This window comes from Mixophyes fleayi, chromosome 4, assembly GCF_038048845.1.
Source record: "Mixophyes fleayi isolate aMixFle1 chromosome 4, aMixFle1.hap1, whole genome shotgun sequence".
Lineage (NCBI taxonomy): Eukaryota > Metazoa > Chordata > Amphibia > Anura > Limnodynastidae > Mixophyes > Mixophyes fleayi.
In genome coordinates, this window is record NC_134405.1 from 38612171 (window position 1) to 38683561 (window position 71391).

General features: G+C 44.7%; 4 protein-coding genes across 7 annotated transcripts; 2 read left to right on the top strand and 2 right to left on the bottom strand.

The window, feature by feature from the left end:
* The first annotated feature begins 8481 nt into the window (after window positions 1–8481).
* Window positions 8482–17485, top strand: CLPP (caseinolytic mitochondrial matrix peptidase proteolytic subunit). 2 transcript variants are annotated; one of them, XM_075206602.1, is made up of 8 exons: window positions 8482–8582; window positions 9361–9462; window positions 11739–11810; window positions 11893–11989; window positions 13394–13581; window positions 15361–15466; window positions 17003–17201; window positions 17315–17485. In XM_075206602.1, exons 1-7 carry the CDS (start codon window positions 8559–8561, stop codon window positions 17155–17157), a joined length of 744 nt encoding a protein of 247 aa, XP_075062703.1. In that variant the 5' UTR covers window positions 8482–8558; the 3' UTR covers window positions 17158–17201; window positions 17315–17485. The 2 variants fall into 2 exon arrangements, with proteins under 2 accessions (XP_075062703.1, XP_075062702.1); XM_075206601.1 differs by having other exon boundaries at window positions 17003–17485.
* An 8305-nt stretch (window positions 17486–25790) lies between these two features.
* On the bottom strand, window positions 25791–36393 carry LOC142151218 (uncharacterized). 3 transcript variants are annotated; one of them, XM_075206605.1, is made up of 11 exons: window positions 35591–35981; window positions 34519–34697; window positions 34305–34440; window positions 31924–32066; window positions 31366–31539; window positions 30659–30770; window positions 30014–30173; window positions 29192–29292; window positions 28469–28625; window positions 26693–27343; window positions 25791–26650 (listed from the first exon to the last, which is right to left on the bottom strand). In XM_075206605.1, exons 2-11 carry the CDS (start codon window positions 34666–34668, stop codon window positions 26227–26229), a joined length of 2208 nt encoding a protein of 735 aa, XP_075062706.1. In that variant the 5' UTR covers window positions 34669–34697; window positions 35591–35981; the 3' UTR covers window positions 25791–26226. The 3 variants fall into 3 exon arrangements, with proteins under 3 accessions (XP_075062706.1, XP_075062705.1, XP_075062704.1); XM_075206604.1 differs by lacking the exon at window positions 35591–35981 and adding an exon at window positions 36042–36393 and having other exon boundaries at window positions 25791–27343; XM_075206603.1 differs by having other exon boundaries at window positions 25791–27343; window positions 35591–35980.
* A 1217-nt stretch (window positions 36394–37610) lies between these two features.
* On the top strand, window positions 37611–44483 carry ALKBH7 (alkB homolog 7). The gene is made up of 4 exons (XM_075206606.1): window positions 37611–37943; window positions 39770–39943; window positions 41500–41624; window positions 43465–44483. Exons 1-4 carry the CDS (start codon window positions 37653–37655, stop codon window positions 43586–43588), a joined length of 714 nt encoding a protein of 237 aa, XP_075062707.1. The 5' UTR covers window positions 37611–37652; the 3' UTR covers window positions 43589–44483.
* On the bottom strand, window positions 44453–47622 carry PSPN (persephin). Its single transcript, XM_075206608.1, has 2 exons — window positions 47465–47622; window positions 44453–45703 (listed from the first exon to the last, which is right to left on the bottom strand). Exons 1-2 carry the CDS (start codon window positions 47586–47588, stop codon window positions 45309–45311), a joined length of 519 nt encoding a protein of 172 aa, XP_075062709.1. The 5' UTR covers window positions 47589–47622; the 3' UTR covers window positions 44453–45308.
* Window positions 47623–71391: the final 23769 nt, after the last annotated feature.

The window sequence follows — 71391 nt, forward strand, 5'->3', positions numbered from 1 at the left end:
AAGGTACAAGCCAAAAGGTCAAGGGCACAGGCAAAAAGACAAATCCAGAGCACAGGCAGGGGTCATACACGGCAAACAGAGGTCCAAAGGTTTAACACCAACAGCACAGCAGCAGGCAGCAACACGGAGGTATGGAAGCTATAACCGGCAGGGAGGCTAAGCCCTCCCTGCCTTAAATACAGAAATGGACCAATGAGAGCCTAGCTCTCTAATTACACACAGGCTGCCCTATGATTAAATAAATTAGCCCGCAGGATTGCCACAGGATTGCGCACGCGTCCGGCGGCCCCATAGTGCCGGCGCTGATCAGAAAAGCGTCCGGCCGTTGCCGTTGCCGGTCGGCTGGCCCTTGGAAGTGACGTCCCGGTCGTCATAGCGACAGCCGGGACGCAGGTAGGAGAGTAGCGGCAGCTGGGCACCGCCGCGGCTCGCAACAATGAGAGGTCATGTAATAGAACAGTGATACCTGTATGACAATTATTGAATGAGAGGTTATGTATTAGAACAGTGATACTTATATGACAGTTATAGAATGAGAGGTCATGTAATAGAACAGTGATACTTATATGACAGTTATAGAATGAGAGGTCATGTAATAGAACTGTGATATTTATATGACAGTTATAGAATGAGAGGTCATGTAATAGAACAGTGATACTTATATGACAGTTATAGAATGAGAGGTCATGTAATAGAACAGTGATACTTATATGACAATTATAGAATGAGAGGTCATGTAATAGAACAGTGATACTTATATGACAGTTATAGAATGAGAGGTCATGTAATAGAACTGTGATACCTGTATGATAGTTATAGAATGAGAGGTCATGTAATAGAACAGTGATACCTGTATGACAATTATTGAATGAGAGGTTATGTAATAGAACAGTGATACCTGTATGACAATTATAGAATAAGAGGTCATGTAATAGAACAGTGATACCTGTATGATAGTTATAGAATGAGAGGTCATGTAATAGAACAGTGATACCTGTATGACAATTATAGAATGAGAGGTCATGTAATAGAACAGTGATACCTGTATGATAGTTATAGAATGAGAGGTCATGTAATAGAACAGTGATACCTGTATGATAGTTATAGAATGAGAGGTCATGTAATAGAACAGTGATAATTACACAGATCACCCACAACATTAAAACCATTTACAAGTGAATAACATTATAACATTGATTATATATCGTAGCAATGGCACCTGTCAAGGTGCGGGATATACTAGGCAGCAAGTGAGCAGTCGGTTCTTGAAGTTGATGTGTTGACCCATGCTGACCGCTGTCCACCACCAAAAGCACCTACAATTGACACGTGAGCGCCAGAACTGGACCATGGAGCAATGGAAGAAGGTGGTCTGGTCTGATCAATCACATTTTCTTTTACATCATGTGGACGGCCGGGTGCGTGTGCGTTGTTTACCTGGGGAAGAGATGGCACCAGTGTACACTATGGAAAGAAGGCAAGTCGGCGGAGGCAGCGTAATGCTCTGGGAAACCTTGTGTCCTGGCACTTATGTGGATGTCACTTTGACACTTACAACCTACCAAAATAGTGTTGCAGACCAAGTACACCCCTTCATGGCAATGGTATTGCCTGATGGCAGTGGCCTCTTTCAGCAGGATAATGCACCCTGCTACACTGCAACAATTGCTCAGGAATGGTTTGAGGAACAGGACAAAGAGTTTAAGGTGCTGACTTGGCCTCCAAATTCCTCTTATCTCTATCCTATCGAGTATCTATGGTATGTGCTGGAAAAACAAGTCAGACCCACGGGGGCCTCACCTCGTAACTTACAGGACTCAAAGGATCTGCTGCTAACGTCTTGGTGCCAGATACCACGGGACACCTTCAGAGGTCTTGTGGAGTCCATTCTCGATGGGTCAGAGCTCTTTTGGCGGTACAAAGGTGACCTTCACAATATTAGGCAGGTGGTTTTAATGTTGTGGCTGACCAGAGCATGTGACTTGTAATAGGATGAGGGGTCATGTAATAATAGATCAGTGATAGGAGGAGCATAGTTATTGGATAAAAGGTCATGGAATCACACATCAGGATAATGTAATAGATACAGGAAAGTTATAGGATTAGGGGCCATGCATTAGTAATATATATTGTGCAGGTTTAAATCAGTTATAGATATAAAATGAGTGGTCATGTAATAACAGAACATAGATAAATATTGAAATGTTAATAACCAGTTATTAGAACATCTAGATCTCCTCTGATTGGCTCACCCAGGCGTCTGGGGGTTAAGCAGGAGGATGGGCCCTCTTTGATCACCTTCAGTGACATCACGTCACCCTGTGAGCTGGTTTCTGTATGTCACCGTTTTCTTGCTCTCAGCTAGTCATATGTGCTCAGTAATCCATTGCCTAATCCCTGGCCAAACACACAACTCTCCACCCCGAGAGCCCTAAGCCTCCACCACAGAAACCTAACTGAGGGGAAGTGGAGTTAAAACACGATTGATCTCCAAATCTGGGGATGTGTCCACCTGCCCAGTGCCAAGATCATTCTTGTTTAAGAAGGAAAGAAAATAAGAAGAGGGTGTGAGTGCGGGTGGGTGAGGTCACAGAGGAAACAAGCCTGCATGTTTGCAGAGGACATACTGATAGGCAGTGAGGCGTAGATACACAGTGTAGTTATATATAGAGCAGGTGGAGGGTGTTGTGTGTATACTCATTACTCACACACACGGCAGCCTCCACCCTGTCTCACTGCTCAGGAGATGATATTGGTTGGCAAAGCAAAGAATAACACAAGTCCCCCTCCTGCTCCAGCCCTTTGTATAGACCGAACAAGATACTCCCTGTTTTTACTTTCAGTCGCTCGCTCAGGTGTTCCCTTGCAGGGAATAACAGTAACCTATTCAACGAGGCGGAACGTAAGGTCTAGAGAGGCTTCCAGCAACAAAGGCAAATGCCACTCTGGCAAATACCACTCTGCTGGGAATTATAGGGAATAATCTAAATAATTACAAAGAAATTATGTATATAAACCAAAGATTTAACTTGGTTTGGCAGAAAGATGGTTGGAAATAAATATTTCCCCTCTTGTTGTCCCCTGGAGGAGGGACTTACGGGTCATGCGGTCAGCATGGTAATCAGCCCATCTAATATGCTAATGAGTAAGCCAGTCAGTATTCAGCCTACTCACTGCTGGCAACCTGCTGTACATCACTGCGCTCAGCACATTATGCCAGAGATATGCAACTGAGCACTGTAATTGCTGGATACTCTCACAGGTAGTCAATCTCTTCATAATTACATTTGTTTTCCTAATAACAAGTCCTCTTTAACATGCAAACGATGCATCTATAGACAGAAGACTATAAGAGTTATTTGCTAACATTGGTGGAAAGGCACATCTGCTCTAAAATCACAACAGCCAATCAGCAGTTAGCTTTTGCCTGTCTAGACAATGAAAACAATTGTTTGATCGGTTGCTGTGGTTTCAGTGCAGATTTGCACCTTTAAGCAACATTAGTGAATTCATGAATTTATGGTTACATATTGTATTCCAATTCGGGGAGATATTTATAAAAGGTTTAGGCTCTTATAAAGAACATTGTAACAGTAAAAGTCAAAGGTGACACTTGCACAGTTATAGAGAACATGTTCTTGGCTACCGCTAACCTTTATTGAATTATAACGGATGACCTGGGGACATAGGATAAAAAGTACCCCAAATACAGCCTTCTGTCCTGTGGGAAACAAGCATCTGGTGGATGGGGTAGGTCTAACGCCTCATTTCACTACATCTAACTTCCGTCTATTTATTTCACCTATATTTGCTCTATATCTAATGCCCCATTGATGAACGATTCAAACCACACCCATAATCCATCCACACCCACCTTCAAGTGAAGCCCCGCCCATTTCAGGGTACAAGTCCATTGGAGTTATGGGCATAGACAATTTTGGCCTAATATTTTGGGATTGGGACTATCTTCCTATTTCTACTTTGCATTAATCTCCTCCCTTTAAGGTGGCTGGTATTTAAATGAGATCCAATAGGTGCAGAAGGTTCCTTGTTCAGCAGAGAGGACAGGAGACTGACCACTATATCTCCCTAGTACAGGACTAGAATAGTCATACAGTGAGTAGGCTCCTCCACTGCAATGTTGTAACATTAAATATCCTCTCATCCAACAATTCCTAATTATTAGGTAGCATGGTGGCTTAGTGGTTAGCACTTCTGCCTCCCATCAGTGTGGTCATGAGTTCGATTCCCGACCATGGCCTTATCTGTGTGTAGTTTGTATGTTCCCCCCGTGTTTGCGTGGGTTTCCTCTGGGTGCTCCGGTTTCCTCCCACACTCCAAAAACATACTCTTAGGTGAATTGGCTGCTATCAAATTGACCCTAATCTCTATCTCTGTCTGTCTTTGTGTGTGTATGTTAAGGAATTTAGACTGTAAGCTCCAATGGGGCAGGGACTGATGTGAGTCAGTTCTCTGTACAGTTCTGCAGAATTAGTAGCGCTATATAATTAGCTGATGATGAATTATAAAGTGCTACAGAACTTGCTAGCACTATATAAATAAATTATGATAATAATCGACCAATCAGATATTAGCTTTCAACAGTCGTGCACTATAATAAGTCTTCACCTTTAACAGGCAAACTAGTGATCAAACAATACTGGGTAATACAGACAGAGAGGTAAGAAGGCCCTGCGCTCAAGCATACAATCTATGGGTATCTGTTACGGCACATTCCTGGCCCCATAGATAAGACTATAAGAAGATGCTGTTTGCATGATGTATTTTTCATGAGGGAATTCCTAAGCACAGTGTACAGACATACAAACCTGATGGTGACATTGTAACCTGGTTTGTAATCCACTGTTGTGGAACTACAGGGCAGGCAGGGAATTCTGGGACTTGTAGTTTCACAACAGCTGAAGAAACACATGTTTTACACACAGAAGGACTTGTTAAATGCAGCAAAACAACTGTATGGTCCAGGAACAGAGGTAACTCAAACAGTATTTATACAACATAACTACCTTTATCTTATCTCCTCAACCAACCACACCCTTTCTCTATCAGTGTGTATTGTGTGGTGTGCGAGTCTGTTCTCTTTATACCTCACTTTGTTCTTGTGTTTTTGTCGGTGCATATTTTAAGCATTTGTTTTTCATATGAGTCACTAACTCTTCTCCATCCATCACACACATAACACAACGCAAACTATAGCGCTGACATTCATTGCACACCTGGAGACAAATACCTTGACGGTCACGTCAGCTAGCAAAGAATGTCCCAAACCAACACAGCAAATTAACAATATGACACTGACCTGAATCAATGGTGACTCTCTGTGAATAATGCACACGGAGGTATCTCGGGAGACGTCAGGTAACTGCCCCAAAACAATTACCATGCCCAATAACCATGCTGCTGAAATGGACAGGATCATTGTAGGGCATTTTCGTTTCAATTGGAGTGCCCCTAGAAATGCTCTGCAACATGAAGACTCAAAACGCGCCCCAATAAAAATAGTGTTAGGTTTTCATCTGCTGTGCAATCTGCTTCTTACTTAGACTTGGTATGCAGAGAGGGTGTGTCTCCCTCTGAGTGTTGATTGGAAGTCTGCACCTTTTAAGCTCTCACCTGTCCTGCGCTTATTGCCAGTGATAGTGTTACACGCTAGCCTCCTGGTTTCTGAATCTGTGTGCTTCTAACCTTTCATCAGTAGTTCCTAGCTCTGCATTCGTTTGTTTCCCAGTTACTGATACCGGGCTTTGCATCTTACAGTCTACTGGGTTCCCGGCTCTGCTTTTAATTGTCTCCTGGTATCTGGCTTTGCATCTGCACTCTATTCATAGAGCTCTATATAGTATACACAGGCACAGACTGTGCTAGTTATCACTTGCTCGCTCTACAGGGCTTTGCAGTGATTGCTGGACTCTGTTATATTCCTGCATTGTCTTTTGACTGTGATTTGCTCCTGCCTTACCTCAGAACCTGAGTTATCACCTCTCTACTTTTTGATTACTGCCAAATCCAGTGTGCTTGAGCTCTGTCCATCATTACACGCTGTGTACTGTAATAAACTCCATATTGTTTTACAACAGAACCTTGAAATTGTGACTTCCTAACATATTGGTGACCCGAAGACTGCCAGCTCTGAGGTGGTGCAAAATTCAAGTTCTATTACAAAGTGGAAATGGCCATGAGTTCTTCTACACCGCAAGGAACGCTTCTAGACATGCATCGTATCCACCTGTCATTCATTTCAATAATCTTGCTCTGAAAAAGGAAATATATTTTTTTGCACTGCTCTGCGAGCCCATTCTCTGATAATCACTCTAATCAACTCCGCTCGGCCAGCGCAAACTTGTGTATTATCTGCAAACGCTACCATCTTGACGGCCCATGTTCTTTGATGCAATTTGAGGCTGTTGGTTGCACCAAAGCTGATTTTATATTGAGTTGCTTTCCTTATGTAAAATGCTGCTCAGTTAAATGTCACGTATGGTTTAATCATGACGGTGAGGGGACATTATGGCAGTCTTCTTTAGATGTGCCAATTTTGTTTTTTGAAGCGTTTGTATTACAATGATTGAAGTACACATAGAAAGGTGCAAAATGCATCAAATTAAATGTATAGGACTGTGTCAGGAGCAGGGTTTGGCATCCCCTATCACCAGTAACCATTACATTGAATTTATTGCATTATCAGTTTGTTAAGTGAAACACTGATTTTAAATGATTAACTAGGCACAGACTCCATATCATGTCTTCTAAAGAAGCTACTTTCATTTGGGGTCACCAGGGTACCCAAACGATCGCCGGCATAAGATGTTGCGATACCAAGTTGTGCTGTAGCATGAATTCACCTCCAAAAACTGGAAAGGGTTAAATTAGGGGGTGACTCGAGACTTACAGGAGCCAAACCCCTGCAGGGGGTCTTCTGCTTACAGGGGCTACGACGAAGGATCAGTGATAGCCCCTATGATAAGCAGGTACCAATCTGGTGTGTCAGGACTATCTAAGTACCCACCTTGCTGAAGTCACATCACTGTGGGATCCAGACCAGCAGTAAAAGTGGACGTTTCTTCACCAACAGAGGTCTTATGCTTGTACAATGCTCACTAGGGGTTACTGTCCTTGTAAAACTGGTCATGGATTGTGCTTGTGAATGGATATTGCAAGCCTCCGTGGACTTTGCAAATTTGTGAGCCTGCCAAAAGCAGGGAGACTTCAGACTTGGTCCCTACTTTACTGGTGGAGGAGTGAATATCGTGACTCACAGCTGGGACAGCGCTCTGGGAGAACAGTGACTATAAGATCCTTTCAGATAGGGTTGTACATTAGGTTTTGGTGAGCGGAAACCCCCCTGGTACGTGTTCCTAAAAGAGTTGTGACCTAGTGTTGTTCTTATACTATAAAGTAAAGATTTACCTTACCAACTATTTGCCTTGGTGATTTTGTACCTCAGTAGTACTGAATGCGCCAGGCTGGCACGTAAGGCTAGTTGGTGCTGCAAAAAAGTTAAATATGAAACCCGAACAACATCAGTGTAGAGCCGATGTAAAAAGCAAGTACTTTTACGAAGTGAAAATAGCCATGCACCCTTCCGCAAAGCAAGGAATGCCTCTAACAGTGTGTCTGCTCCACCCAAGTGTGTAACGCCCCATAGATTTACGTGCTCCAGCAAATGTATTCAGACAAGCGCCAGAGTGTGCCGCCCGTCTCTGCTGAAATTCACAGCGAAGGTGACCTCAGATGATTAAGCGTCTTAAACTATTATGATCAGTGTTCGAATCACAATATATATTATTAGTTACAACACAGTCAGTAATAATTAGTCGGCTACCTGGGGGCACAAAACTACCATAAACATGTATAATTGTACACTAGGAAGCAGAAATATTGTCCCTTTAACCATTATTAGACCTACCAAGGGAGAAACCATTACACAATAGTTGTGTAACATTCATAGGGGGACATTAATGAAACTAGTGCACAGGAAATTATGTCTGTTTTCATTTTATTAAAAAACCACTAGAATAATGACCAGTTTAAATAAATGTCTAATACAGTGTACTATGTAGAGTACAATCATGTAGAGTAACTGCATATGTCATATATTAGTAAATGTGCAACCCACATGTATCTTTACCCTGCCCTCCACAACTTGCTGAGACAGCAACCCTAATAATCAGACTGCAGTGTATGTAACAACAATAAAACCACTGTCCCTGTTACCATAACATCTTATTTCTCAACAATCACATGATGTCAAGGACTCTCTTAGTATAACAAGTGTCATGGCGGCGCTCTATGTGGCTTCCTTACGTCACTTCCGCACAGACCTTCTCGTTCCAACCTCGATCCCTTGTGGTGTCTCCGGCACAGGAGCCATTTTGTCTGCGGCCACTTTCATTGATTTTAAATCAAGTTGGTCTCCAACATAATGGTCGACCATGTAATGATGTGCTGCACAATTGGAGACCTTTATTGTCCTCAAGTTTCCAGTTGTCATGTCGGCTTTTGGAATTCTATGAAGCAGATTGTGACACCAGGCCGGTATGGAGCTGCTCATTAGAGGGACGGTAAGTGATCTGGTTACCTGGGGTCAATGAGACCCCACGCATTAGGTTGGGTCAGAGTGCAGTAGTGAGATGATGTGTCTATGTGACATATTTATATTATCAAGGTGCATATAAATGACTGACACACATAGAATACATTGGTGCATGCAGGATATTAATATAATATGCCTTATAAGTGCCAAAGACCCTTTATACACAGGGATGCAATACAGAGCTCTCTAGCTGTTGTGGAACTACAAGTTCCAGCATGTACTGTCAGCCTCATGCTGGGATTTGTAGTGCCACAGGGTGCCTAAGCCCGCTTTAATAGTTGGTTGAAACTTTATTATATGTATGTACCTGTGGCTGGTGGCGAGTATGCAGGGACTTTTAGTTCTGCAATAGCTGCATATCCGCAGGTTAGCTCAGCCTGCTTTAATAGCTGATTACTATTATTAATGCGTGTTGATAAAGAGGGAAGCTCACTTCAATGGATAATGTCAATATTAGCGATGTATTGTCCATGCTTAGTGGATTATAGTGAAGCTCAGGTTGCTGTTGCAGGCGCTCAGCGTGTACCTGGAAATTCATATTACAGATCAAGTATTCCATCTAAAATCATATATATTAACATTCCAGTTTTTTGTTAATAAACAAAATTGCACACTCTGGATTCGGTAAGTTTTCCATTGACTCCTTAATACTATGAAGCTATCCTCGGCGTAGGACCTTTTGTTTGCACCATTACATGTAGACTAGTTGTCAAAAATGTCATTCATTGTGTCTGTTTGTTGTGCAGAGACCAGTACTGAAGAGAATATGTTCACTGCCACAAGTCAGAAATGTACATCGGAGTCCTCTGCGACTGTACCCTCTTGTCCCTATTGTGGTGGAGCAGACGGTAAGTGGAGACACAGGATTGGTTCTCCACCTGTTTCCATATGTTGTATTACAAATACCCTTTTTCTGGATATTCACTCCTTCCATTGAGCCTACTTCATAGTCTCTGTTTTATGTTTATTGGTTGGCCTCCAAATTGTTTAAAAATTTATAAAAATAAGACTGAAAGGGACTACAGACGTTTCTGTGCAGCAAAAAAAAATTGGGGACAAAATGGGGTCTGTATAATGTAGCTAACAACGTGGCTGGCATCTGGGCTGTGTAAGACAACTGTCAATGATGCTGGTCCAGAATTCACCGTGAGAAGGAGGGGTGGGCACCATGATTTCTGCTTAGTGCTCCATTTTGTCTAAAATCGGGGCCAGCACAGCCCCCTCCAGGTTTACTCCATATCTTTCTAATCATCCATTTAGTGTTTTCTTTTCTGGCACATTTGTTCCTTTGTGTTGGGGTGTAGAAGGCTCCACGCTGGACCCATTGATGTCCTCACTGTAAACTACCTCTCTTGGCAGCCTAAACTCCCACACATCGCCTTTATGATGCCGTTACCCAAATCCACTTTTCTTCCCCAGCCTTAAGACCCAATCTGTTCTTTCTAGAGTCCTTGATGTCTTTCTGTCTTTTCTTCATGGAGGACTCAAAATTATTTGAAGCTGAATATAGTCAATAGCAGCACGGTGGCTCAGTGGTTAGCACTTCTGCCTTACAGCACTGGGGTCATGAGTTCAATTCCCGACCATGGCCTTATCTGTGAGGAGTTTGTATGTTCTCCCCGTGTCTGCGTGGGTTTCCTCCGGGTGCTCCAGTTTCCTCCCACACTCCAAAAACATACTGGTAGGTTATTTGGCTGCTATCAAATTGACGTGTGTGTGTGAATTTAGACTGTAAGCCCCAATGGGGCAGGGACTGATGTGAATGAGTTCTCTGTACAGCGCTGCGGAATTAGTGGCGCTATATAAATAAATGATGATGGACTTCCAATTCATTCCTGAAATTTCCCTGCCCTGTTAACAAATGTCGCTGTGACACCACCTCCCAAGTCTTGAGTGTTGGATTCATCTTTGACTCTGTCCTTCGTTTAGTGGCTGTTTATCATTACCAGAATACATGCCATCTTCACACAGTTCCACCAAATACAGAATCCATGTAAAGAATTTCCCGCATTGATTACTGCAACAGCTCCTGTGAGGAAAAGGGTCGGGCTAATGGACTTTTAAAATGGTGCCTCTAAGCTCAGTGTTATTGGGTGCTATTAGAACCCACATTATCCAGCGGTTCAGTGTGGCTTAATACTGTACATGTGTTTTAAAGTTGTATCACTAATGTTGCTATATATTGTGACTATACAGTATGCCAATGTTGTGATATATTTGTAATGCTATTATTAACACAGCTATGGACCTGACAATATGTATTTAATACTTGGCTTCTATAAGTCACATGGTAAAAATGTACCGTTTGCAATCTGCAAGTAGATATAATCTAGTCGCGTTGACTTTCTTTCAGTAAGGCACCATTGTATTATGACTGTAACTTGTAATTTGTGTTGATACCTATTGTAAATATATCACTGTGTGAGGTCAGGTCAGCAGATTCTGCAATAGATTAATGGGTAATTGGCTATTGTCCACAGTTAACTCCAGGCCAAGCAAGTCTTTGCATGAAGAACATCTGATGCGAGTGGGGGAGACTCTTGTCAGTACAGTTCGAGGGACCCATGTGTCAGGGGTACTAAGCAGGAAGTCCCGTTAGTACGGACTGCCTTTGGTGCCAGTGCTTTGTGTGAGCTGACATCCCAAGTCAGGAGACACGGCCTCTTATCTCTGTTAAATCGCAGAAGGGCGGCTCCACATATCAAGAGATGCTACCAAGGACTTTGCTATCACATACCAAGAGACACTGAGCTGCCACCTGCCAGATGCTGTTGCTCACCTGGCTGTCTTGTATTGTATATTTGGAAACTTGCTGCGCCGTGTTTAAAGTACACCTTCAGTACTAATAAATTGGTGTTGAAGCTGCACCTGGTATCGGTCTGAGTGATCTAAAGGACCCTGTATCCTCGCAGCCCCATAGTCTGACCTTCCAACACATCGGTTAACCTCCTGTCCTCCATGTTGCAGCTAGACAATTCCTCGCCACTTTTCTCTCCGTACCGGCCTCCCCTCTGATTTTCTCCATAATCTCTGCAATCAAATAAAAAAGTATTTTTTTTAAAGAACATTTTATAAAAAAAAAATACGATCCGTATTTTAATTTTAAGCGCTTCCATTTTCCCAGGGTCGCGGGGAGAGAGCCTATGACATCTACTCCAGATTGTTGCGGGAACGTATCATCTGTGTCATGGGTCCGGTGAGCTGACTATTTTGCTTCCCTCCGTCAGTGTGGTCTTTTCCTGTGGCTCCTGCATCCTCATGTGTATTTCTCTCTGCAGATTGATGATTCCCTCTCCAGCCTGGTGGTCGCTCAGCTCCTGTTCCTGCAATCGGAGAGCAACAAGAAGCCGATTCACATGTACATCAATAGTCCAGGTACAGTCGCTGCAGCAGCCTCCGTTCCCCGCGCTAACAATTAATGTATTTACTGATGTACATGTGCAATAACACTATAAGTAGGCAGGAGACAATGGCCTTATGTAGAGTTAGTAGCAAATCTAAAGGGGGAAACAAATGGCATGTGACATTTTTTTTGCTTGTTATTCCATGTAGTGCACAAATGCTTCTCAGCTTTTTTTATAGACTGAAATGTAGAGTTAATGTTGGTCAATGCTAAAAATCGTCTTATAGCCTATATTGCTGCTTAATAATATTGATTCACATCAGCATTTTTGGGATGGACTTTCACAACAATATGGCAGTGTGTAGTGCATGACTACTAAATGGCTATGAATAATCCTAACTATTTGGGCTTCCAGAGAAAAGCTAAATAAGGGGCAATTCATCCTCTACTAAAACATGTAAAACATTTTACTTTGGTGTAGTTTCACCCTAACAAATGTTAAGCTTGATATATTTGTTTTCTAAACACCTGAATTTCTTAAAGGTGGTTTTCCACTATGGAACATCCCGTTTGTCCATCTTTGGTACACCCCAAAAAGTCTAAATACTGGCTCCCAGTGCAGCACTGCAGTTGGGGAGAGGAGGGGGAGGGGTCCTGTTGCCTTAAGGCTCCTCTGTTCCCTGAGAAGAGCCTCTTTCTCTCCATGTATAAAGGTATATTGGTTGGTGTGGGCAGCAGTCCCACCTACAAAGCTTCCCTGACCACAAGCTGTGAGATCCATCATCTGTCACTACTTGGGCGCATGGAGAGTAGAGCGTTTCCAGTCCTGGAGACTGGGATGGGAGTGTCCCAGTTCTGCTGGGAGGGGAGGTGTGCCATCACCGCAGTAACTGATTGGACAGGAGCTGCAGCCAGTCGGGTACCGCTTTTAGAACACACCTTCCGCTCCAGCGACTTGTATCTCTAAGACAGATGAGGTTCCAACAATCCTGAAAACACTTTGCTCTTCTTGTTCTCAAACAGTGGAATTCCGGTGGCTCATCTAAGAGACCACCACTGAAGTGCTCTGCTGGGGCGGTGGTAATCAAAGAGCAAGGGGATTGTCCCAGGGTGGGGGGACAACATTTTTGCAAACCCATGTGCCCAGCCCCCCTTCACTTGTACCAGTATTACTCATCCTTCTCCACCAGACGTTCTAGATTTTAGAACATCTGGTGAAGATGGATGAGCACTGCTGGTACGAGTGAAGAATCTAGAATGTGGAACACTGAGCTCAGGATACACAGGATGTGCGACCCGGGTGTCCTCCTTCTTGCGCCTTTTATACCAGCACAGATAAATCTTAGAAACAAGCTCCTTCTTGGAGAATCGGCAGGTGACCTGTTTGTATATTCAGCATACAGCGCTTTTACTTCTGCCCTTGTCTCCCTGTGCAGGGGGCTCGGTGACAGCCGGCCTGGCCATATACGACACCATGCAGTATATCCTGAATCCTATCTGTACGTGGTGCGTTGGACAGGCCGCCAGTATGGGATCTCTACTCCTAGCCGCCGGTTCCAGTGGAATGAGACACTCGCTGCCAAACTCCCGAATCATGATCCACCAGCCCTCAGGAGGGGTCAGGGTGAGACACGAGCCTGGGGGAACAAATGTGTACATACATTATTATTATTACCCTTTATTTGTTAGGCGCCACAAGATTTCTGCAGCGCCGTACACAGTACAAACAGTAGACTATACAGGGTGAAACAGTACAGAACAATACACAAAAAATACCAATACTTCAGAAACTCTAGGCAGGCTAATGCAATAAACACGGAGCAGACGAACAGGTGAGGAGACAGGAGGGAAGAGGGCCCTGCTCAAATGAGCTTACATCCTAAGGGAGGGTAGACAGACCAGGCACAAGGGGAGCCAGTTGAGGCAAGGGGGAGAGAAGGGAGAGCGAGCGGAGGAGATGAGGGGGTTAAGTAGATGGTTGGTAGGCTTTGAGGAAGCGGTGAGTTTTCAGTGCACGTTTGAAGGAGCACAGAGTAGGAGAGAGGCGGATGGAGCGAGAGAGGTCATTCCAGTGAAGGGGGGCTGCACGGGAAAAGTCCTGGATTCTGGAATGGGAAGTGGTGATGAGAGTGGAGGAGAGGCGGCGGTCATTGGCTTAGCGCAGGGAGCGGGCAGGAGTGTGAATGGAGAGGAGGTTAGAAATATAAGGGGCAGTAGAGTTGGAGAGAGCCTTGTAAGTGGTGGTGAGGAGTTTGAAAAGGATTCTGTAGGGGAAGCGGAGCCAGTGTAAGGCAAGGCAGAGAGGGGAGGCAGAGGAGGAGCGGCGTGAGAGGAAGATGAGTCTTGCGGCCGCATTGAGTATAGAGCGGAGGGGGGCGAGATGGAAGTGGGGGAGGCCAGTGAGGAGGAGGTTACAATAATCAAGGCGGGAGATGATGAGTGCGTGGATGATAGTTTTGGTGGCATCCTGAGAGAGAAAAGGACGGATGTGGCCGATGTTGCGTAGTTGGAAGCGACAGGCTTGGGCAAGGGAATGAATGTGGGGGCAAAAGAAAGAGAGGAGTCAAGGGTGACACCCAGGCAGCGGAGTTGGGTGACAGAGGAGATGGTGGTGTTGTTGACAACAATAGAGAGGTCATGGTGGGATGGGAGTCTGGGCAGAGGAAAGACAATGAGTTCAGTTTTAGAGATATGGATTTTGAGAAAGTGCTCGGACATCCAGGAGGAGATGGCGGAGAGGCAGTCTGATACCCGAGCGAGGAGGGTGGAGGAAAGATCAGGAGAGGAGATATAGAGTTGAATGTCGTCAGCATAAAGGTGATACTGAAGACCGAAGGAGGAGATGAGAGCACCAAGGGAGGAAGTGTAGAGCGAGAAGAGTAGAGGGCCAAGAACAGAGCCCTGCGGGACTCCTACGGGGAGAGGGGAGGGGGAGGAGGAAGAACCAGACAGGGATACAGAGAAGGTTGGATACATGATGATTTTGGAACAAAATAACATTAGTATTTGCATGTATTGAGTAAAAGGATGTCGTCCTGCCTGTGAGTTGTCGTGTCAAATATAGTTCAGTAAAGCCGAACTGAATTAGTGGATGTGAAGTTGACTGTAACATTTTAACTTCTTTCTGTCGGATTTTAGAGTGTATGGGATACTGAGCTGACAGACTGCACTCCTTAGGGTGCTCTATGAATATAATCTTTTAGCCAGAGATGAATTTGGCAGATGCCGTGGTACCACAGAAGGGATTGACCTCTGATTGTCACCTTCTCTTGTAATTTGTGTGAGAGGAAAAATGTAACAATTGGAGCATCGGCTCTGTAGCCTAGGTAGGGCCTACGTGCAACGTATACTGCGGACAGGGCTGCTTTCATGCCGCTGAATATTGTATTTGTGTCATTTTCAGGGTCAGGCCACGGACATCGCTATACAGGCCGAGGAAATTCTAAAGCTCAAGAGACAAATCAACGAAATTTACGCGAAACACACGACTCAGCCGCTGTCGCTAATCGGTGAGTCCACGCTCATTCTGTGAGAGCCTTCGATCCCTCACTCCTCCAGTACGTCCCTATCCACCATAGTGCAGATGTACCACCGCACAGTCGGCGGCGAGGGTGGAAAGTTACTGGCTTAATTGTAACTGAACTGAATATACAGGATGAGAGATGTGAATTACAACGGGATTACCTGCCTAAGGTTTAATGATAGAGTTCGCTAAAGCCAGTTACTTAGTGACAATTTAGCCTGCAATTAGACTTAGTTACACGTCAGTACAGGACTGAAGTTTATCCCCCCCCCCCCCTGTCCATTACAGCTTTATGTGTTACCTGGCACGGCTGCTCGCTAACATTATTTGCAAATCTATTATTCGTTATACAAAATAATGGCTCCCAGCCTCCTCTCCCTTAATGGCCACAGTGCTATGGGATGTGTAACATTGTTCCTGGGTATCTACCAGTATATCAATAACAATTGTGTTAACTGTACTTGTATAATTTATTCAGATATTCTCAGTGGACAATGCACCCATCTCTATTAGAAATCTTGGGCCTGATTCATTAAGGATCTTAACTTAAGAAACTTCTTTTTTCAGTCTCCTGGACAAAACCATGTTACAATGCAAGGGGTGCAAATTAGTATTCTGTTTTGCACATAAGTTAAATACTGACTGTTTTTTCATGTAGCACACAAATATCAACTTTAAATTTCAGTGTACAAATAAGCTATCAAGTATTTGTGTGTTACATGAAAAAACAGTCAGTATTTAACTTATGTGCAAAACAGAACACACATTTCCACCCCTTGCATTGTAACATGGTTTTGTCCAGGAGACTGAAATAAGAAGTTTCTCAAGTTAAGATCCTTAATGAATCAGGCCCCTTATATTTTCCATTCTGGATCTAAACCTTGGTAGCCAATGGGAATTCAGAGACAAACACATCTGTAATCCCCCCCCCCTCCCCCTAAACACATCACTGGGATTTAGGATTAAATTTTAAAAATCCATATATCATCCCGTACCCCAAAATGCCTTTAGTGGGTTACGATGAATGTGGGTTACTCTGTGTCCAGATCCAATTAACACTCCAGCCAGTCACTGCAGTTATTACGCATATTGTTTCATAGAGAGCAGTGCATCATTTTGGATAATGTCAACATTATCCAGTGCTTATCAGCGGCAATGAATGGTTCTAAAAACATTGTGTTGAATATTCTCAAGAAGAATGAGAATTGGCAATGGCAGTTTATTCATTTTAATTTTGATTTATTTTTATAATATCGCATAAAACTGTTACGATATTAGGAGATAAAATTATAACCCCCACACAGCCCCCAGCCTCAGTTCCTCGTCCTTTCGGCAGATCTGCTAGGGTGATTTATCGCTCTGGATGTATTTTACTTGGTAGCAGTCAAGATTATCCTGCTGTTATCATCATTATCCATAACGCACAAGCCGGTGCAGACAGAAGCGGCTTGTTTTCTAGCGTGTAACACGCTAATGTCTGTAAATACACCTGTTCCCCCGGCTAATAGTCTTTCTCCCCTAGAGTCTGTGATGGAGAGAGATCGATACATGAGTCCGACAGAAGCTCAGGAATTTGGAATCCTGGACAAGGTCCTGGTGCACCCCCCTAAAGATGGGGAAGATGAACTGGAACTGGTTAAAAAAACGGAGGAGCAGCCACCCCCATCGGAGCCTTAGAGAGAAGAGAGGGGAAAAGCAGAAAATAACCTATACTACTCATGGTAGCCCATCCAATCGTCAGACAGATAATATTTTTAAGCAGAGCTGTCAGATTTTCCTCCTTTTTTTGACATTAGTTACCTAATTCTGACGCTGCTGTTGCTCTCGTCCGCAGAAAATGACATTACGCGGCTCGCTGCTGGCAGAGAAGATGTTGGCCAGGATTTCCTCAATCGTCATTAGTGCATCAGAGCCATGTCCTCCCCACCCTCCTCTCCCTCCAGCTTCATGTTCCTGTCTTGCGGGTGGGGTACCAATCAGCTGAAAATAAATATATTTTCACATAGATCTGTTTGTTGAGACCTATATGGTAAATGTAATGTATTGTTAAGGATAAGGCTGGGAAAAGATTGTGTTAGCAAATATGCCCTCCCGCGTACAGCAAATAGGGGGTACCCGCTCGTTACCTGGCTATGCCAAGAGCTAGCTGACTGGAGGGGCCCAGATCCCCACTGGTGAGATGCGCTACACTTGGCGGTTATATTTAGCTTATAAAAGCTTCTTTGAAGTATCGGTTTTTTTTTTGTTAGTTTGGTTCTATTTTTAGGGTACTAAAACAGCATTCAGTCATTTGTCTGGGAGCACAAATCCAGTGGCTGGAAACATTGAATTTTAGGAAATTAAATTAATCAGGGCATCTCAAACAAAAAGAAAAAATGGTCATCGTTCCAGACCTGCACTCAGGACATGCCTAGAGAAAGACCCGGGCAGAAGATTAAAACCTTGATGCTGCAGTGAATTCTTTATTTCTATTTGAAGGAGATATCTGAATACAGTTATTTCCTTCTGTATTGCGTGTGGGCAGTTAATGCTTAAGTGCTATTGCTCCCTCTTTCTGTCCTTTGCGGATTGGTGGAATATGGAGGTGTCGCTGGCTCCTGCTGATCTCGCATACGACAGAGGTTGTGATTGCTATGCAGGAGCTTAAAGGGAGAACTGGAAGGGGTGTTGTTCACCGTTTCCCATATCATTTTGGAATGTCCATACTTAACAATCCTACTCTGGTCTTCTCTATGCTGTCTGGTATCCTCCTTGCCGTCTAGACTCCTGCTCATGAGTAATAAGAATAAACAAGTGACTTGGGCTTGTTCTAGCCTCTAATTTTAATAATATGAGATATGATGACACGGTGCTCATTGCTTAACAAGGTCTTTTATGGTGTGATAGCTGTGGGTTGAAGGGTCTGTCTCCTTTCTTAAATTCACTATAGCTAGTTTTCTTCTCCCCTGCTCACAACACCACACCAAACTTCTGGAGTCCGAAACGAGAACATTATCGAACTTTCTAATACTTACCCCACATTGTTTATAATTTGAAGTTACCGATTTATTTTATTTTTTTATTATTATTTTTTTTTTTCCTCTGCTGTCTTTCTTGTGGTAATAAAGCGATTATATTACATTTGTTTAGAACATATACTCTGTGCTGGAGCATCCACAGATCTGTATTGAGAGAGTCTGAAATAACATGTCTGGGAGATGTCGGTGCTGAAGACTGAAATTGGGTCAATGATTCAAACTTTATAGGATGGAAGGTGTTTGCATAGTCAGGAGCTGTAGACATCCAAACAGGGGTAGGATCCAATACACATCTTTGCAAACAACATGTACGCCCAGAAGGGGTGAAGTTCTCCAAAGAGGGAGGGACCCCCTCCCCCATTCCCCCTATTTGCTGAATGGGTGGAGAGAGGGTCTATTTGTAAAAAGGGGGTGGTTCTCTCAAGACAGCATCCCCTTTACTAATTCAAAGTTGACATCTTAAAACCATAGAGCTAGCATACTATGGAGAAATTGGCATGCATAAATAATTTCACTAAGGCAGCAGAAAACTGAATAACAACTAGTTGACGATTGTCTTATCAAGAGTGCCTTGTGCATATTAAAGAGGTCGTTAATCTCTCATCTGCATCACAACATTTATAACAATAGGGTACTAGACAGTGGGATGTACTTGGACATAGAGGTTGTCCTATGCTCGGATGACCTCTTAGGCCAGGTTTGGCCCACTGCTGTCCAGTTCCTAGTTCGAGCATGATAAAAGTTGGGATGTTGTTGGGTGGGTTTCCTACATCTGTACACCGGGTGCACAGAAGCAGTGTTCCTCCTATGGATCTCTGATTAGTTTGTTGTCCAGCTGGATTCTTAGCGTATTCACAAAGCTGTTGTCCCCACCACGTACATAGAAATATCTCCTTTGTGTGCAAAGGCAGACACATGGAGCCTGATTCACTAAGGAAAGTTAAGCAAAAAATTGAGTAAGTTTTCTTACTCAAGTTTTCTATACAAAACCATATTGCAATGCAAGGGGTGCAAATTAGTTTATTATTTTGCACATAAGGATAATACTGTTTTTTCATGTAGCACACAAATACTTAATAGCTTATTTGTACACTGAAACTTAAAGTTGATCTAGGACATGCACTACCCCAAATATAAAAATGTCACCACATTTTAAATTTACCCCCCCCCCCCCCCCCCTCCAATGCAACATGGTTTTAGCTTACTTACTTTTCTTTAACTTTCCTTAATGAATTAGGCCCAGGGACATGATAAGCAGGCATATCTGTGGAGGCCTCCTACCTAGGAGAGATCAGCCATCATGGGAAACTTGTGGCAAGTAGATTGATAACCGTAGGCCCAGGGACATGATAAGCAGGCATATCTGTGGAGGCCTCTTACCTAGGAGAGATCAGCCATCATGGGAAACTTGTGGCAAGTAGATTGATAACCGTAGGCCCAGGGACATGATAAGCAGGCATATCTGTGGAGGCCTCCTACCTAGGAGAGATCAGCCATCATGGGAAACTTGTGGCAAGTAGATTGATAACCGTAGGCCCAGGGACATGATAAGCAGGCATATCTGTGGAGGCCTCTTACCTAGGAGAGATCAGCCATCATGGGAAACTTGTGGCAAGTAGATTGATAACCGTAGGCCCAGGGACATGATAAGCAGGCATATCTGTGGAGGCCTCCTACCTAGGAGAGATCAGCCATCATGGGAAACTTGTGGCAAGTAGATTGATAACCGTAGGCCCAGGGACATGATAAGCAGGCATATCTGTGGAGGCCTCCTACCTAGGAGAGATCAGCCATCATGGGAAACTTGTGGCAAGTAGATTGATAACCGTTCATCTGCAGGAACCTCCATTACTCCTGGTATATAAACATTGATCCCCTCATGCTCTATGCTAAGCACCCTGTCATACTTTCTGAACATATTGAGGTCTTCAGAGATCCCAATCACTGTATTTTGTCTCAGATGTACAATGATAATTTCACCGGGACACTCATAGTGACATATATTATCCATAAATCAATGTTAACAACCCATAAGCACATACTATTTTCTTACGCAGAGTGTACTTAAAATTGCATCACAATTGAGGACTTGAATAATTCCGAAGTTCATAAGGTTCTCATGGTGTGCAGGTAATATATGTGGCAGGTATAAAGCGGCTACACGTGAATTATTACATGCGTGCAACAGTCTAGTGAGTAAAGTGCAGCATTGTAAACACAAAGAATTTGTTGTAAGTGCACTCCATTAGTCAGATACGCCCCATCAGATTAAAGGGCAATCGGCACGTGAAGAGAGGTGTATATTGCAGTCGTAGTGTATTTACTAGCGACCTATTTTGTTCCACTTGCAGTGTGGTGTATTGTATTTATTGGATAACCTGCCTGTAACCCTCAGTTTAAGGGGTAGATTAACTAAAGGTTCTAAAAAAGAAAAGTGCAGGTGTTGCCCATAGCAACCAATCAGATTCTAGCTGTCACTTATCTAGTAGCTAGAATCTGATTGGTTGCTATGGGCAACAACTACACTCTTCTTTTTTAGAACATTTAGTAAATTTATCCAAAAAAAGGATTTCTTTTGCACAGCTTACATATGTAAAACCTGATTTAAAAAATAAAAAAAAGAGTTCCATTAATATCAGGGTATCCGGTACACAGTGTTGTTTGCATTGAAACCATGTCCAAAGTGCATTTGGAAACTTGTGTAAATACAATCTAACACTGCCTGTGTTTCGATGCATTACAGAAGAGATAACACACCTAATAGGTTGATATGGACCCTTATGAAAACCTTTTCTGAGGTGAATGGCCTGTGAAATATGTTTTTCATGTTCATTGATAGTAATGGAACTACAAGCTGCGTGAGGAAGATTGTGTGTTTATGGAGATTTTATTTGCATGTAAATAAAACATTATTTTTTTTTTTACCAGTACTTTAAATTTGAATGCATTGCTTCATCTGTGGCAGCTGCAAATTATTTAGTGATGACTGAAAAAAATTAATTATGCATTTTTTTTTTTGCCCTAGCATTTATATTAGGAGACCACACCCATCATGTAATAAAAAATATTCCCTTTCCAGAATTTAATAAATACTGGCACATGTCTGTTACACTATAATTATGTGTTTAGGAGATAATTTACTCTGTACTGTAAATAAGACTAAGGGGTAAATGGATCAAGCTGCGGGTTTGAAAAAGTGGAGATGTTGCCTATAGCAACCAATCAGATTCTAGTTATCATTTATTTAGTACATTCTACAAAATGACAGCTAGAATCTGATTGGTTGCTATAGGCGACATCTCCACTTTTTCAAACCCGCAGCTTGATCCATTTACCCCTTAGTCACCAAGGTGTCCTGCGATCATATTAAGGCCGCTGGCTGAAACCTGAGGTTACTTGTAATACAGTAAAGGAAATGCGTTATCCCTTATAACATGTTTTCTTAATAAACATTGATTTGATGACATCAGAACTTACTGATTATATACCTATATTAGCATCACTTGTGTTCTATAGATTAAATAAAGCACACACACCCATGCAGTGTCCCAGCCATATGATATTTCTGCATTTATTGTATTTGTGAGGGCTGTTGTCCTATAACCATGACAGCAGGGCTATATAACATACAGGAGGGGTCATTTGTCGTTGGCAGCCAATCAGCTCTCAGTTTTGATTTCTCTACTGCAAGGTTTTTTTAAGGAAAAAGTGATAAGACAGACACTTACTTGTAGAGGTAGAAATGCTCTCAGACCACGGCCCCACAACACTACAACTTTGTTGTAATTGTGGTGTAAGATTGAATCCTGAAAGTTATTTTACTCGAAAATCTCCATAAGCCTGGTTATATTTCCTTCTGATGATTTACCGCAGATATGGGCAAGGTGTGGTCCTGTAGCGGCTGGGGAACTACAAGTCCCAGCACTATAATCATGTTAGCAGAATGACATCGTCCAATGCATTCTGAACCAGGTCATTCTCGAGTCTTATAAAGTAAGAGCAATCATGGGCCCGACGTCTTAGTATTTCCGCCCCAATTTCACATGACCACATTTCCTAAAAGCAGAATTTGTTCTTTACAATGGCTTTCTGCCTTCTAACGACTTATGTATACAAACCTCCAGGCGACTTTTAACAAATAAATTGCTTTATATGGCTGGTTTCCACCTGTGTCTTTCAGCCATTTGTTTATAGCATAGGCAGACTTGCTTAGAGCTGTTACCAGGGCATATGACATTACACTGCTGCCCTCTCCCCAATTGGATACAGTTGTCTCCAGAGAGCAGCAGTGAGTCGTATTCCATGGCAAGGAAAATAAACAAGTCTGATGATATAAAACAAGGCTGAAGAGCACATGAAAGAACAAGCAAAAAAACAGCCATATGTTTAGTAAAAGCCAATAGATTAGACTCATCTGTAGGAAGAAAACCTCCAGGAACTCTCTGAAATACTATGGACAGAAGGGGTGTTCGTTAGAGCTGCAGAAACTGAGAAATGCTAGACTGACATAGCAGGGATTCCATTAAGACATCATCATTTGTCCCACTGTCGCTCCTCACGATGGTATTTTTCACGAGCCCTTGAATGAATGAACTTCTGTCATATGCAAATAATGCAGGAATGTGAGTCGAACTCTGCACCTACCCATCTCTAGTCTCTGTGCCTGTAACACCTCATCAGTCATCCTCTGCCTGCTCCTGGTATGTAATAACTAATCCAATGCTGCATTAACGAGGGGAGGGTGGAGGAAAGTCTACTGTCACTCAGGCTCCAGCCTAGGGCGGCAGATATCCCGGGTCAACTTACTGCTTGATCTACACATTGTTTGTATGAAACAGTTGCTATGGACACAAATATCGGTCCTATTAGGGCTGGATCATTTCCATGGCTTTGTTTTATACCTATCAGATATTAAGGGGTCTGGACCATGGAGAGTTACAGCAGTAGGGACACAATGTGTAAATCTAGGCTCTTTTACATATAGTCATTTGCAGTAATCGCCCCTGATATGAATAACAGGAAGTGCTCAATGACCTGTTAGCGAGAGTGTAAATGGATATAGTTCACAATTTGCCTTACTTTTAAGACACAAGTCGATATGTCAGGCAGACCAATACTGCATTTACTGTAAACACAAAAGGCAATGGTGGGATTACTTGGCTCTGTAAGGCTAAGTACTCACTATAGGAAAAAATTCCCGTTCAGCACGCAGATTCATGTGTACTCACTGTACACGATTACTTTCAGATCTGTGCTCTTCATCTGTCATAACCATCGGCTGCAAGTGACAGCTGTCCGGGGTTATGGTATCAGTGCTGACAGCTTACGCAGAGCAGCAGTTGTGTGTCCCCTGCTTTGTCATTAAATATTCCTTACCAGGCATATCAACTATAGAACACATTACACATCTGCTGCATTGTAATGTGATGTTTACAGTGAAGATGACACTCGTATGCAAACACACAACAGTCTATAGCTGAAGAAGAAAATAAACGTTTACTGCAAGCCTGCACTCAACACACCATGTCGTGACCTTTGCTTCAAAACCACGTTACCCTGAAGGTTGTACTGACCCTTCTCCCTCAGAAACCACAGAACCCGGATCCCGTCACTTTCACCCGTGTGGAACCCACGCTTGCTGCTGGACCCCCAGATACCACCAATGACAGGTGATGTCAAAACTTCACTTAATAGCTAGATTGTCTTTCCAATTCTGCAGAGTACATACACACTGCAGAATTAGAACGACATTGTTCCATCGTTTAACAAGATGTTCACGTCAGCGATTTTATGTGCTTTGGAACGACAATTGTTACAAGGTACAAACTCCTGTGGGATTGGGTCAATCATGGCTCTATAAATTGGCTGAACACAGTAGTGTGTACCTAGGCTGTACAAAACCACCCACCCCTGATTGCTTATCTTGGATCACATTGACAGGATCCCAACATGCGTGCCAGGTTTACAACCAAGTGACTGGGTCACTGTCCATTTTGGAAACTTATCTGATTGGCCAAGAAGCAGCCAATGTGGGGCTCAGCCCTGGATATCTTCTGCTGTAACTGTGGCCTGTTGATGCTGATGGGAGCTGCCCATGCACTCAGGCTGATTAGCTATTTTCTTTCTAACCACATTTAGTAAATAAGACTGATGGTGTACATTACGGTGGGCAATGCTGTAGTTACACCTTGCAATACATGTGCTCAGCTTTAGGCATCTTACTTTCCCCAAGTGGTTGATCATGGCAAAACTATGGTGGTCTTGCTAGGTGGGCAGTATATATAACCCTTCGATTTAGCTGGAGGGGTGGATAACACCATTCCATCATTGTATAGATTGTGGTTACTTTCTCCTTTATCAGGATGCCTAGAACTACCCCCTACTCATATAGCAGATCTATCACTTGGGGGGTAAAGACTGGAGTTATATACAAGCAGTGCTGGCAACAGCCTAGGTTCCTGCAGATGCTCGTTCAGCCATCTCTGTAGCAATCAAGGGATCTATCCATCTACACTGGGTTAAACCATTGTGCTGCAGGGAGAGATCAGTAGTTCAATGGTAGGGTCCATCTTTTACCTGGGAACCTTTAAGTTATCTGTGTCTCTATAAATGCACAGGGATGAGAGGCACTGGATGGAGAGCGACACTACCTTACCCACACCAGTAGGGGATCCACTGAGCAGGTTGGGACTGGAGTGTAGACTGTGCGGTTGGAATTGGAGGATGGGGCCCTAAAACTGCTATTCAATTTAGAGCCCTATTGTGACTGTCGCTGACACCTTCAGCAATGCAGGGAATAATGCCAAACTAAATAATGAGTTCCAGAAACCACTGCCATACAAGTATGGATGCTCCACTACCCGTTTTTAGTATCTTAGGGTTCAATTAATATGTGGGTACTCCTTTGTATTACTGGGGAAACAAAACACTGTATAGAACAGTGTTGGCTAACTCCAGGTGTTGTGAAACTACCAGTCCCAGCATACCCTTGCAGCAATAAGCTGATATATATTGGCAAAGCATGCTGGGACTTGTAGTTTCACAACACCTGGAGTGTCACATGTTAGCCAACACTGCTATAGAATCACTCCCACAATTGCAATGCCCACAGTATGATGTGCTTTTAAACTAGTGTCTAGGACAGGGAGGTACATTAATGAGCCCCCATATCACTAGGTAAGAACCAGATAAGATTAGGATTTGGGCTAGTGTAATGGTTGATTTAAACATTAGCTAAACATAGCGACCAAAAATAAAGTTCTCTTTCCCTTAACAAAACAAACACAAAGGGTAAAAAGTGATTGAGTGACTTTATTTACACACAATTGAAATCCATTTAGTTTGTGCTCTCAAAATCAATACAGTCAGTGCAAGTGATCAGTGTTCTATCAAATTATTCGGTGCAAGACCTTATTACAGTCCTGCAGGCCAACGATATGCAGTTCACAGTTCCCTAGTATTAAGGCTGCCAACGAGAGCCTTATGGGGGCCTAGAGTTATATAGCTGGTGGACCACGTGTTGTCTGTCCTGCAACGCAAATCAATTGGTGCATTTCTGCTCACAAGTGTCTATTACCCAGACCCCTACAGTAAGAGGGGGTGACAGGCCTTTATAAATAAAGGGGCTTAAGTCTATAAAAAGATATTAAAATAAAGTGATCCATATATTTTTACTACCATAACCCCCCCAAAGTATACAGAGCCGACATCTCTCTGAGAGACCCGTCCCTCAGTGGGAGCAGGCCAGGAATTGGGTTAGAAGGTCTTCACAAAGGTTGGCAGCAGTAACATATTCTGCAATCAAAGGCCCACCATTGTGGGCTGAGGGACAAGAACGGCGGAAGTGAAGAGGAGAACGTCCTGGACCGGATGTGTACAAGGAGTCTCTGCGGTGATACGATGACCTTCTGCGAGCAGAACGGCTCCCACAGCTTTCCCTGGCCTGGCTCTTGTAGCCATGCTTGTGGTGGAGAGATTCTAAAGACCTCCTCCTCTTGGTGTTGTCATTAGGAGGGACCTCATTCTTCTGGGCTGCACAGTAGTCTTCAAAATTAAGGAATGCCCTTGGTTGGTCAAAAGTGCGGTTTCCAGGATGAACATCTTCCATATACCTACTTCCATGGTGGTCTCTAGAATGGGGCCTCTCTCTTGACCTACTTCTGCAACGTTCTCTAGAATGGGGTCTCTCTCTTGACCTACTTCTGCAACGTTCTCTAGAATGGGGTCTCTCTCTTGACCTACTTCTGCCTCCATGTCTTGGGCAAGGTCTTTCGCTCAATCTGCTTCTAAATGCGTCTTCAGGATGCAGAGTCTCCCGAGACCTACAGCAACATTGAAGAGTCTCCTTCGGCCTGCTTCTAAGGACACTGTTGGGATTGAGCCCTTTGGCCAATTTCTTGTCAGCCTTCTTTTCACATGGACAAACACCTTGATCGGTCCTATCATGACCAGTAGATCCAGCACTTTGACTGCAATGGCAAGAGTCTACTCTAACATCTGGTACGTGTTCTCCAATGTCAAGGTGAGAGGTGTCTTTAAGAGGAGTTACCCTATACAAGGAGTCATTGTCAAAACACTCAGAGCTGTCTCTGGGTAAAGACAACCTCTCACTGGTAGGAGTGTCTCCGTCTCCCAATGTCCGTCTGCTTTCTTCAGAATGCAGGGAATCCGTCTCGTATTCCGCTGCAGCTAATTCATGCGGGCAGCCGGAGACATGATCACCACTTCTAGCATTCTCATTGCAGCAAGGGGGCTCTGCTGCCCGGGTGAGGCTGGCTCTGCGGTGAGACTGATTTAGGATAGACCTACGTAGTTCATCCCCTTGTCTTTTCTGCCCAGAGGATACACTGCAATACAGGACAAATACAAACGAAAAGCATATAGTTAGACAAGTTATCGACCCACTGCTCTATTTGTAAATGTCCTTAAGAGTAAGCAATGAGACAGCTTTAACTTATTGTGGAGGCGAGAATTAAGTACAACTAAGGCCAATAATACATCTGAGGTTGGAGAGGAGGGTAAATTGCACTATTACCCAGAGTGTCAGAACATTATATAATATGCAACATTCCAGATCACAAATCCTAGACTGGTGTCAAGAAACTGCTCCGATAGCAGAGTATGGTGCAGAAAATTTATTTATTACATGTTTAAAAGTTAATAGTCTCAGAACCTAACGTTTGGCATTACAGAAGACTTTGTTCCTAGTACATATAAAAAAAAAACCAGACACTTTGATTGAAAGTTGCTTTTAAAGCAGCATAATAAAACATGACAGGAGGTATCCTTAGTTATGAGAATACCCCCATTGTGACCACAGGTACTCCCCCCCCCCATCCCCCGCAAATTTTGCAGACTGCACCAACATTCACTAGAATGCAGCCTATGGAATCATTGGAAACATCTCTACGTCAGGGCGTTCATAACTCTTCAGTGCTCTCAGATGCAACTTCAGTGAATGCAGATACCTCAAACAAACTGACAAGTTGTATTCTTATTATATGCACAGCCTAAATGTACCAAACACTAGTTAACACTGCATAAGGTTTATCGCCACCACCTGGACACAAGTGATAGTGCTGCAAGTTTTCTATTCACTCCAGCTTTCCAAGCAGTATTTACCTAGTGGAGGATTCCAATAATCTGCCCCCAATGTCACTTAAAAAGAGGTTGATATTTTACAATCTGATGAGCAGAAATGGTAAATTCATGCAGCCATGATTCAGCTCATTATTTAGATTATATTTTTATTTACACAACACATACACCCTAAAATCTATATAGCAGTTTGTCTTATATGTTCATATATCAGATATAAGGGGCTCCAAGGAGCTAGTCAGCAGCTCTCTCACTAGTCGCCAGGGATATGGAGTCTGCTTATGGCACACGTTGTTCTACCAAGCTTCTCTTCTTTGTACTGTCCACTTATTGTTTCCTGGTTTTAGATTACCCTTTAACAAACCCCGTTGTACCTTTCAGCAGGGGTTAGCCGGAGCACCCTGAACAGCTCTGCAGTACTGGGGGTCCGCGGGTCATTGTGGCCACGGGAAAAGTTTGCGGGCAGTAGATATGGGGTCATGCTCAGCTTGAGGGGTGCAACAAATTGCGGAAGGGGCTGGAGCTCTGGAGCTAAAAGAGAAGAGGGGAAAAGCGTGAAGTCTTTCCAGGTTCTAGGGAGAACACAAGAGACTGCAGTGTAAGCAGAGAGGACAGCTGTACTGGTCAGAGTGGTACAGGAGAACACAGAACACCAGGGGAGAACACAAGACTGCAGTGTAAGCAAAGAGGTCAGCAGTACTGGTCAGAGTTGTACAGGAGAACACATAGAACACCAGGGGAGAACACAAGACTGCAGTGTAAGCAGAGAGGACACTGTACTGGTCAGAGTGGTACAGGAGAACTTAAACACCAGGGGAGAACACAACTGGATAACACTAAAACAGTGTCCAGGGACAGTTTACTGCTGGCCAGATCAACCTTCATGTATTACAATAGCTCATTTTACTGAGCATTGTTTTCTTCTATGCAGTCCAAATACCAAAATAAAAAATATTGATGGGCAATGCTCAGAGAATAAAAACAAATAGGACAGAACAATCTTAAAACCAGGGTAGGGACAGATTGAAACCGTAGACATGGTGGTGGTGTAGTAAGACAGGGACAGTCTCCTATGGAGAACATGGAGCAGGACTTACACTCACTCCTCGGGGACAGACTATCGCTCCACATCCGGCTACTATCCTCCGACTCAGTGTCCTGCTGGCTGCTGCTCTCACACGTGTGAGACCTCTCGGACCTGGGGAGGAGAGAGGTACGAGAGCAGACTAAATAATCACAACATACAGAGTTATAAGAAGTCTGTCTACTGTATATTTATACATTAGTCTGTCTTTTTAACAGGCTATTAGTGGCCAACAAATAAACACAAGTTTCAGGAACTTGGACAGCACTTTTGTCCAATCTGGAACCCTACTGAGATATCCAGCACAGAACCAGCTAGAGCCTAAACTGGAAGAGGACATGGCTTGAACATGGCTAGATAGGATACTTGGTATGTATGTAACCTTTGTTAAGTTCAGTTTTACCAAAGTTACACAACTTGTGATTGGCACCAGCTGAACATGTTTAAAACCCAGACTGTCCACTCTGTAGCGAGGCTTCTTTTAGAGAATCCTTAGGGGTATTTGAATCATACCTCTACAATGAGCGCCGTAATTAGCTGTAGAGTCAAACATAGCTTAGGTGTAACTATGAACAGTTAGGAATGTTGGCCCAAACAAGAAGTCTCCAGTGTCCATCACTTTTGTTTTTCCCCTAATCTAGTCAATGTTCCCAGATGCCCATGTCCATCAGTACAGCACCCACCACACTTATACACTAATATGGTATCAGTGTTGTGTTGGATGGCTGCTGGGACTCTTAGGAGGCGCGTTGTCTGTAAGCCAGTTACTTGCGCTGGTCGCAGTATGGCACTGAAGCTCTAACCAGCCATGATGTATAACAAACGTGTTCGTTACCTGCTGGGAGGAGCCAGTCTCAGGACCCTGTACAGCTCAGCGGTGCTCGGGGTCATAGGATCGGCAGAGGTCAATCCTCTCGGCAGTCTGGCGGCACAGGACCGATTGGGGGTGAACTGCTGCTTGTGGTGACTGGAAGTCCTGTTGGGTGTGTCTGAAGCTAAGAATTCAGAGTGAATTATATTATAGCCAGTGCTACAATTCAGTGCCTTATTTAGTACAACAGTCCTGTAAACAAACAAGGAATCCCTCACATTGTTTTTGTTTAATTCGCACCCGTCACTGACACAGTGGAGGCAGCCATGTTGTCTGAGGCAATGTTCATGGAAAAGGTCTATAAATTCACTAGGAACCAATGATTTCTAGGAGAATTTCTCATACTTGGTTCCTTCTGACTTATTACCATTGTCATGGAAATTAGTGCAAAGAAAGAATAAAAAATAAAATAAAATGATACTTGCCATTTTAAAGCGTCCTTTTTATGCCACCCAATTAAAGCAGATGTCAAACCTGGCCAGGGTGACCTAATGAATAATTCAAACGCACCATTGTGCAGAGCACTAAACTGGTGATAAGCAAGGGTAATGTTATAATAAGGGGTATTGTATTAGAGCCAGGTACACCCTAGAAGTTTGAGGTACTCACTGAATGCAGACCAAGGTGGAGTCTTCTTCCAGAGGGGTGTCCCAAGACCAGGGGTCATATTCAAAAACTGCTGCTTCATAAAAAGGGCCTGATCAGCTTCAAATTGGAGACGCTGTGTGACAGAGGAAAGTACTGTAGTATTTGTAAGTAATTGTAGTACAGTAAGACTTTCCTCTAGTCTCCAAACCTTCAAGCGTTCTCTGAAAACCCACCTCTTCAGACAAGCTTATAATATTCCTCAACCACCATCTTAATCTCCCCTATTACCACCCTCTACACACCCAACACAAGACAACAACCCTCTGACCAACATTGGTACACACACAGCCCACTCAGTACTTTTACCTTTGCATTCTAGCTGGTCCATTGTGCAATATGATGTAGCACATGCCCTTGTGTTTCAAACTCCCATTGTCCCATAGATTGTAAGTTAGCGAGCAGGGTTCTCTTACTTCTCTGTCTGTATGTATTACCGAGTATTGTTTTATTAATGTTTGTTCCCAATTGTAAAGCGCTACGGAATTTGCTGGCGTTATATAAATAAATGATGATGAATGATGATTTGTATAGGAGTCACATGGGCCATTGTTGCTGGATTTTCCTGCACTCTTGGTCATCGCAACATTTAAAAACACCAAAACACTTGTCCAAAATGTAGCTGTAGAAATACGGACAACGTGAAGAGACGTAAGGAAGGGGGAGATTACCTCTCGGCCCAGGCGGATCGCTGCCTCTGTAAACTTATCCCTCTCATCCTGAAAGGCCATCTTCTGCTCTTCGAAGACTGCCAGGTCCTGCTCCAATCTCAGCTGTTCCTCTAAGAAGTACGCGTCCCACAAAGGGGAGGGCTGGCCCTCACCGGGCGGTGGTAGCATCTGATCCTGAACGTGGCAACCAGAGAGACAAGCACTAAATATTATCACACACATTGAAGCTGCCAGGTAGAGGGGATAGAGCAGGACCAACTACCGGTAACTACTGTTAGTGGTTCACGTATTAATATTGGGGCTGTCACACAAAACGTGTCATAGAAGCATAATCCCAATTCCAAAAAAACATACTGGTAGGTTAATTGGCTGCTAACAAATTGACCCTAGTCTGTGTGAGTGTGTGCGGAATTAGTGGTGCTATATAAATAAATGGCAATAATATTATAACTATTATTAATTCCACCAACTTCTTCCACGTACAGTTCTGGGAAAATCAGGACCCCCCCCCCCCTCCCAAATACCTGCCAGGGCCCTCTCCTCACCCACCCCCAATACCTGCAATAGCTGTTGCTGTTGACTTATCAGCTCCCGGCTTTGGTCCAGTTCATCTCTCAGCTCTTGCACGTCCTTCTTGAGCCGTGTTAATTCCTTCTCATGGTCAGTTACGCTAATCACATGACTCACTTCAGATTGAGCCGCTGCGGAGAGGACACTTCTGATGTGAGATGTTCACAGCGATCACAAATACAAAACCTACATATCTGTTTAAGGGTGTGTGCAATTACATTTAATGTGACATTAAACTATTATAACTAGAGATGGGCGGGTCCGGTTCCCCGAGAACCGAACCCACCCGAACTTTGCCTATCCGAGTACCGAGCTGAGTAGCTCGGTACACTCCCGCCCGCTCCAAATCTAAATCGAGGCCGAACGTCATCGGGGCTCGGTTCTCGTGATACTTCAAGATTATAAATACACGCCTCCACAGCAATCCATCGCCATTTGACAGAGGGAGAGAGCAGGGTGTAGTCACAGGCTGATTAGAGCAGGGACAGAGAATCCAATATTCTTCTTGCAATTGCTCTAACAAAAATCGCCAGAGAAGAGAGGAGGATAGAGGTTTATTTTTTTTTTAATATTTGGCACTCCCCAGTGCTTTTGGGGTGTCCCCCGTAATTGTGCATAAATATTTCTGGGCCAGAAATACTGGCTGTCAAAAGTCATTTGTCAGCAGTATCTTACCAAATAATTTTTACCACTACAAGTGCTTTGCACTCAGAATGGATTCAAAGCAGTCCACATATGATCATAATGAGCAACCAGGTTCTGTCACCAGTCCTGATGTTAGTGTTCCCAGTACGTCATCTAGGCAACGCGATGTCAAACTACAGAGTGTTTCGAAATCAGTCCAAAAAAAAAAAAAAAATTAAATTTTTTTTTACTGTGTTGAAGCGAAAAAGAAGTGTTACTGAGCAAAAGTTAGTGCCGATAAAAAAAAAATTTCCAACATGCCATTCTACACACGCAGTGGCAAAGAGAGAATGAGGCCTTCACCTTTGGCTATTAGTGGCAGATCCCAAAAAGTTACCGAGCCTACAATTGGTGCCCAACTAGTGTTACGCGTCAAAGCCGAGCTGCAAGATAACAGTAAGGCATTAGAGGATAATGTTTGCTCTGATTCACAAATGACACCAATCCCTGTGGAGAGTCCATCCAACAGTGGGATGTCTAATCGTGAGCATTCTGTTAGTGTACCCATAAAGAAGGGCCCTTTCAGCAGTTCTGCTGATGTGTACCTGAACAGCCCAAGTGTAGCCGTTGATACACAAATTGAGGATGCCACTTTGGAAATAGAAGAGGATGAGGGGGAGATTTATGGAGGCGACGAGGGCGCTAATGATGATGTTGATGATTATGATGCAGACAGATACCAAATTGCCTTTCTCAATTTCTATTTATATTCTAGATTATATAACGGCTGAATAGTTTTCTATTTTACTCCTAGTGGAGAGGGGATCTGATGCAGACAGATACCAAACTGCCTTTGTCCATTTCTTTGTATATTCAAATTTCTAGTTCTACAGTCTATGCAGGCTGCTTTTTTTATATTCAACTACAAGTGGAGGGCAGGGGGGGGGGGGGCATAGATAGCCACCAAAGTACCGTGGTCCATTTAATTTTACTTTCTAGCTCCACAGTCTGTGCGGGCTGCTTTTTTAATATTCAACTACAAGTGTAGGGTGTAATATACACCCAAAGACGATGGCTACATTGCCAATAATCAAAGATGGATGAGGTAGACAACCAGGTTTGAATGTATAATTTGCAGACAAGTGTTCGCATTAAGGACGGCCTACCAGGGATTAAACTGTTTTTTTCATAATTTATTAGTTTTAGAATTACCTCACTTATCTAAGACCCAAATTTTTTTATTTTTTTCAAAAATAGCAAAACAAAACCAAACAAAACCAAAACCAAAACACGCAAGGACGGTTTTACAAAACCAAAACCAAAACACGAAGGTAATCCAGATCCAAAACCAAAACACGGGGGTCAGTGACCATCTCTAATTATAATACAAGTGCATGTAATTGGTATCTATTTATACCCCAGGGAAATGGGAAGGTTATGTAGCAATCAAGTCTACAAAGTCAGCCTCTACAAATTGGCAGGTGCCATAATAGATTAAGGCGTGCTCCAACTAGTGATTTATACAAATACACATATCGTACAATTAGTGAGAGAGAAAACAGAAATATGGCAGTGTGCATTGAACAACTTCTGACTGATGTTCTATTGCCAACATTAGTATACGTATATATTATGGCTACCAGCCAGTTCACTGCCTGGATGTACTGGCTATACCGGTTAGTGTTTGTTTTATATAACAATATATTTCTGCCTCATCATCTCCTAATTATAAGTGTTAGGCTCACCTCGGGCTTCCAGAGACTCCACCAGTTGTTTAAGGCCGTTCCACTGCTTCTTAAGGCTGGCTGTGAACCCAGCATCCCCATTACGGGTTGGCCTTGCACGTCCTGTCCCAACACGTCTGTTTACCCCTGTGGACTCCTGAGGAAATAGAGACAGAAACACAGACATAAGAGTTTACAAGGATGAGCCGGGATAAGAGACACTCCTCACACTTACCTCTACGGCTCCCCGTCCATGGACTCCCTCGTGTCTGCTCAGAATGGCCTGCACATCTCGTCTAATCTGGTCGTGGAATTTCTTCAGTTCTGCATTCTCAGATAGAGCCTCACGGACGTTTCTGTCCGAAACTCCCGCTGGGCGGAACATGTCTCCCGATACCCCTGTGGGGAGCAAAACTGCAGACCCAAAAATAATAAAAAATGTATGTATTTAAATAGGTCAGTCACCAAACTGCTGAGCATTTAATTCCCCAGTGTAATAGCTAAATACAGTACACAGCTCCTGACCAGCATATTACACTCACTATCCATTTATTACCTCATGGTATATGGTCGCCAAATAAGAATCACTATAATAAATCTGCATTTAAAAAATGGTGTTGCCCATAGCAACCAAGGTAGTTTTATAGTGACATTTAAAAAATAAAGCAAAAAAAAAATAGTAAATATTAAATTAGTCAGTACAGCAGTAATGGGCGACCTGAAACACTTCAACGGCCGTATGGTGCAGCCCGTTAACTGACAAAAGGCCCGTGCATTACCCTTAATCAAAGTAATAAAGTAACATTATATTTAATCAAAGACAGACATCTATCCAATAACATATCAGCAGGCATTTTAAATAAGCAATACAAGCTGTAACAAACAAATTAGACATACACTAGGAGGGAGCTGGGGGCCACAGGGGAACGCTCAGAGGGCCACATGTTGCCCTCACTGCACTACAGGCTATTTTTCATTAACAGCTCATACCTTTATCCAATTATTAAGAGTGTTTTATATAGCACCAGCATATTCCACAGTGCTTAACAAACAGTAATTAATAAATAAATACAGGTTATTATCAGACAGATGAAGAGGCAAGATGGAACCGCTCCTAAGCTTAGTCTAGGAAATTAGAAGTCTGATACATTTTGCATATTGGTCCATCCAGATTGCAATGGGAAAAATACTTTATGGGACTAGGTTATCCTGACACACAGCAATGTTGGCTTGGATAAAAATCTAATTAATTCAATGTATACAGCACAGAAAAAAAAATACAACCTTCACTCATTTAGGGCACTTACCAATTTTTGCTAATTGCAAGCTCTTGGTACTAGAGTGCAGCTATAGATATAGAGTAAATTTGGCTATAACACACGTTTTTGTACCTCATAAAAACACAACAGATTAAACTATTTGGAAAAAAAACCCCATCCACTTGGGGGTCAGGTGATATATAACAAACCCACAATAATTGTTCTGTGGAGAACAGCTGCAGCCTATTAACTTGGTCTGTGCCCAGACGAGGTACAATTTATAGGTGCATAATAAATATGTGCATAGTTGTTAACATTAAAATGACAGGCTGCTGCTGCTAAGCAAGTCCTGCATGATACCGGCTCGGCAAACCTTGGAGCACTACAATTTCCATCATGTTACAACTTCATTATAACGCACTGCTTTGAATTTTAAATACTTCTACAATAAATATTGACTTAACAGGCCTATAGCATGAGAACAGATGGTAAGACTCACATATCACGTGCAACAGTCATCTATTTCTACACTTAGTCAATACTAAAAAAAAAAAATATGGGGACATTTAATTTCCAAAGGCAAATCTTTAAAACCTGCACCGTCCCTGTAAATGGAACACGGTTGGCAACTATGAAAGTAATTCTACTGTACATGTAAATAATATCTGTATAGAGGGTTCTGATATAGGTCAGTGTTTATTAGGAAAACCTGTGTATTATAAAGTATAATGCACCCCCTACTGTAAATTATAACACATTGTAGTTGGCTCGGATTTCTGTATCCTGTATAAAAGCGCTTGACTTATATCCTTAGGCGTTTATATAGTGCAGTGTTGGCTAACCTGTGACACTCCAGGTGTTGTGAAACTACAAGTCCCAGCATGCTTTGCCAATATATAGCAGCTTATTGCTGGAAGGCTATGCTGGGACTTGTAGTTTCACAACATCTGGAGTGCCACAGGTTAGCCAACACTGCTATAGTGCATCACATCTCTGCCCACTTCATGGACGACATCTAGTAGGGTGGCCGACTCTGCTGGGAGAACTCCCCTGAAATTCGTGAGTCTCCTGGACATTCCGGGAGAGTAGGCAAATATGACTACGAGCGCAGAGTGTTCTGAAAGGTAAATAAATTGTGAATGCGTACCTTTATTAAAGCAAAAAAAACAAAAACAGAGTAAAATACAATCCCTGCTTAATTTGGACATTTTGGTGTTGCTATAGTTCCTTATTTTAAAAGAAAAAAACGCTATCAGTATTTTGGTTCTTTTACTTAATTTGCAACATCCAGGAGTCTGGGAAATGCGCAGTCCTCATTTTGCACGCATGTATCTGGCGTATTCTTAAAAAAAAATAAAAAAAAAAATATGTTTGTAGGTGCTATGGAGCAGGTTTTGTTTTTAGAATCCCATTCAAATGGATACAGAGATGTTTTAGGAACATTTCTAAATCATCAAATTACTTCAAATTCACTCCAGACAGAAAAAAAACTTGCTTCCTCGTAAAACTTAGGCGTGATTTATAAACTTTGGGATGATTTATTAAGGCAGATTTAAATGTAGTACATGAGCTAGCCTTGGCTTTGTGGTTGTGAAGCTTTTACTGTCCCCTGAGACTGTTCTTGTGCATTTTTGCTTGTTTAAAACATTGGAACTTCCACAAGGAGCAGGGCCTGGCCAACCTGGGGCTCTCCAGGTGTTGTGAAACTACAAGTCCCAGCATGCCCTGCCAGCTACTGGCTGGCTATCTACTGGCAAAGCATGCTGGGGCTTGTAGTTTAAAAAAAACCCCTAGGGAGCTACAGGTTGGCCAGGCCAATATTCATCCAACTCTGCTTATTTTCGCAATTGGTGGTGTAGTTTCCAAGTTATAATTACAAGTTAGGCTGAAAACACTAGTATGTCATTTTTTTTTAGTCATGATTAAACAATGATTTTGATAATAAATGCAAATGGTGTAGGCAGCCATGCTATATCACATTGTGGCTGCTTATGACCTGTGAGAGTGGACCCTGATCTTACATAATGCCGCATATTAATGTTTAACCAGCAGACTTCGTGCGCCGATGACAGCTAGCCAGTGTCCCCTCCCATGATGCACCGCACACAAGATGGCGGCGCCCAGTGCAGCTCGCGGTTGCCTTGGTAACTTGCGGCTCTGGCTCCGCTATGGGGTGTGTATTAGGCCGCAGGGCCCGTCTACCATACCCCCGGGCGGGCTGCCCAGGTACTGCCATGGGGATACCCATCTTCTTCCGTCTTCCTCGGCCGTGCTCTCCCGGCTGTCCCCCGGCCTCACCCTCCAGCCGGACTTCGTCTCTGCCGAGGAGGAGGCCGCCCTGTGCGGGGAGCTGGAGCCCGTCCTGCGGAAGAGGCGCTACGAGAGGGGCCACTGGGACGAGGTGAGGCCCGGGGCCGGGGGGGGGGTTACCCCCAGGGCACTGCCAGGGGCAGGCTGGGGGCATTTACACTCCTTGCTGGTCCCACAATGGGCTACCTTGGGCTGGGGGGTGACTATAAATGTATGGCTTGGGGGACTCTGCTTCATCTCACCCCCTTCCAACAGGATCTGGCATAGGTGCCAGTGAGCACTGCCCAATTATCTGTCTACCACACAGGTAGTGTGATTTAATATAATGTGTATGAAGTACTTCTGTACCAGAGTTTGGCAGATTACAGCTCTTCAGCAATAAGGGGGGTTCTCTATTTTAAATAGTATTACGTCCAAATCCCCCCTACTTAGCTGTAGTAGGTGTGGGCCAGGGCCGTAACTAGGGCCCGGGGCGCAACGCTGATGGGGGGGGGGGGCACAATTTAGGAATATTTTAGATACATTTGGTTAAAATTGAGTGCTAGGGAGGCGGCATTTGTCTTTCTCGCCCCAGGCGCTAGAATTCTAAGTTACGGCTCTGGTGTGGGCAGAGCTGTGACTAGACATTTTAGTGCCCTGGGCGAAAGAGAATATTGCCTCCGTCCCATATCTTTGGTGGGTAGGATAGTTGGAGCTGCTGAGAAGCGGTGTGGTAACCTAAAGAGTGTGCGGTTAGCCCTTAACATGTGTATACTGTCCTCCCCCGGACCCTGCCGCTCTCCTGGTTGTAGCTTCTTATTGATGGTTGTGTACCAGACTAGGGTCACTTTGTTAGCAGCCAATTAACCTACCAGTATGTTTTTGGAGTGTGGGAGGAAACCGGAGCACCCGGAGGAAATCCACGCAAACACAGGGAGAACATACAAACTCCTCGCAGATAAGGCCATGGTCGGGAATTGAACTCATGACCACAGTGCTGTAAGGCAGAAGTGCTAACCACTGAGCCACCATGCTGCCCATTTGATCAGCATGGCTGAGCTGGTTGCACTCTCCCACTTAACACCAGTCTGTATAATCGGATTTTAAATCATAACCATGCTGATTACAAAACATAATAAATTGGTTAATCCTGCACAGATTCCCCCCTTGGTTTTGGACCCAGGGTGTGGGCACGTCCCTGGTTACAGCTCTGGGTTGCATCTGTCATTCACAGGTTCTGCGTCAGAATTCTTCTGCTCCAGAGAGACCTCAGCTGCAGCAGACATGATTGACAGAGGTTCCGTCTGTAAGCGAGTGTCGGGACACTGCTAAATGCAATGAATGACTCCCACCAAAGTTGTATTTACAAGGAAGGGGGATTTGGATAAAATATTATTTAAAGTGGAAATACCCATATTTATCTTCATTTTAAGGACCAGTTACCTCCACTTTCTGCTTCCTTCAATTGTATAGAATTACTCCCTAGGTCAGTGATGGCTAACCTGTGACACTCCAGGTTTTGTGAAACTACAAGTCCCAGCATGCTTTGCCAGCTATTAGCTAGTTATCTCCTGGCAAAGCATGCTGGGGCTTGTAGTTTCACAACACCTGGAGTTTCACAGGTTAGCCCTCACTGCCCTAGGTGTTATGAGACTACAAGTCCTAGAATGCCAGTTGGGGGCATGTAGAGATTTGAACTGGGCATCCTGTGTCTTTTAAAGGATAAATCAATTTTGGGTGGAATATTTTAAGTAATACTTAGTTCCAAAATAATACTTACATGGGGACTGATATTCAGCCTATCTATGTGTCCCCCTTTATGCGTGCCTTCTTCTCAGCCCGCTCCCACTGGTAACATATCGCTGGTGGGTAACATCCTACCTCTTGCATAGAACACTGGGTTGCAACATCACAGACTTCTTTATCTTCTTCCGACAGGCCATCCATGGGTTCCGTGAGCTAGAGCGCCTTCAGTGGTCCCCGGGCTGCACGGCGGTCCTGCAGAGAGTGAGGGATAAAGCTTTTACCCCCGATGAGGCCCAACTATCTCTTGTCCATGTCCTGGACCTCCAGAAAGAAGGCTATATCAAACCACATGTGGACAGTGTAAAGGTAACAATGACTGCTTTATAGTTCTGGTGACCTTTGGCTATCAGTTAATGACTTAGTCTACCAGTCACCTGCACAACGTAAGGCACTTTCTATACTAGCTCCTAGTGAATTTCTCAGGAATATTTGCACAGCCCATAAGATGGCTGCCTGCAGGTGACTGGGGCCCTTTAAGCACCCCACCCGCAGTACCAACCCAAGCCAACCCTGATCTGCATTCACTTTGCACGTACTGAGCTTGAGTTTGAATCTCCTGCCATGTTCTGGCTGACAGTGACCACCTCTGCTTTTTGTGGGAGTCACTCGGTCCACTCAAGTCTCGTGTAGAGATACTAACTTGTATTAGTTATGACAGTTCACTGGACAACGTTCAGGGTACATTTGCTAGTAGTAAATAGTATTAAGGCAATATACTCTGGTGTCTATTATCTGTGATTTCTTTTATCTTGTTTAGAACAGCAGTGCACATTCTTTCACGTTTACATCAGGAAATACATTGAAGGAAACTAGTCATGGACTTAGTCATCTGCTTAGATGTCTATGTCTAACTATATGGGTTCACCTCTTCTCTGAGTTCTGTGCTAGGTATTGTTTTGCATGACCCCAAGTTAGCAGTAAGAAATGCCATACATATGTCTGTCCTGTACCGGTGTTGACCCTATTCTCTCTCTCTCCGCGCTGACCCTGCCCGCTCTCTCTCTCCGCGCTGACCCTGCTCGCTCTCTCTCTCCGCGCTGACCCTGCTCGCTATCTCTCTCCGCGCTGACCCTGCTCGCTCTCTCTCTCCGCGCTGACCCTGCTCGCTCTCTCTCTCCGCGCTGACCCTGCTCGCCCACTCTCTCCGCGCTGACCCTGCTCGCCCTCTCTCTCCGCGCTGACCCTGCTCGCTATCTCTCTCCGCGCTGACCCTGCTCGCTCGCTCTCTCCGCGCTGACCCTGCTCGCTCGCTCTCTCCGCGCTGACCCTGCTCGCTCGCTCTCTCCGCGCTGACCCTGCTCGCTCGCTCTCTCCGCGCTGACCCTGCTCGCTCGCTCTCTCCGCGCTGACCCTGCTCGCTCGCTCTCTCCGCGCTGACCCTGCTCGCTCGCTCTCTCCGCGCTGACCCTGCTCGCTCGCTCTCTCCGCGCTGACCCTGCTCGCTCGCTCTCTCCGCGCTGACCCTGCTCGCTCGCTCTCTCCGCGCTGACCCTGCTCGCTCGCTCTCCCCGCGCTGACCCTGCTCGCTCGCTCTCCCCGCGCTGACCCTGCTCGCTCGCTCTCCCCGCGCTGACCCTGCTCGTTCGCTCTCCCCGCGCTGACCCTGCTCGCTCGCTCTCCCCGCGCTGACCCTGCTCGCTCGCTCTCCCCGCGCTGACCCTGCTCGCTCGCTCTCCCCGCGCTGACCCTGCTCGCTCTCTCTCCCCGCGCTGACCCTGCTCGCTCTCTCTCCCCGCGCTGACCCTGCTCGCTCTCTCTCCCCGCGCTGACCCTGCTCGCTCTCTCTCCCCGCGCTGACCCTGCTCGCTCCCTCTCTCGCTCTCTCCCCGTGCTGACCCTGCTCTCTCTCTCTCCGCTGCCAGTTCTGTGGTAGCACCATTGCAGGGATCTGCCTGCTATCCAGCAGTGTCATGCGATTGGCGTGTGTGGATAATCCAGAGGAGCGAGCGGATCTCTTGCTGCCCAGACGTTGCCTTTATATAATCAGGTAGGTTGAGGGAGTCGCCTGCAGGTAGGGTTGTTTATAGCTTAAGTGTAGCTGCCACACTTGTAGCGCCACAGGTTGTCCAGGCATAGTTTGCAGGACTATAAGCTTGGGTGAAGGTGAATGCACCTCTTACTGTGAAATACAAGGATATTATAAGTCACCAAGGTACCCGTTCCTTGTAATAGCATTGACCACAGGCTCTTATACAGGATACAGGACTCAGAAATGACGTTTTATCCTTCTCTATGACATTAGGGGGTGTGATAAACTTTATAATAAGTGAGTAGTCATTTTTTAACAAATTAATTTGAAGAAATTAAATGTTTTTTGTATTTCTTTTACCGTTTAATTGTATTTTGTTTAGTTATGCACTTTTACTTGTTTTATGAGAGGTGGAAACCTGTGGGATTGTCACACAATATTGTGATGTGAGTGGGCGTAGGACTGGGATTTTGCTGCGTGTATTATGGGCAGTGTAATGTATGGCTGAGGTAAATTAGATGGAGGAAGACGGGAATGAAGCAGACACCGTGTATGAACAACCGTGAAGTATATTATTTTTGTCACTGTCTGGCATGGCGTAGGAATGTCCTAACATGGCCACCGTAGTGAAAGATTTTATTCTCTTTAACGACATAACAAAGATAAGGCCATCTATCGCTGCTGTCATTATTCACACCTCTCTTGCGTCATATCATTTAATGTTCCAAATGTGTTTTATAAACATGTTCCTTTTAACACTGGGTGGCCACATTTCTATGCTGTGAAAGTATTATAGACATTTTTTACAACAACATGTTAAGTTGTTTTTGTCTGTGTGAGGAAAAATGTTTCTATAGATAAATATGCACCATATATTAGAAACTATTTGCCTGTTTTAAAAGCCTCCCTTTAAGGATCTCCTAAGTTACACACAATCACACTAAAAAAAAACTAAAAATCTTTAATTTTGGTGGATATAAAATCTCTTAGTTACGGTGGAAAATAACATTTGAGCATTTATCAGTATATGTAGAAATCACTAAAAGCTTTTTTTATAATAACCATTTGTGTGAATTTGCCTTTCTTCTGTTAACTTATTATTGCTGTTATCACCTTTTATATATTTTATAGTGCTGTACAATCTGAAAATATTTAGATACTCGCATCACTTCCTGTTCCTGCAGAGCTTACAATCTCCCTACCTCAGGCACATAATTAATACACACACATGGGCCAATTTAGTCAGAGGCCATACAGTCTACCTTTATGTCATTGGACTACATGTAATGCCATTTGCCACCTAATGCTGCCTTATAACAGTGGCAATATGTCACCGGTGGATGAGAATTTATCTTATTTTAGTTCTATAATCTAATCAAGAGGATACGAGGATTATAATTTGACCATTACCACACAAGCCCTTAAGGTATTCAGTGGGTGTATATGTTTTCTACCTCCTATATTTTACTGACTGGATTCTGCACCAGTATGAACACGTTTGGATCAGACCCCGTATTTCGGACCAATATTCTTCTACATTTATCCAGGTTAAGTGAATAAAAACGTAAACATTTGTAAGGAGTGAGACTGATAACTTATAGCGTTTCCTTCATAGAGACAGTTTGTGTCTCCTGCAATGTTTAGTTTGTAGAATGTTATTTTATGTTTACAGAGTGAGGTGTGGGCAGTCCTGTGGGAGATGCCAGCTTAGAGGCTAATTCCAGCATTGCCCTGTGTTCACGAACATCTTGAAGTGGTCTTTTTATGTGGTTGAAACAACTTAAATGTTGTTTGCTATATTGTTTGTGTATGGGGAAAATATAACCGTGTGTTCACGCCTTGTCTCCTGTCGTCTCAGCGGTGCCGCTCGCTATAAGTTCACGCATGAAATTCTACGTGACGAGGAGTCCTACTTCAGCGGCGTACCTGTACATCGTGAGCGCCGTATCTCCATCATCTGCAGAAATCTCCCTGCGAGCTGATGGGTGGGAGACGGACCATCTTACAGCCGTGGATGAAGTTTGGGTCACTTTGTGCCTCTATAATGACCTTTTACTGTTCTCTAGGATCTTATAATTGGGCGCTTTCCAGCTGGTGGATGTTTATATGCTGACAATGAGAGAATGGAAACGTCTAGATATATGTGTGCACCTCAAGAAAGATTTGCCAACGTGATTACACAGACGAACGCTCTGATCGGATGACCATTTTCTATGGACCTAGTCATATGATCCACTTTTTTTGGTCTTTCCTGAAAAATGCATGATTTTTTTTCCTTCTAAGTTGCCCACTTTGGCAGAAACATAACTATGAAAATCCAGAGTAACCAACGTGATTAGGTTCATAAACCGTTTTGTGAACACAGAGAATTATCTGAGTGTATTGATATTTTATTAGACCCTTTATATCATGTCACTCGCACAACCTCGTGCGCCCAATATAGGATTCCTGTAGGGGTCTTTTGTGTGGTATCACTATGTGGGCTTTGCAATACTTAGGGGTAGATTTATCAGACCATCTAAAAAGAAAAAGTGGAGATGTTGCCCATAGCAACCAATCCTAGCTGTCATTTATCTTGTACATTCTAGAAAAAGCTGGAATCTGACTGGTTGACGTGGGAAACACCCCCACTTTTATTTTTTTAGAAGGTTTGATGAATCTAGCTCTTGGAGTCATGGGTAATTATGAAAGCACATCTTAGTGATCAGTGCGGTGTCCTTTTCCTCATAAAATAAGTAAACATTTTTGCTAATCGGTTTCATCTGCTGATTTTAGAATCTGATGCAAAAAAGAAAACACAACAGTCCTAATATCTATAATATATATATATATTTGTTTTTTATTGTTTCAAAGATCTGTAATAGAATAAATAAATAAATTATTCATTTAAATAACGTTCCATTTGCTCCTGGCTGCTAAAAGCAATACTAGTTACATAGGAGACATGACGGAGAGAGAAGCTATGTGCAGATTGTTCTTCCCGCAGAGAATTACTCTTATCTCTCCACCTGGTTACTGGTGTAGAGGGGGGCAGGGACGTTATTAACCCCTGGATGTCACAGTACTGCATTATATTCCTGAAATAACCCAGAGGTTGGCATCCTGTGGCTCTCCCGGCTGTGGATTGGTGGCTGTGGATTGGCGAGGCGAGCTGCAGTAAGAGCCGCTGAAAGGCGACTTAACCTCTGCACTCCCAAAACAACCAGATAATGGACTTCTCCCCTGTCATTGACCTGCCAAACAATATAATGTTAACCCCTCACAGTGCTGTTCATGTGACCTTTCCTGAACATAAAGAACACCTCCACATTTAAATGCAAGAACTACAGTTGTGAAAATTTGTATCGGCAGCAGTGCAACATATTTATACATATCAATCCTACAGCACATACGTTTATTAAAGGTGACTTGGCACAGTGCAGTTCAGAGCCTTGTCTGCTACAGAGCTGTGCTGCACTTAACCCCTAGCCTGCCGTCGCCCTGCTGAGCATGGCCCTGTTAACCTCCGCACTGCCTAAGGGTTTTCTCTAAAACATCCGCTGTGTATGTTTTTCCTGCAGAACCCGGGCTGCCTGCTTCGGCTACTCTTGTCTTTCTCGGTCTTCAGTCCCAGGACAGCTGTTGCAGGGAGGCAGGGGTTAAACAGATTACATTCATAAATAAGTGTACTACGGAGATGCTCTGCGGTATGTTGAAAGAGCCTCAGCCGACGCAACTGCACGCTGCCGCCGACAGCTTTTCCACCGTGTGCCACCGATGACTGTCATCCAGAAAGGCCACGTCTTCGTAGTGTGTGGGTCGACAACAGGGTCCCCCAAATATTTTGTCCTCCAGAAGGGCGGGCAGCTCGCTCTTCTGCAGCAGCCGCGACAGGGTCAGATCGTGGTTGGTACGAGATCTGGGACATCCTCCGCCGCAGTACTTGAATAGGACGGTCTCTTCAGAGTCGTACCCGAGTCCCAAGTCACCGACTCGGAGCAGCAACGTCTTTAGGCGGCATTCTCGATCCTCCATACGAGGACGCCCAGACTGTGACAACCTTCTTTTAAAACGTGGGCGCGGGCCACTTCCTAGCAGTGACGAGAAACTGCCCCCATCTGTTTAGACACAAGTGGTACATAATTGACACCATTAATGGTGGTTATAGTGGCTACAAATGACTTATTAACACATTTTACATACAATAGATGGTACTTAAAAGGTTTTTTTTACTCAAATATAGTTGCACTTGATGAAAATCATAATGCTGGGTACTACATCTTACTGGAATAACTCCTGAAATTGGACATGGCTCTGAAATCACCTGTTGAAACCTCAGAACACAGTGTTGCTACAAATTGACAAGTCATTTATTCACAGCCTTTCTTAGAGACAATGGTAACCATGGAAACAGTTAGGTCCGTGGTTGCTAAAGAAGATCCCTTATTTGCAGCATATCCGTCCACTGGCAGCAGCCGTGTGTTCTGAGGTTTCTACAGCCAATTTTAGGCAGAAGTCATAAGTTTTTGCAGGACGTTGTAGTAACCAACATAATGATTTTAATTAGGCAAAGTGATTTTTTTTTTTTATGATTGAGATTACACTTGAAATGCAATCAAATACATTATTAATACTAAACCAGAGTTCAGATAAGAGCTAGTTGTGAAATTATCACCCTGTTCTGATTGCATTTTCCAACGTAATATACATTATATATATATATATATGTGTGTGTGTATGTACAATGCCATATAATTTGATTTTCCTTTTCACAAGTGCATTCGTTTAAAATGTAATACATTATCTTATGTACGCGATTCATTTCTCCCATGAATAACATGTTGTCATGGTTATTTTACTGAGACGACATCTCTTATCTGTCCGAGTTAACAAAATAAGGGAGCACTCAAATGACGCTAACCGAGACTGATATTTTCTACCCGGGCATGGAGGAAAAGGCATTGCCTCTTATCTGCTATAACAAGCAATAGATTGGGGATGCAGTAAAAAATAAGAGAAAGATATGCTTTATTCAATCTATGTATATATTCAACAAAAATATTGAATAAGTCCGTAAACAGAGATCACTTTTACAATTAATTTTTAAAGTTTTGAAACCAGTGTACCAAAACCAAAAAAAAAGGAAATATTCGTTTGAGATGCAATAGACACATACGTTGTAGGCATCTAGACTATGACTCTGCTATCTTGTACATTGAATCTGTTCAGCCACATTTTTTCTATTTTCTCATCCACTTTATAAGCACAAGAGGACACATCCGTACTGTGATTGGTATGAAGTTATATGCACATAGGATCAGTCATCAATCCATTATTACTAGGTATGTAGCACATTTATAAAGATAGGACAGTAGGACAACACAGCCCCAAGTGTGGTAGCTTGCCATCTATGTACAGTCTCTCATTAACATATCATTCATTCTTTATTTATCATAGGGTGCAGTCGATAAAGGCAATTACATTTCCAAATAATAAAGGCAGGGTATTTTTTTTACGATAACATCACAATTCAATACCCCAAGCATGCTTTTATTCATACAAAATTCAGTGCTAAGAATAAAACAGAAACACAAATGTTCTATATCGCTTCTTACCGAACAGCCTGAACCTGGGAGATTTACAATGAAGAGTTGGGTGAGGCCAATCAAGTAACCTGTAGCTTTTCATGATAAGTTTAGCACTAGTGACCTTGTTGACTTGAAGTTTATGAATGACATCTAACGTTACCTATGCACAGCACTCCATGGGGCAGCCCCAGATTATTACAGTATATAGAGCAATGTCAGGTTCCTATAATATAAATGCTATGATCTAGTGGTACATAAGATGATGTGAGCTGATTTAATGCAATCTTCTACCTTGCCGGGAGTGATGTCCTCGCTGTAAGACCCCGCTCGTCCCAGTGGTATCCAGAGCTGCTGGGGTCACAGTCCTAAGCAGTGCGAATACAAGGGTGACCCAGAGTGACTCCCTGCACCTCATCTCGTATACCGTGTCCGATCAAATCTGTCCGAGGAAACCTCCAGTCCCCAAATTTATACCCATCGGCTGGGATGCATTAACTTGTCGCATACCGGACTTTCCCATATTAAGCACATGGTGTATAGACGGGGGGAGTGTTCGGAAAATCAAAGCAGGATCTCTTTAATTCCTCAACCCTGCATCACCCACCCCCAAGAATGTGCTTTTTGTACTTGTACTGTGAAATATATATATATATATATATATATATATATATATATATATATATATATATATATATATATATATATATATACACACACACACGGATAAGCCACAACATTAAAACCCCTGACAAGTAAAGTCAATAACATTAATTTTCTTGTTACAATGGCACCTGTCAAGGGGTGGGATATTTTAGGCAGCAAGTGAACAGTCAGTTCTTGAAGTTAATGTGTTGGAAACTGGAAAAATGGGCAAGAGAAAGGATCTGAGTCGACTTTGACAAGGGTCAAGTGATGGCTAGAGGACTGGGTCAGAGCATCTCCACAACGGCAGGTCTTGTGGTGTGTTCCCGGTATGCAGTGGTTTGTAACTACCAAAATTGTTCCAAGGAAGGACAATTGGTGAACCAAGGACAGGGTCATGGGCGTACAAGACTCATTGATGTGCGTGGGGAGTGAAGGTTTAATCCCACAGAAGAGCTACTGTAGCACAAATTGCTGAAAAAATTAATGATAAAAATGTGTCAGAACACACAGTGCATCTCAGCTTCTTGTATATGCGGCTGCATAGCTGCATATCGGTCACAGTGCCCATGCTGACCCCTGTCCACTGCCGAAAGTGCACAGGAGCGCCAGAACTGGACCATGGAGCAATGGAAGATGGTGACCTGGTCTGATGTTTCTGATTTTTCGTTTACATCATGAGGACAATCAGGGGCATGTGTGTCGTTTATCTGGTTAAGAGATGGCACCAGGATGCACTATGGGAAGAAGACAAGGAGGTGGAGGCAGCGTGATGGTCCAGGTAATGTTCTGCTGGGAAACCTTGGTCCTGGCATTCATGTGGATGTTATTTTGACATGTACCACCTACCTAAACATTGTTGCAGGCCAAGTACACCTTTTCATGTCAAGGGTATTCCCTGATGGCAGTGGCCTCATACAGCAGGATAATGCGCCCTGCCACACTGCAACAATTGTTCAGGAAGGGGTTGAGGAACATGATAATAGTTCAAGGTGTTGACTTGGCCTCCAAATTCCCCAGATCTTAATTCGATTGAGCATCTGTGTGATGTGCTGGAAAAGCAAGTCCGAGTCATGGAGGTCCCACCTCACAACAGGGCGTAAATGATTTGCTGCAAACGTCTTGGTGCCAGATACCACAGCACACCTTCAAAGGTGTATCCATGCCTCAACGGGTCAGGGTTGTTTTGGCAGCACGAGGGGGACCTACACAATATTAAGATGGTGGTTTATATAAGTGTGTGTGTGGTGGTTTTATATATATAGTTGTGGTTAAAAATATTGCCACCCTTCAGTTTTTTCAAATAACTCAACAATTAACTCTAAACTTAGGGTGACGTAAACAACAGTATTTGGCTTCCACAATTCCATCTCTGGTAATATTACGGAACCTTTGTTTTTTATTCTGAATTTAATACTGTATACTGCCTTTTAAGTCAGAAAATGAAAAAAAGTGGCTTTGACAAAATTATTGCCACCCTAGACTTAATGTTTGGTAGCACAGCCTTTTCAAAATAATTGCAATCAACCACTGCATATAGCCATGGAGGAGCTTTTGTGCACCTCTCTACCAGCAGTTTGCTCCATTCTTTGTTTGCAAACTGCTCCAATTCTCCCAGATGTGAAGGTTGCGTCTCCCAACTGACGTCCTCAGATCTCTCCACAGGTGTTATATGGGATTTACATCTGGACTCATTGCTGGACCCTTTAGAACAGTCCAGCATCTTGTCTTTAACCACTCCTGGTTGCTTTTTGAAGTGTTTGGGGTAATTGTTCTGCTGGAAGACTCATGATCTTCGATGTAGACCCAGCTTTATGATACTGGTTTCATTGTTGCGCTCCAGAATGACCTGGAGTGCACGATATCATTATACCATGCACATATTGAAGACTCCTAGTACCAGATGCAGCACAGCAACCTCAAAACATCACTGAACCTCCTCCATGTTTGACTGTAGGGAAGGTCTTCTTCTCATTTTGCTTTCTGTAAACATAGGGATGATGTGCTTTACTACAAAGCTCTAATTTGGTCTCACCTGTCTACAGGACATTCTGACAGAAGAATTTTGTCTTGTTCGGGTGTGTTTTGGCAAACTCCAGTTGGTCATTCTTATGTCTCTGCCAGCAGTGGGACCCTCCTGTGCTTCCTACCCTATAACCCCCTTTTATTGATTTGGTGACAGATGGCGCGATTTCAAGACAATGTACTTTGTGTCTAAAGGTCAGCTTGAATCTGGTGACTGATCGAGGTGCTTTCTCCACCATTCGAAACAATCCTGGACTGCAATCTTCAATTATGTTTCCTCTTTCCAGGGAAGTTGGCTACAGTGCCATGGGCCTTAAACTTTCTAATAACATTATATATGGTGGAAACGGAAACATCAAGGTCTCTGGAGATTAGTTTGTAACCTTGAGATTGTCCATGCTTGGTTATAATCTTCTGTCTGACCTCCTCAGACAATTCTCTGGCATTGTTTCTTTTCTCCAGGAGAAAAATGAAATGTTGACATCATAATGTTAACAGTCAGAATGTTGACACAGTTAAAATGTCGACATTCAGAATGTTGACATGTGCCTTAGATCGACAGGGTTAAAAATGTCAACATTGCGACAGGTTGTAAAATCGACAATTACAATGTTGACATAAAGGATTAGATTTAAACAGCTGGCAATACAGTACAAATGGGGGGTCGTGGGTACTTTATGTATGATCTCCCTAGGGAATACAGCCCCATGCTGACCATTCTGGGGCTGGTTTGTCATTATGGCAGGGGTACTCCATGCTGCTGGTTTATCTGCTATAGTGCTACAAGCCCCAGCTGGCAATAGTAAATCGGGGAGAACCCATGCTTTTTGTACCCCCGAGTCTGCTAGTACCAGCCTAGTCTGACAGCAATAGGGTTGGTTAAGCTGGGGGGGGGGGGGGGTTTTGAGGGGGGGGGCTCTTTTTTTTTTCACATTTTCTTCCTTTTTTTTTTCCTTTTTTTTTTCTGTATTGTGGTACTGATGGTTAAAATCCAACCCCTTATGTTGACATTGTGACTGTCGATTTTACAACCTGTCGCAATGTTGACATTTTTAACCCTGTCGATCTAATGCACATGCCGACATTCTGAATGTCGACATTTTAACTGTGTCAGCTTTCTGTAAACATTATGATGTCAACAACCTGTCGACGTACTCAATGTGGACATTTTAACCCTGTCGACCTAATAAACATGTCGACCTTTCAACTGTCAACATTCTGAATGTCAACATTTTCATTGTCGAAATTTTGACTACATCCCGTAGCATGTGTGTGTATAATATACAGATAAGCTGTTTATCTCCTTTTTAATGTGTATGTTGCTTTCATTTATTTTAATTAAAAGATATATTATTTTGCTACACTATATTGTTTCCTTAGTCATAGTTCTATATGATCACTGATATCTGATCTGATAAACGTGCTGACATTTATACCTCATATAATTCACAGATCAGCTTATTCGCTTCCATTATTTGGTATGAGAGCACTACTCACCACTCATTTTTCACATACATGTTACATGTGAGAGGACACGGGTGAGGTCGGGCTCTGATATTGGCCGATAAGGCCTGACTCACAGTTGTTGTTCCAATTCATCCCAAAGGTGTTCGAGGGGGTTGGGGGTCAGGAATCTGTGTAAGCCAGGCAAGTTCTTCCACACCAAACTCGGGAAACTATTTTTATGTTGGACCTCGCTTGGTGCACGCTGAAACAGGATAGGGCCTTCCCCAAACTGGTGCCACAAAGTTGGAAGCACACAATTATCTAGAATGTCACCATATGATGTAGCATTAATATTTCCCTTCACTGGAACTAAGAGAACAAGACCAAACCATGAAAAACAACCCCCGACCATTATTCCTTCTCCACCCAACTGTACAGTTGACAGTACGCATTAGAGAAGGAAGCGTTCTACTGGAATCCGTCAAACCCATCAGACAAGCAGTGTCCACTGCTCCAGAGTCCAGTGGCGGTGTGCTCTATAACACTCAGTCAACGTTTGGCATTGCACATGGTGATATGAGGCTTGTGTGCGGCTGCTCAGCCATGCAAACCCAATCCATGAAGTTCCCGATGAACAGTTCTTGTGCTGATATTGCTTCCAGAGGCGGTTTTGGAACTCGGTAGTGTTCCAAACCGCCTCATACATTCTCGGTTGCATCCGAGGACTTATGATTTTTACCCGCTACATGCTTCAGCACTTGGCGGTCCCTACCGCTTCGGAGCTGAGCTGTTGTTGCTCCTAGACGTTTCCACCTCTTAATAACAACACTTACAAGGGCAGCTCTAGCAGAGCAGAAATTTGAGGAAGTGACTTATCGGAAAGGTGACATCCTATGACAGTGCCAGGTTGAAAGTCACTAAGCTCTTCACACAGGCCATTCTACTGCTAATGATAGATTATGGATCATGACTGTATGTTTGATTATATGCACCTGTTGGCTGAAATGGTCAAGAACCAGGATGTCCTTGAAGGGGACTTGGTTGTTTTTTGGCTCTGTCATGAACATTTGCACTCCCTGAGAAGTGGTGGGAGGAGACTTTTGGTTTACTTACTGTGGGTGGACTGATCGCAGCTGGGACATTTGGCCAATCTAATAAACAGCTGCCTATACTAAGGGGTGCCAAGGAGAAAGTGTCTTCTACCCTGACAAATAAAGCAGACGGTTATTATATCAGAATTACGCGTGAGCGTCATCTTGGAGCTGTCAGCGTCACAATAGACATGTATTACATTACTGTTGTACTGCTTATGTAGATTCTTCACTCAGGATTAGGCTACTTGTTCTTCATTGATGGTGGCACAGTGGTCACAGCGCTGGCGCCATGAGTTACATTTCCACCGGAGCACCACCTGTGGCATATGTTGGTACTAAGTAAGTAAAGCTTAATAGCAGTAATTGACCTTGGTGAATAAACCATATTGTATATGGCAATTTGATTAGCCGGAATGGATAAACGTTTTCAGTATTCTCCACTGCTGTTAATACTTCATCATCTTCATCTATTTATATAGCGCCACTGATTCCGCAGCACTGTACAGAGAACTCACTCACATCAGTCCCTGCCCCATTGGAGCTTACAGTCTAAATTCTCTAACACACATACACACACACACACACACACACACACACACACACACACACAGACAGAATAATACTTGCATCTGGAAGACGATGGCTGGGCTCGCTCATATATTAGGGATGTTGGCATTCTTCTATGCTTGAAGAGTTAAATATGTGAAGGCGTTGGGGGGATCGGAACTGAATTCCTGCGCTGATTACAGACAGATTTGGAGGCTGAATACCTTTTCATAGAGAAATATATAGGATTAGGTGTTCATGACAGTCACGAAACTAAGATATAACCTCACTCCCATACGTCTGGTAAAAAGATTAGACACAGCCTCCCTCCCCTACACTACACCTATCATATATCTGAGAGATGGGCCAGCCTCGTCTACATACACTGTACCTCTAACAATGTAACCTCCACTACAGAGGTCAGACGTTCCCTTACAAAGTGACATTATGATTATTTATGTAGCACCAACATATACGGATACCACGTGTGTCATTTCTAGTATATTCCAATAAGATAAAGGAATAATTGAAACTGACTTTCTCCCTATTCTGTATACATCTATATTATACTTTCTGGCAAACAGTATTAGTGTTGGAAACCCTACCTCCCTTTCTGCATCCTTAATGTGAGGGTCTCTCCTTTGGGGCACCCATCCTGTGTGCTGTAGGCATACCTGTATAAATATGACAACCTCAGAGGAAGACCTATTTGAAATAGGCCACAGGCCTTCAACCAGCATTCAAAGTCTCCACCAACACATATTCATTTCATTGGTAGCACGAAGCGGTGCCTTGATAGTAGGCTTGATGGACGTAGGGTCCTGTTCCTTCATGGACCCTCTATAGTGCAGAGAATGTTGGTCCCAATAAAATGACCAACACAGTTGAGTTGAGGAGTAACAAAGGGGGTGTGAGGCAGTGGTCAAATTTTTAACCTAAAAGGACTGAACCGATACCTGTTATCAACTGATGACCATTGAATGGGACAATGCCTTTCTAGGTTAGAAGAGGTTGTTTGACCTAATCACTGAACACCCAGTTTTGTAGTTTGGCAGCGGATAGCACCTCTCTTATTCCTGTCCTTCATCAAGTCATCTCACTCAATTTATTTCTTTTATCCTTTTCTTTCTCTGTTAGATTTAGTCACTGATATAAAGGGTAATATCAGTTTTGAGAACTGCCTATAACATGAAGACAAGATTTCAACTGGTTTTCATTAGAAATAATACCAGTAAATGAATGTTCTTGATTTATTTTATTTTGATTAATATTTTGCCAGTTGTGGTACTTGACTTTTGGGAAATGCTGTGCTATATTTGAATTTTACTTGTTGGGATCTCCTACACAGGCGCTAGAGAAAGGATGGCCGGGATGGAGATTCCAATTTAAATACTACTATAATGTGTGTTCCCTGCAAGCTATGTAATGCGTAATCACATCAAAGTCAATGGAGTCAGGAGATGTTGGTCGGGTACGCACGATGGTGGTCAGACACAGGGTGTGTCATTAGAAGATAGGACATAGAAGATGTTGACAAGACACGGATAACTCTACAAAGGATGTTAGTCAGACACAGGATAATCCTGAAGAAGCTGTTAGTCAGACACAAGAGAAGTCTGCAAAAGGTGTGGATACCTTCTATGGAAGTTGGTTCAGTATTCTGCTGCTTGTCTGTATGACTGATGACCACTTGGCTTACCAGCATAATCATCGTATATTTGTATGGCGCCACAGATTCTGTAGTCAATCATCACAGATGTGATATACATGACTACAGCAAAATAATAACAGAAAACAATTATGCATTATAGCAGCATCAGGTACAAATAGAGAATAAGCGATGTATGAACAATTAGATACGACAAGATTCCATTCGTGTGAGAAGACAAGCAGCATAGAACTCCCCCGGAATTCAGCAACAGACATGACAAGGGACATACGAGGTGGACAGACTGTGGCCAAACATGAGACATAAGGTAGAGAGGACCCTAACTGTGAGAGCCTACATTCTAGAAAGAAGATAGAGAGCAAATGGGGCACAAGTCTAACATGGTGGACGAAGGAAGTAGAACAAGTGGATATGGTAGGCAAATGTGAAGAGGTTGGTTTTGAAGGGTCATTGGAAGGATTGTAGGTTGGAGGAGAGCCTAATAGGTTGAGGAAAGCAGTTCCATAGGTGGGGAGCAGCGCAAGAGAAGTTTCAAGTCAATTTATTCAAGTAACAGCAGTGAACTGAGGGGATTTTATAGGGCGCCATTTAATATTGGTTCTTTCTTTTGGCCTTTAGCCTTTAGTATGGCAGATAGCTACAGAAACAGATCCTGTGAAACACATTTCTTCAGATCTATAGTTTACGATGTAAGTTTGTTATGTCTGCACGTCAATTGGCATCCCCCTGGGATGACAGCACTCCCCTCTCCGGACCATCTTATTTTTAGCAGCATCTGGAAAGGTGATCGATAGAGCATCCGTCTCTCCCAACGCATTCCAGTCTTAACCAGTGAAACCTGCTGAAAACTTGCCAGTCACGCATGGAATGCCAAAGGAATTCCCGTAAATCAGGAAGCAGCATCCTTAGTGTCTGTGTCTGAGAGAAACACAGTGTAAGGGCAGGAGGGAGACACAAAGCTTGCGATCATTATACACATGAAGTTTGCTCCGCCAACGATGGAATGACTGAAGGTATCTGTAGAACATAGAACCTATCTTTACGTCCTAACACAAGGTGACACAGATAGAACAAAGCTATAAGACCTAGGGGATACTCTCAAGTAGCAGTCAGGATATTATTGCAGTAAAACATAAAAACATTAACTGTTAAAGGACAATAAAAACATAATACACAAGTTGACTTACATAAAATACTATCTACAAATACAGTATATATTTTACAAATATATGCAAGTTACTGTTCTTGGTCATCAACTGTTTCCTGCAAAAAGAAGCTGGGTGCAGTTTCCACTTACTGAGTTTAAAGACAGGAAATTTGCTATTTGTAGGAAAATGTCCACCCCCTACCCACACTTATACTAGAGATACTCAGGCTCGGTTCCCCAAGAACCGAACACACCCTAACTTAGCAGATCCGAGTACAGCTCGGTACTTTCGCGTACCCTCGGAATTGAAAACGAGGCAAAAATGTCATTGTTACATTGTCGGAACTCACGAGTTTTGGATTCTATAAGTACCGCCCTCCACGGCAATCCAGCGCCATTTCACAGAGGGACACAGAAGAGGTAGCACAGTTCTTGGCAGTCTCTATTGCCGTTGGGCAGCGCCATAGGTAGAAAAGAAAGAGGAGGGGTAGCAGTGTTCTTCAAAGTCTTCAGTGACATTCAGGAGAGCTCCATTGCTAATTGTCATTGCTGAAATAGAAATAATAGGACTGACAGTCTTGGTCTAAATCTGCAGTTATATTTTACTGTACCATAGCTCACTCAGAAACAGCAGAGGTTGCAGGGTTCAGTGCTGAAACAGAAATTGTAATAATAGGGCTGTCAGTGTTCTTAAAAGACTTCAGTGACATTCTACTGTGCCATAGCTCATATAGAAACAGGAGGGGTGTTCTTGTCACTCTCCAGTCTCAGTCATGGTAATACTATTCCCTCTACCTCATGTGCTAAAGACTATGTTCAAGGGCATAGTGGTTTTAAGTCAGGAAAACAAAAATGTAAATAAAAATCTTGTACCTTTTTAAAGAAAAAACCTCTCTAATAAAGGTGAAAGTTTACTGTAGAAAAACATAAAATTGCCAACATGTCATTCTAACCAAAATATTACCAAGCATACCAGCATCAGGTAGCTCCCTTCTCTCAGCTAGATCTCAGCACTGCAGTCTACACTGTCATCATATTCATCTTCATCAGTGTGTACATTATCCTCAAACCATACTAATTCATCCCCGTTTGAATCCACCATCACAGAAGTCTGTGTACTTTGATGTAATTGCCGGTTATGGCCATTCTCATGGAATTTGTAGTTCATTTTACGGAAGAAATGTCACGATTTTTGGGCAATTCTTTTAGACCAGACCAAATGTCAAAATGTTGTACGGCCTTCATCTGCATCCAGGGCCTGATCAACCACTAGGCTGACCAGGCTGCAGCCTGGGGCGCTGGGTCCCGGGGGGCGCGGCACTGTGGGTATTTATTTTTTTTAAAAAAATTTTAAATAAATTTTTTTACAATTTTTTTTTTTTTTTTTTTACATTTTTTTTTTTCTTCATTCATTTTTTTTTTGGGGTGGGGGAGGGGGGGACGCCGCTGGGGGTCGCCGCGGGGGGGGGGGGTCGCCGCGGGGGGGGGGGGGGGGTGGAGGGCTCGACGATCAAAAGCATTGGTGGTCAGTGGTTAGCAACACACAGCCAATCGCCAGGCTGCCTGTTGCTGTGCAGCAGACAGGAAGCAGGACGTCTTCACTTCCTATCTGCTGATCTGAGGAGAGGAGCGACGCTGGCACAACTACAGGTAAGTGAAGGGGGGAACTGCCCTGCATATTTATAGGGAGGGGGGGGAACTGCCCTGCATATCTATAGGGAGGGGGGGGAACTGCCCTGCATATCTATAGGGAGGGGGGGGAACTGCCCTGCATATCTATAGGGGGGGGGAACTGCCCTGCATATCTATAGGGAGGGGGGGAACTGCCCTGCATATCTATAGGAAGGGGGGGGGGAACTACCCTGCATATCTATAGGGAGGGGGGGAACTACCCTGCATATCTATAGGGAGGGGGGGAACTACACTGCATATCTATAGAGAGGGGGGGGTAACTACCTTGCATATCTATAGGGAGGGGGGGGACTACCCTGCATATCTATAGGGAGGGAGAGGGGGGACTGTCATGCATATGTATAGGGAGGGAGAGGGGGACTGTCATACAAATCTATAGGGTGGGAGGGGGGGCTGCCATGAAAATCTATAGGGAGGTAGAGAGGTTGATATGTATGAAGGAGGGCAGAGGAGGGGGGCTGATATATGTGACGGGGGGGGGATAGCTAGCTAGCAGAGTGGAGGTAAGGAAAATAGCTGCAAGGGGGATGGATACAGGGTGGGAGGTAAAGAAAATGGCTGCAGCAGGGGTTAAGGAAAATGGCTGGGGGGGGGGGTTGTGGTTAAGGAAAATGGCTGCAGGGGGTATTTAAAAAATAGAGCAGCTTTGGGGGGCAGAATCTCATGATTGTGTGGTGGTCACATGGGTGGTCTCAGCAATCACTAGAATACGAAATGTTAGTGAGATGGGGCTGGTAGAGGCTTGTATTTGATTGACAACAAATATTCAGATATTGCTTATATATGCCTGTCCAATGGGGTACTTTTAGCTGGCCATAATGGAGTGTTTTGTTTTAACTAAACGGCCCAATCATTCAGGGTTTGCATTATAATACATTTTTGCATTTTCAAAAAAGGACGCCAACTTTCCAGAAGCCAGCGAGAGGATAACAAAGTTGCAAGAGAGAAGAGCAAGGACAGGTAAGAGTCAATGGCACAATCTGTCTAAATTTGAATGCTGGAGAATACACCTGAACATTCATATTCAGGAGTGTTCCTATACACCTATATATTCGGAGGAGGGGGGGGGGGGGGGGGGGCGCTGCGGCCATATTAGCCTAGGGCGGCCAGAACCCTTAACTACTGGGTGTCTTGGGAAAGATCATTTTTTTACTAGCAGCAATTTCCAGAGAAACTGAGGGAGGAGACATCATTGTGTCATGTACCCCTTGAGCTCATTGCATCGCTTGAGATCTGGGTCAGTTGGAAAGAAAGAGAAGACATAGATCTTAAACCTAAGATCAAGCACAGTTGCCAAAATGTAATGATCTGATTTCAAGATGTTGATAACTCTTGCATCCTGCCGAAGCGAATAAGGTACTTAATCTACAAGTCCAACATAATTAGTGGAATTGTTTTGTTTCATTTACTACTTCAATTTCTCTTGCTGCTTTTAAAAAAGTCAAATTAGGGGAATCACTTGACTCAAGCTAACAGTGTCTGCACTCTCTTCACAGGTGACTACTTCGAGTGGTTTCAGCACCTTGCACAACACAGAAAGTATTCTCCACTGCGCTGGACTAAAGTACATTCCCCCTAAATTCTATTCTTCTTGCAGCTGCTGCATTCTCCTACATGCTGTTGCAGAATCCTGAAAATGACCCTAAATATTTCGGGACACAGACAGCATCTCTTGCATGTCAATGTCATTTTTCAAAAAGTTCTGTACCACCAAGTTGATAGTGTGAGCAAAACAGGGAATGTGATGGAATATCCCCCGCTGTAATGCTCTAACAATATTGGTGGCGTTTTCAGAAATCACATATCCTCAGGAGAGTCCAAGCAGGATAAGCCATGTTGCAATGACATCCCTTAGTTTTTCAAACAGGTTGTCAGCGGTATTCCCTCTGACCTGCGCCTTGTCTCGTCTCTGATAACCACCTCTCACTCCTGCCTTCAAGACATCTCCCGTGCTGCTCCCCACTTATTGAATTCCCTACCATGCTCAATCAGACTTTCCCACAGCCTTCAAATCTTTAGATGCTCTTTGAAAACCCATCTCTTTTTTAGAGGTGACCTTATCATCGATAACACTATTCACATTAATGCACCCTCACAACTGTCCCAATCTCCACTCTGAGCCACACTCGCTGCTCTTGTTTCATTTGTGCCCTCTTCCCTTTAGAATGTAAGCTCTCTAATGAGCAGGGTTCTCCATACCCTTTGTTTTCATGTTTCCATTCATTTTGCCCGCCTTGTATGTTCTAGTTTTACGTATGTCTTGTTTTATATATGTCCTTGTCTTCTCTACTGTGAAGCACTGTGGTGCCTTACAAATCTACGATAATAATAATAATAATAACAATAATATGCCTTTTAGTGAATCAGATGATACACAGAGTAGCCTGTCTCTGAAAAATGTGACGTACTTGGGTACATGCTGCTTCTGTTCCTGCTGGTGAAGGCGAATCGCCAACCCAGTGGGCTGTCACAGTCGTATAATCTTTAGTTTGCCCAGTTCCGCTTGTTCACATATCTGTGGTTAAGTGGACAGTGGGTAGCATGGCATTTTGTAGCCCAATAATTAAATTTTTACGAACCTTCTGGTAGAGGTGAGGAATAGCTTTTCTAGTAAAATGGTGTTGTGATGGAATTTGGTAACGGGGATAGAAGACCTCAAGTAACTGTCTAAAACCAGCTGCATCAATAGTGGATATTGAACACAGATATAATACTAGCATAGTCGCCATGGTGTCCGTGATCCGCTTTGCGACTGGGTGACAGCTTTCATACTTGCTAAGGATTGTTTAACAGTCAATTGTTGTAAACTACTAGTAGTCTTCTTCTTGGTGTGCTTCTGGGTTGAAGATCCACCCCCAGCAGCAGGAGCAGCAGCAGTGGGCCTAACGCTCAAGGATTCTTCTGAGGAGTCCTGGATAGGAGAGGAGTCATCTCGCCTTAGAAACTTGGATGCAGGACTAACTCCGATCACTTGTGAGGATATTGATGATGAAGGTGTTGGGGGTGTAGATTGCAGGTGCTGGGATCTAGATGAGAGATGAGGTAGCTGATGCTGGACTGCTTGTCTACTGACTGTGGCTTTACAAACGCTACAAATGGCTAGACAACTGTTGTCAGGATTTGTGTAAAAATAATTCCAAACATAAGAGGTGGATTTTTTGGTCCTATGCCCAGGCATGACAATGACCTTATTATCACTGGCAAGAACTGCTGCAATCTTTGTTTGAAAGTGTATGAAAATAATATTGTGACCTGTGAGGTGGTCATACTTGACTGCAAACTTGAAAATAGTGTTATTGAGGCTAATAATAATGTACAAACAAAAAAAGAGCTAAATTATGTGATTTTAGCAAAAAAAAAATAGGGATTTTAGAAAAAAAATAGGGATCCAAAACCAAAACATGCAAGGGCGGTTTTGCCAAAACCAAAACACAAAGTTAATCCAGATTCAAAACCAAAACTAGAACACGGGGGTCAGTGAATATCTCTACTTAACCTTATCTCAAAGATCTTGCTTTTTTATAAGAATTTTATACTATATATATATATATATATATATATATATATATATATATATATATATATATATATATATATATGTGACTGTTATTCATTGAGATTTTCTATAAACCAACTCATATTTTATGTTTAATTTATTGTTTATAAGACAAAAAATGTCAAATTTGATTCCCCGACACATTTTTTGGACGTTCATTGATAACGATTTACTGACAAAGAAAGTAAGGCTGAATTTGGCACTAAAAATATTTAACTGTAATGTCCAACTGTTGAGAGTATTCCCTGGTGCATGATGCGATCCTCACCAGCCTTTTTCTTGTGACCTACACAATACACAAATCTTCCAGGTAAATGTATGAAACCTTCCAGAAAGCAAAATTGGAGATCTTGCCCATAGGAACCTATCAGATTCTTACTATAACTTTCATGCATGTACTAGATAAATGATAGCTAAAACCTGATTGGCTGCTATGGGCAACACCTCCACTTTTCCTTCTCAGGTTTGATACATTGGCCCCTCCATGTTTTTTTTGTAATTGCATTTAGATTTCTTCCTCAAAAAAAACACTTGGGCAATAATGGAGGAAATTATTTTTTTCACTATAATTCAAGATCTTGGGGTATATTTACTAAACTGCGGGTTTGAAAAGTGGAGATGTTGCCTATAGCAACCAATCAGATTCTAACTGTCATTTATTTAGTGCATTCAACAAAATAACAGCTAGAATCTGATTGGTTGCTATAGGCAACATCTCTAGTTTTCAAACCCTCAGTTTATTAAACATACCCCTTGACGTTGACATTTACTAATCATTATGCCTAGAAGTGTTCTTTGAAAGAAAAGTCAGGTTACCAACGTTTGTATCTACTCCAAACCAACGACCTGGGCACCGTACAAAAATGCCACAGGTAACTTCAATATGAATTCCCCATTTACGGAGAAAGAGAACGGGTGGTGGTACCGAGAACAGAAAACAGTTAAAATAGGGGAAGTTTTGGCAGGAGACAGGGATACAGATGTTTACTGTAGGACAGGCCATAAAAAATAAGGAAAATATCACAGAAATGCCGCGATCTTGTAATTCCACAAGAAGCAATAAATCAGGCTGTGGTGGAGAGGCAGACAAAGGAATTAGGAGCTGCCTGGAGCCAGAGAAGCACCTGAGACAAACTGATGTAGAACGGTATGTAACAGTAAGAGATGACAATAGGAAAGATTGGACCAGAACAACAGCTACAGAGGAACGGACAGGCAGATAAAACGAAGATGCAGGGAGCAATAGAGAAGTGATGTGTACAAGTAAATAGACAGTACCACGACAAGACAAAGGAGAGATCTGGAGGAGAACAGCAGGGCAGAGTTCAGCTGCATGCATAATAAAAACTAAGAGGAGGATGTCAAATGAAAAGGAGGGAGGAAGAGTGGACAAAAGCATGACATGTGGAGGGCACTAGAAGTGTGAGGAGAGGAGGATACAAAGAGGGACAGGGCACTAGAAGAGTGAGGAGAGGAGGATACACAGGGACAGGGCACTGGAAGAGTGAGGAGAGGAGGATAAACAGAGGGACAGGACAGTAGAAGAGTGAGGAGAGGAGGATACACAGAGGGACAGGGCACTAGAAGAGTGAGGAGAGGAGGATACACAGAGGGACAAGGAACTAGAAGAGTGAGGAGAGGAGGATACACAGAGGGACAGGGCACTAGAAGAGTGAGGAGAGGAGGATACACAGAGGGACAGGGCACTAGAAGAGTGAGGAGAGGAGGATACACAGAGGGACAAGGCACTAGAAGAGTGAGGAGAGGAGGATACACAGAGGGACAGGGCACTAGAAGAGTGAGGAGAGGAGGATACACAGAGGGACAGGGCAGTAGAAGAGTGAGGAGAGGAGGATACACAGAGGGACAGGGCACTAGAAGAGTGAGGAGAGGAGGATACACAGAGGAACAGGACACTAGAAGAGAGAGGAGGATACACAGAGGGACAGGGCACTAGAAGAGTGAGGAGAGGAGGATACACAGAGGGATAGGGCACTAGAAGAGTGAGGAGAGGAGGATACACAGACGGACAGGACAGTAGAAGAGTGAGGAGAGGAGGATACACAGACGGACAGGACAGTAGAAGAGTGAGGAGAGGAGGATACACAGAGGGACAGGACAGTAGAAGAGTGAGGAGAGGAGGATAGGCAGAGGGACAGGGCACTAGAAGAGTGAGGAGAGGAGGATAGGCAGAGGGACAGGGCACTAGAAGAGTGAGGAGAGGAGGATACGCAGAGGGACAGGACAGTAGAAGAGTGAGGAGAGGGGAATACACAGAGGGACAGGGCACTAGAAGAGTGAGGAGAGGAGGATAGGCAGAGGGACAGGGCACTAGAAGAGTGAGGAGAGGAGGATACAAAGAGGGACAGGGCACTAGAAGAGTGAGGAGAGGAGGATACACAGGGACAGGGCACTGGAAGAGTGAGGAGAGGAGGATAAACAGAGGGACAGGGCACTAGAAGTGTGAAAAGAGGAGGATACACAGAGGGACAGGGCACTAGAAGAGTGAGGAGAGGAGGATACACAGAGGGACAGGACAGTAGAAGTGTGAGGAGAGGAGGATACACAGAGGGACAGGGCACTAGAAGAGTGAGGAGAGGAGGATACACAGAGGGACAAGGAACTAGAAGAGTGAGGAGAGGAGGATACACAGAGGGACAGGGCACTAGAAGAGTGAGGAGAGGAGGATACACAGAGGGACAGGGCACTAGAAGAGTGAGGAGAGGAGGATACACAGAGGGACAAGGCACTAGAAGAGTGAGGAGAGGAGGATACACAGAGGGACAGGGCACTAGAAGAGTGAGGAGAGGAGGATACACAGAGGGACAGGGCAGTAGAAGAGTGAGGAGAGGAGGATACACAGAGGGACAGGGCACTAGAAGAGTGAGGAGAGGAGGATACACAGAGGAACAGGACACTAGAAGAGAGAGGAGGATACACAGAGGGACAGGGCACTAGAAGAGTGAGGAGAGGAGGATACACAGAGGGATAGGGCACTAGAAGAGTGAGGAGAGGAGGATACACAGACGGACAGGACAGTAGAAGAGTGAGGAGAGGAGGATACACAGAGGGACAGGACAGTAGAAGAGTGAGGAGAGGAGGATAGGCAGAGGGACAGGGCACTAGAAGAGTGAGGAGAGGAGGATAGGCAGAGGGACAGGGCACTAGAAGAGTGAGGAGAGGAGGATACGCAGAGGGACAGGACAGTAGAAGAGTGAGGAGAGGGGAATACACAGAGGGACAGGGCACTAGAAGAGTGAGGAGAGGAGGATACACAGAGGGACAAGGCACTAGAAGAGTGAGGAGAGGAGGATACACAGAGGGACAGGGCACTAGAAGAGTGAGGAGAGGAGGATACACAGAGGGACAGGGCAGTAGAAGAGTGAGGAGAGGAGGATACACAGAGGGACAGGGCACTAGAAGAGTGAGGAGAGGAGGATACACAGAGGAACAGGACACTAGAAGAGAGAGGAGGATACACAGAGGGACAGGGCACTAGAAGAGTGAGGAGAGGAGGATACACAGAGGGATAGGGCACTAGAAGAGTGAGGAGAGGAGGATACACAGACGGACAGGACAGTAGAAGAGTGAGGAGAGGAGGATACACAGAGGGACAGGACAGTAGAAGAGTGAGGAGAGGAGGATAGGCAGAGGGACAGGGCACTAGAAGAGTGAGGAGAGGAGGATAGGCAGAGGGACAGGGCACTAGAAGAGTGAGGAGAGGAGGATACGCAGAGGGACAGGACAGTAGAAGAGTGAGGAGAGGGGAATACACAGAGGGACAGGGCACTAGAAGAGTGAGGAGAGGAGGATAGGCAGAGGGACAGGGCACTAGAAGAGTGAGGAGAGGAGGATAGGCAGAGGGACAGGGCACTAGAAGAGTGAGGAGAGGAGGATACCCAGAGGGACAGGGCACTAGAAGTGTGAGGAGAGGAGGATATGCAGAGTGACAGGGCACTAGAAGAGTGCGGAGAGGAGGATATGCAGAGGTACAGGGCACTAGAAGAGTGAGGAGAGGAGGATATGCAGAGGGACAGGGCACTAGAAGTGTGAGGAGAGGAGGATACACAGAGGGACAGGGCACTAGAAGTGTGAGGAGAGGAGGATATGCAGAGTGACAGGGCACTAGAAGAGTGCGGAGAGGAGGATACGCAGAGGTACAGGGCACTAGAAGAGTGAGGAGAGGAGGATAAGCAGAGGGAGAGGGCATGAGAAGAGGAGGATTTGCAGAGGGACAGGGCACTAGCAGAGTGAGGGGAGGAGGATACACAGACGGACAGGACAGTAGGAGAGTGAGGAGAGGAGGATACGCAGAGGGACAGGGCACTAGAAGAGTGAGGAGAGGAGGATACGCAGAGGGACAGGACAGTAGAAGAGTGAGGAGAGGAGGATTCGCAAAGGGACGGCACTAGAAGAGTGAGGAGAGGAGGATATGCAGAGGGAGAGGGCACTAGAAGAGTGAGGAGAGGAGGATACACAGATGGACAGGACAGTAGAAGAGTGAGGAGAGGAGGATACACAGAGACAGAGCACTAGAAGAGGGAGGAGAGGATAGGCAGAGGGACAGGGCACTAGAAGTGTGAGGAGAGGAGGATATGCAGAGTGACAGGGCACTAGAAGAGTGAGGAGAGGAGGATACACAGAGGGACAGGACAGTAGAAGAGTGAGGAAAGGTGGATACACAGAGGTACAGGGCACTAGAAGAGTGAGGAGAGGATGATACACAGATGGACAGGACAGTAGAAGAGTGAGGAGAGGAGAATACACAGAGGGACAGGGCACTAGAAGAGTGAGGAAAGGAGGATACACAGAGGGACAGGACAGTAGAAGAGTAAGGCGAGGAGAATACACAGAGGGACAGGGCACTAGAAGAGGGAGGAGAGGAGGATACACAGAGGGACAGGACACTAGAAGAGTGAGGAGAGGAGAATACACAGAGGGACAGGGCACTAGAAGAGGGAGGAGAGGAGGATACACACAGGGATAGGACAGTAGAAGAGTGAGGAGAGGAGAATAAACAGAGGGACAGGGCACTAGAAGAGTGAGGAGAAGATGATACACAGATGGACAGGACAGTAGAAGAGTGAGGAGAGGATGATACACAGATGGACTGGACAGTAGAAGAGTGAGGAGAGGAGGATACACAGAGAGACAGGGCACTAGTAGAGAGAGGAGAGTCGGATACACAGATGGACAGGACAGTAGAACAGTGAGGAGAGGAGAATACACAGAGGGACAGGGCACTAGAAGAGGGAGGAGAGGAGGATACACAGAGGGACAGGGCACTAGAAGAGTGAGGAGAGGAGGATATACAGAGGGACAGGGCACTAAAAGAATGAGGAGAGGAGGATACGCAGAGGGCAGTGCCGGATTAACCCGAGGTCTAACTGGGCTATAGCCCAGGGTCCTCGGGCATCCAGGGGGCCATTCTAAGTCCTCAGCAGCATTATTGATCGGTCCGGGGGCGGGGGCGCCCCCAGCCCGATCAATGCTGCTGAGCACTGTCACTGTAGTCCTCCGTCCCCGGCGCTCAGTAATCTGCTTACTGATGAGATCTCGCGAGTGACCTCTCGCGAGATCTCCTCAGTAAGGAGCTTACAGCGCGCCGGGGACGGAGGACTACAGTGACAGGTAAGCGCTTGGGGGGGCCCTCACGGGGTGGCGGCGGGTGGCTCACATTGGGGGCCTCACGGGGGAATGGAGGCGCCCTTAGCCCAGGGGCCTCCATTCCCTTAATCCGGCCCTGGCAGAGGGACAGGGCACTAGAAGAGTGAGGAGAGGAGGATACACAGAGTGACAGGGCACTAGAAGAGTGAGGAGAGGAGGATACGCAGAGGGAGAGGGCATTAGAAGAGTGAGGAGAGGAGGATTCGCAGAGGGACAGGGCACTAGAAGAGTGAGGAGAGGAGGATACACAGAGGGACAAGGCACTAGAAGAGTGAGGAGAGGAGGATACACAGAGGGACAGGGCACTAGAAGAGTGAGGAGAGGAGGATACACAGAGGGACAGGGCACTAGAAGAGTGAGGAGAGGAGGATACACAGAGGGACAGGGCATTAGAAGATTGAGGAGAGGAGGATAGACAGAGGGACGGCACTAGAAGAGTGAGGAGAGGAGGATAGACAGAGGGACAGGGCACTAGAAGAGTGAGGAGAGGAGGATACACAGATGGACAGGGCACTAGAAGAGTGAGGAGAGGAGGATACGCAGAGGGACAGGGCACTAGAAGTGTGAGGAGAGGAGGATATGCAGAGTGACAGGGCACTAGAAGAGTGCGGAGAGGAGGATACGCAGAGGTACAGGGCACTAGCAGAGTGAGGAGAGGAGGATACGCAGAGGGGCAGGGCACTAGAAGAGTGAGGAGAGGAGGATATGCAGAGTGACAGGGCACTAGAAGAGTGAGGAGAGGAGGATACACAGAGGGACAGGACATTAGAAGAGTGAGGAAAGGTGGATACACAGAGGTACAGGGCACTAGAAGAGTGAGGAGAGGATGATACACAGATGGAAAGGACAGTAGAAGAGTGAGGAAAGGAGGATACACAGAGGGACAGGGCACTAGAAGAGGGAGGAAAGGAGAATACACAGAGGGACAAGGCACTAGAAGAGTGAGGAAAGGAGGATACACAGAGGGACAGGACAGTAGAAGAGTGAGGCGAGGAGAATACACAGAGGGACAGGGCACTAGAAGAGTGAGGAGAGGAGGATACGCAGAGGGACAGGGCACTAGAAGAGTGAGGAGAGGAGGATATGCAGAGGGAGAGGGTACTAGTAGAGTGAGGAGAGGAGGATACACAGATGGACAGAACAGTAGAAGAGTGAGGAGAGGAGGATACACATAGACAGAGCACTAGAAGAGGGAGGAGAGGATAGGCAGAGGGACAGGGCACTAGAAGTGTGAGGAGAGGAGGATATGCAGAGTGACAGGGCACTAGAAGAGTGAGGAGAGTAGGATACACAGAGGGACAGGACATTAGAAGAGTGAGGAAAGGTGGATACACAGAGGTACAGGGCACTAGAAGAGTGAGGAGAGGATGATACACAGATGGAAAGGACAGTAGAAGAGTGAGGAAAGGAGGATACACAGAGGGACAGGACAGTTGAAGAGTGAGGCGAGGAGAATACACAGAGGGACAGGGCACTAGAAGAGGGAGGAAAGGAGAATACACAGAGGGACAGGGCACTAGAAGAGTGAGGAGAGGAGGATACACAAAGGGACAGGGCACTAGAAGAGTGAGGAGAGGAGGATACACAGAGGGACAGGGCACTAGAAGAGTGAGGAGAGGAGGATACACAGAGGGACAGGGCAGTAGCAGAGTAAGGAGAGGAGGATACACAGAGGGGCAGAGCACTAAAAGAATGAGGAGAGGAGGATACGCAGAGGGCAGTGCCGGATTAACACGAGGTGTAACTGGGCTATAGCCCAGGGGCCTCGGGCATCCAGGGGGCCCTTCTAAGTCCTCAGCAGCATTATTGATTGGTCCGGGGGCGGGGGCGCCCCCAGCTCGATCAATGCTGCTGAGCATTGTCATTGTAATCCTCCGTCCCCGGCGCTCAGTAATCTGCTTACTGAGGAGATCTCGCGAGTGAACTCTCGCGAGATCTCAGTAAGGAGCTTACAGTGCGCCGGGGACGGAGGACTACAGTGACAGGTAAGCGCTTGGGGGGGCCCTCACGGGGTATCGGGGGGGCGGCAGGTGGCTCACATTGGGGGCCTCACGGGGGAATGGAGGCGCCTTTAGCCCAGCGGCCTCCATTCCCTTAATCCGGCCCTGGCAGAGGGACAGGGCACTAGAAGAGTGAGGAGAGGAGGATACACAGAGTGACAGGGCACTAGAAGAGTGAGGAGAGGAGGATACGCAGAGGGAGAGGGCATTAGAAGAGTGAGGAGAGGAGGATTCGCAGAGGGACAGGGCACTAGAAGAGTGAGGAGAGGAGGATACACAGATGGACAGGACAGTAGAAGAGTGAGGAGAGGAGGATACGCAGAGGGACAGGGCACTAGAAGAGTGAGGAGAGGAGGATACACAGATGGACAAGACAGTAGAAAGTGAGGAGAGGAGGATACACAGACGGACAGGACAGTAGAAGAGTGAGGAGAGGAGGATACGCAGAGGGACAGGGCACTAGAAGAGTGAGGAGAGGAGGATAGGCAGAGGGACAGGGCACTAGAAGAGTGAGGAGAGGAGGATAGGCAGAGGGACAGGGCACTAGAAGAGTGAGGAGAGGAGGATACACAGAGGGACAGGGCACTAGAAGTGTGAGGAGAGGAGGATATGCAGAGTGACAGGGCACTAGAAGAGTGCGGAGAGGAGGATATGCAGAGGTACAGGGCACTAGAAGAGTGAGGAGAGGAGGATACGCAGAGGGAGAGGGCATGAGAAAAGGAGGATTCGCCGAGGGACAGGGCACTAGAAGAGTGAGGAGAGGAGGATACACAGAGAGATAGGGCACTAGAAGAGTGAGGAGAGGAGGATAGGCAGAGGGACAGGGCACTAGAAGAATGAGGAGAGGAGGATAGGCAGAGGGACAGGGCACTAGAAGAGTGAGGAGAGGATCATACACAGACGGACAGAACAGTAGAAGAGTGAGGAGAGGAGAATACACAGAGGGACAGGGCACTATAAGAGTGAGGAGAAGATGATACACAGATGGACAGGACAGTAGAAGAGTGAGGAGAGGAGGACACACAGATGGACAGGACAGTAGAAGAGTGAGGAGAGGAGGATACACAGAGGGACAGGGCACTAGAAGAGTGAGGAGAGGAGGATACACAGAGGGACAGGGCACTAGAAGAGTGAGGAGAGGAGGATACACAGAGGGACAGAGCACTAGAAGAGGGAGGAGAGGATAGGCAGAGGGACAGGGCACTAGAAGTGTGAGGAGAGGAGGATATGCAGAGTGACAGGGCATTAGAAGAGTGAGGAGAGGAGGATACACAGAGAGACAGGACAGTAGAAGAGTGAGGAAAGGTGGATACACAGAGGTACAGGGCACTAGAAGAGTGAGGAGAGGATGATACACAGATGGACAGGACAGTAGAAGAGTGAGGAGAGGAGAATACACAGAGGGACAGGACAGTAGAAGAGTGAGGAGAGGAGAATACACAGAGGGACAGGGCACTAGAAGAGTGAGTAGAGGAGGATACACAGAGGGAAAGGGCACTAGAAGAGTGAGGAGAGGAGCATACACAGAGGGACAGAGCACTAGAAGAGGGAGGAGAGGATAGGCAGAGGGACAGGGCACTAGAAGTGTGAGGAGAGGAGGATATGCAGAGTGACAGGGCATTAGAAGAGTGAGGAGAGGAGGATACACAGAGAGACAGGACAGTAGAAGAGTGAGGAAAGGTGGATACACAGAGGTACAGGGCACTAGAAGAGTGAGGAGAGGATGATGCACAGATGGACAGGACAGTAGAAGAGTGAGGAGAGGAGAATACACAGAGGGACAGGACAGTAGAAGAGTGAGGAGAGGAGAATACACAGAGGGACAGGGCACTAGAAGAGTGAGGAAAGGAGGATACACAGAGGGACAGGACAGTAGAAAAGTGAGGCAAGGAGAATACACAGAGGGACAGGGCACAAGAAGAGGGAGGAGAGGAGGATGCACAGAGGGACAGGGCACTAGAAGTGTGAGGAGAGGAGAATACACAGAGGGACAGGGCACTAGAAGAGTGAGGAGAGGAGGATACACAGAGGGACAGGGCACTAGAAGAGTGAGGAGAAGAGGATACACAGAGGGATAGGGCACTAGAAGAGTGAGGAGAGGAGGATACACAGAGGGACAGGGCACTAGAAGAGTGAGGAGAAGAGGATACACAGAGGGACAGGGCACTAGAAGTGTGAGGAGAGGAGGATACGCAGAGTGACAGGGCACTAGAATAGTGAGGAGAGGAGGAAACACAGAGGGACAGGGCACTAGAAGAGTGAGGAGAGGAAGATACGCAGAGGGACAGGGCACTAGAAGTGTAAGGAGAGGAGGATACACAGATGGAAAGGACAGTAGAAGAGTGAGGAGAGGAGAATACACAGAGGGACAGGGCACTAGAAGAGTGAGGAGAGGAGGATACACAGATGGACAGGACAGTAGAAGAGTGAAGAGAGGAAGATACGCAGAGGGACAGGGCACTAGAAGTGTAAGGAGAGGAGGATACACAGAGGGACAGGGCACTAGAAGAGTGAGGAGAAGAGGATACACAGAGGGACAGGGCACTAGAAGTGTGAGGAGAGGAGAATACACAGAGGGACAGGGCACTAGAAGAGTGAGGAGAGGAGGATACACAGAGGGACAGGGCACTAGAAGAGTGAGGAGAAGAGGATACACAGAGGGACAGGGCACTAGAAGAGTGAGGAGAGGAGGATACGCAGAGTGACAGGGCACTAGAAGAGTGCGGAGAGGAGG

Bases quoted from the DNA above. Each gene is read 5' to 3' on its own strand.
- CLPP (XM_075206601.1), top strand. From the start codon at position 8,559: ATGGAGCTGCTCATTAGAGGGACG. The intron at 11,990-13,393 runs GTACAGTCGCTG...CTCCCTGTGCAG, and splicing joins CATGTACATCAATAGTCCAG to GGGGCTCGGTGACAGCCGGC. The intron at 13,582-15,360 runs GTGAGACACGAG...TGTCATTTTCAG, and splicing joins AGCCCTCAGGAGGGGTCAGG to GGTCAGGCCACGGACATCGC.
- LOC142151218 (XM_075206604.1), bottom strand. From the start codon at position 34,668: ATGTTCCGCCCAGCGGGAGTTTCGGACAGAAACGTCCGTGAGGCTCTA. The intron at 31,540-31,923 runs GTATTGGGGGTG...TGCCACGTTCAG, and splicing joins AACAGCAACAGCTATTGCAG to GATCAGATGCTACCACCGCC. The intron at 29,293-30,013 runs GTAACGAACACG...TCTCCTCCCCAG, and splicing joins AGACTGGCTCCTCCCAGCAG to GTCCGAGAGGTCTCACACGT.
- ALKBH7 (XM_075206606.1), top strand. From the start codon at position 37,653: ATGGCGGCGCCCAGTGCAGCTCGCGGTTGCCTTGGTAACTTGCGGCTC. The intron at 39,944-41,499 runs GTAACAATGACT...CTCCGCTGCCAG, and splicing joins CACATGTGGACAGTGTAAAG to TTCTGTGGTAGCACCATTGC. The intron at 41,625-43,464 runs GTAGGTTGAGGG...CTGTCGTCTCAG, and splicing joins CGTTGCCTTTATATAATCAG to CGGTGCCGCTCGCTATAAGT.
- PSPN (XM_075206608.1), bottom strand. From the start codon at position 47,588: ATGAGGTGCAGGGAGTCACTCTGGGTCACCCTTGTATTCGCACTGCTT. The intron at 45,704-47,464 runs GTAGAAGATTGC...GTGTCTAAACAG, and splicing joins AGGACATCACTCCCGGCAAG to ATGGGGGCAGTTTCTCGTCA.